Below are 67,686 nucleotides of genomic sequence, written 5' to 3' on the forward strand. Positions count from 1 at the left end.
GAAAATATTGAAGGTGATGATGATGATGAAGAATATCAACCTTTGAGTGAGAAAAGAAAAGCATTGAGGAAGAAGAAGGATGGAATGGAAGAAGAAGGATCTTCTTCAAATGAAAGGAGATATCCTTTGAGAGAAAGAAAACCATGTGGTGAATGGTGGAAGGACCACATCTTTCCTCAAGTAAACGAAGAACATGCCAATATTACACTTCTTGCTGATCCGTTGAGTTAATGTGATGTAATGAAGTCCACAGATGCATTGAAGTAGGAGAATTCTATGGAAGAAGAATACAAATCACTGATGGACAATGGAATATGGGAATTGACTCAACTTCCATCAAATCGATCTTCAATTGGTTGTAAGTGGGTGTTTAGAACCAAAAGGGATGCAATAGACTAAATTTTGAGCTACAAATCTAGATTGGTTTCCAAAGGCTACTCACAAGTTGTTAGTATAGATTTCAATGAGACATTTGCTCCCGTGGCCAAATTCACCACTATTAGAACCATTGTGGCAATTGAGGCAGCAATGGATTTGGAGATGCATCAAATGGATGTGAAGACGGCTTTCTTGAATGGAAGTTTGAAAGAAGACATCTACATGGATCAACCTCAAGGATTTGTTGAAGAAGGCAAACAACACCTTGTTTGTAAGTTGAAGAAATCCTTGTATGGGCTAAAGCAATCACCAAGTGTATGGTATCAATACATTGATACATTCTTTGTGAGTGAAGGATTTGTAAAGAGTGAAGCTGATCATTCCTTATATGTGATGCAATCAAATGAAATCATATTCATTGTCATCCTCTATTTTGATGATTTGATCATCTTAACTAATACAGTAAAGATGATAGATTGGTTGAAGGCAAAGTTAGAAAAGGAGTATGAAATGAGTGATTTGAGAGAGCTTCACTATTGTTTAGGAGTAGAATTTGTAAGAAATCGTGCTAAAAAGACCATTACAATGAGCCAAAGCAAGTACATTGAAGAAGTATTGAAACGATTCAACATAGAGGAGTGTAAGCCTATTGGAACACCATTGGAGGCAAACTTGAAGTTGATGAAGCTTATAGATGAAGAGTATGGTGAAGTTAAAGGTCAAATGTAAGGTGTTCCATACAAGGCAGCAGTGGGCTCACTTATGTATGCAATAGTTGGTACAAGGGTGGATCTTACATATGCGATGAGTGTTGTGAGTCAACACATGTCAAGGGCTAGACAAATCCATTAGACAACCATCGAAAGGATCATGAGGTACTGTCATGGACATTGATAATTCTAGACGTTATGCCATTGGATTGATTTGCTTGTGGATGATAAATGGTCCCAATCTTCGATAGTCCAACTTATCACATGGTCGCTTGGTCTTAATATTCCATCGAAGAAGCCATGCTTTATCTCCAATTTTGAAAGTAGGTGCTTGATTTCAAAATCTATCTGCAGACGCCTTGTAGGATTTTTGAGTGGATTGTAACTGAAGCTTCAACGTATTTTGAAGCTCTGATAGTTGTTTCGCAAATCCTTCAACTGCTGGATTGTTATTTATTGACGGACTCAATAAATCAAGCTTCGGATGATATCCATAGTTGGAAAAGAATGGTGTGTATTGAGTCAACACATGCAGGGTATTGTTATATGTAAACTCGGCTAGCGGCAAATATGCAGTCCAATCGTCTTGCTGATAGTTGATGCTGTATCATAAGTATTATTCGAAGACTTGATTCACTCGTTTCTTTTGGTCGTTAGTTTGAGAATGAAAAGCCGAAGAAAGCTTGATATCCACCTTCAATATCACAAAGAGAGATCTCCAAAACTTTGATACGAACTGGGTTCCTCGATCTGATATGATATCATCTAGTAGTCCATGATATTGATACACATTATCGAGAAAGAGCCTTGTTGTGACTTCATTAGATGATGTCTTTTTGCAAGAGACAAAGTGTGCCATCTTTGTAAGCCGATCTACTATGACAAAGATGTTGTCAAATGAGTTCGATGATGGCAGGTCTGTGATGAATTCTATGGAAACTGAAGACCTTGGTCGACGTGGAATCGGTAATGGCTGTAGGAGTCCATAAGGGCGATGTCGAGGATTCTTAGATCTTAAATAGATGTCGCAGGAGAAGAAAAAATCTTTCACATCCTTCTACATTTGGAGCCACCAAAAATCTAGAGAAATAAGCTCTAAGGTCTTGTTGAATCCAAAATGTCCCGTAGCTAGAAAATCGTGGCAAGATTGAAGAACTCGGAGTCGTGCTGGTCCTATTGGGATATACAATCGCTCTTCAAAGTATAAAAGATCTCCTTCCACCTTAAACTTGTTGTCATTGGGACGCTGCTTAATATCAATGGCTATTGAATCTTCAATGGTCATGGCACATACCTGATTCAAGAAGTCAGGATTAATTGGCACAATAGTAGCACGAAGCCGAAATTGTTCTAGCTTCAAAAACGTCGTACATTGTTGATCAAACGTTGCTTCTCCAGCCTTTGGTACAAGATAAAATCTCCTCGATAAGGCATCAGATAATCCTTACTGCTTTCTAGGTCGATAAGTGATAACAAAATTGAACCTAGATAGCGAAATACTCCATCAAGCTTGACGTCGATTTACAACTTGAGCCGACATGAAATACTCCAAATTCTTGTGATCTATGTATACGGTCACTGGATGTGTAGCTCCTTCACGAAAATGATGCAATTCTTAGAAAGAATCCACTATAGCAAGAAGTTCCTTATCGTGGATCTCATAATTGATTTCAGCAGCAGAGAACTTTCGAGAATAGAATACAACCAGATAGAGCTTCTTGTCTTCTCTCATTTGAAAAAGTACAGCTCCTAAAGCAAAATCCGAAGCATCAATTTCTAAATAAAAGGCCTTTGTAAAGTCTGGATCTACCAAGTTTGGAGCCGTAGTAAATGCGGTCTTTAGGTCTTGAAACGCCTTCTCCGCTAGAGGTCCTCATTCAAGCTTATCTTTACATGTCAATCGAGTGAGAGGAGCAGCAACTTGAGAGTAATTCTTGATGAAGATCCGATAGAAATTTGCAAAACCAAGAAAACATTGTATGTCTCTAATCGTCTTCAGAACCTCTCAAGATATGATTGCTTCCACCTTCTTGGGATCCATCTTCAAGCCTTCTAAAGTCGCAACGAACCCCAAAAATTCCATTTCTATTTGGTGAAATAAATACTTCTCCAACTTGGCATATAGTCCTCGCTCGCGTAGTTTCTCCAAGACCAAACGAACGTGCTTTTCATGCTCTTCCTCATTTTTGGAGAATATCAAAATATCATCCAAATAGATGACAACAAAATCATCAAGGTGCTCTCGAAAAATATCATTCATCATATGTTGAAAGACCACTGGAGCATTGGTAAGACCTAAGGGCATGATATTATACTCAAAATGGCCATACCTTGTATGGAATGTTGTCTTCCTCTCATCTCCTTCCTTGATTCGTATGAAGTTATGAACTCCCCTTAGATTAATTTTTGTAAAGATCCTTGCACGTCCAAGTTGTTCTAAGAGATAAAAAATCAAGGGTAACGGATAACGATTCTTCTTTGTTATCTTGTTGAGGCCTCGATAGTCCACGCATATCTGCAACGAGCCATCTTTCTTCTTTACAAATAAGATGGATGCTCCAATTGACGATTTTGAATGACGGATGAAGTTCTTGGCTAGATTCTCGTCGATGTACTTCTGTAACTCCGCCAACTCCGTCTGCGATAGATTATAGATTAGGCCGAAAGGCGGTTGTGCTCCTTCCTGAAAGTCTATGGCACAATCATATGGTCGGTGTTCCAGTAGCATGTCGGCATTCTTCTTTTGAAACATGTCTTTAAAATCCTTATATTGCTTAGGTATACTTGTTGTCAAGATCTTCTCCCCGATAGTTAGAGCCGCATAAATGACAAACGGTGTGTCTTCCTTGGACGATCTTATAAACGCTCTTGCTTTAATGAATAAGGATTTTTTTATTCGAGGTTTTCTATTAGGCTTGCTCTTGGATAGTTTTGTGAGAAAGGTCATCTTCCGCAACCTCCAATCTATGGATGGGTTATGCTTTTTCAACCAAGAAAGACCAAGAATAATAGGATTTGATAGGGTTCTAATAATATTGAAAATAATATGACTACTATGGCCCTCAAACATCACTTCTATAGATTTTGATTCATAGGTGACACTATCAGACAATAAAGGTCGCCCATCTATAACCTCAACGTGAACAGGTTTGGATTTTTGTACTAAAGGGATCTTATGACGCTTCATAAATTCTCTGTCTAAGAAACAAGCAGATGCTCCTGAATCTAATAATGCTAAGATTCTCAGTTTCTGAGGGCCAATAAGTAAAAGGATTGTAAAGCAAAGGGCAGGTTGAGCGGAAAGAAAGGAACCTGGTTGTTGTTGCAATATTTTACTGTCCAACCGCACGGTTCCTATTGTGGCCGAGCATCTTCGTTTTCTTGAATAAATACGCCCCTAATCCTAACAATACGTCGATTTTGCTTCTTCGGGTAGTTTTCAACTTTGTGGCCTTCTTCATCGCAATACAAGCATAGACCTTCCTCCATACGCCACTTTTTTTCTTTTAGAGTAAGGGATTTGATATGTATCGTATCAATTTATATGTCTTCTACCTCTGAATGTGAATTCACGCTGCTTGTCGACATAGTTGGAACATGGCAAATTGTATGTTATCTTGAACGTTGATCTTGGCGGCATTAGAATAGGCAGTTATTGCACTTCATAGCTTAGCTAATAGCTTCATTGAGCATTTGCAGATCAGGAAGAGTTAATAGCAAATCTTTCACATCATCCCTTAAATCCCAATAGAATTGGCTCATCAACGCTTCTTCATCCCAATTGATGTTACATACTAATTGCCTGAAATTCGATGCATAGACTGATGTAGAGCGCATCCCTTATCGTAGTGACTAGATCTTTGTTGTAGTCCATCGAACCTTGTCGTCTTTACCAAATGCTTCCACAAACGCTTTCAAAAAGTTTTCAAAGTTGTTTAGTATGGACGATCATTTCTCAAACAAAAGAACAAACCATGATAGAGCTTGCCTTGTAAGTAAGGTTACAACAAGCCCAACACTTGACTTCTCCATTGGATAGTGTTCGGGCTGTAAAACTGTTATCAACCTGATTTGGTTGATGAATCCTCGAAACTTGGAATGCGTACCATCGAACTTGTCTGGAAGGCTAACTCGGGGCTCCTTATGTTGTAGAACTAGCGGTGCTTGTCGAACCTGAGGTAAAGTTGCTTCACCAAGTGCAGAAATTTGAGGCTGGTGCAACCTAGATTGTGGCATCCCAGATGCTCCATCATTATAAAGCCTTGCCACGACTCCTTTAATCTGTGCAGTTCTTTGCGATAATGTAGCGAGGGTATTCATGATAGCATCCAAGTTGGACTCCGAACTTTCTGTCATACTAATATCTTGGCCTTCGGCCATTCTAAGAGAAGGACGGAAATGACTCTACAAGAAGACAATATTGATTTAGAGGAGGGTACTCTATAACTTCTAAAATGCCTTAAGAGCTTCAAGAAAAGGGGTAATCAACTCTCTCCAAGAAGAATAAGACTCCAATATTATAACAAAAGAAGTATCAGTTTAGATGAGGGTAATCCACAACGTCTAAAATGCTAGTACACTTCCAAGCAGAGCTGTAATCTACACTCTAATGAAGAAGAAACTAGCTCTGATATCTGAGGTGAGTGAAGTCTCAACAAATTGTCACACACACACAAATACAAACTCGAGATCTAACAAGAAGTTCAAGAAGAACTAGAAAGAACTAGATTAATCAGATGAATACAAGAACAACACCAAAGAGGTGAGCTAGAGATCCAAGAGATGTGTTGTCGAGACTGAAGAACTCTTCAGCCTCGATTCCAATATAAACTCTTATTTAGGAAGCTTCATAAGAAACTTCTACTAACTAGGAAGCTTCTAGAAGGTTCCGAAGACTTGCTTCTAGAATGTTTTAGGAACTTGTCTCTAGAAGGTTCTAAAGACTATATCCCTAACATCTTCTACTAACTAGGAAGCTTTTAGAAGGTTCCAGAGACTTGCATCTTGAAGGTTTCAAAAACTTAACTCTAGAAGGTTCTAAGGACTATTTTCCTAACAGGTACTTAAAAGGTACTTTGAACTTTAAATTATGCCTTAGAGGTTATTACATTAGTTTACATGGTTATTGTGATGCAGATTGGGCTGGAGATGCAAATGATAGATGGTCAATAATGGGCTATGTATTCTTTGCTTGAGTGGGAGCAATTTCATGAAATTACAAGAAACAACCAACAATTATAAAGTCAACTATAGAGGTTGAGCATATGGCACCAAGCCATAGTACAATGGAGGCAATATGGTTAAGACAACTTTTGGAGGACATTGGAGATGTACAAATAGAAGCAACTCCAATGAAGTGTGACAATCAAGGATGTCTTGTATTTGCAAAGAATCCAAAACATCATTCAAGGACCAAGCACATTGACATTCAACATCACTTTATAAAAGAGAAGATTGAAATGAGAGTAATTGATATAAAGTATTGTGCAACGGAGGACATGCTTGCTAATTTGTTGACAAAGGCATTAGTAAACGATAGACACCACATGTTGACAAAGGCATTAGGCTTAAAAGGCATTTGACTAATAATAAAGTAGGAGTGTTAAAATAAAAGTAGAAAATATTACCTTATATAGGATATTATCTTAAGTAAGTTGCTAGTGGTCAAAGGTCTGACTCTTGGTATATGGTAAGGATATCCAATGGATATAGGACGAAGTCATGGAACAAGAGTCAAAGTCAAAAGAATAAAGTATTAATAAGAGAATATCCAAAGACTAAGTATGAGTCATTAGTATGTATCATAAGATACCATCGAAGTTCGTGAGATGCCAAAGGATCCTAAGAGCATGTGTATAAGACGTTGTCGTATTACATGCTTTTCTGCTCGAGAACGCGTCGGGCGTCTCGCTGTAGAAGGTAGTATGGAGATTCTCCAATAGTCAAGCAGTCTATCAGTTTTTGACTGTTGAAATATAAACGACTGCAAGAATATACTGTAAATCTATACAGATGCCCTTCGACTGTTCGTCGAAGTCATTTTTGTCCCAGCCGATAGGTCTCTAGACGTTACAGAGAACCCCGAACAACCCAAACTGCTAAACTTTGATACCACTTTATACTCACGATCTTGTATCCACTGACTGTCTCGTTAGATTAATCCAATAAATTTCATTCACTCCGCATACTCAATCCTATAGACACCCTTTTAATTTTTCATCACAGACGTAACTTGATTTCATAAAACAGTCAAGAGTAATCAAACCCACTTCATTAAAAATCTCGATTCACCATTACAATACTCACTTCAGCAACGATTGCCTCAGTCTTCCCAAAACCCTATGAAGAAAAAAAAAACCTCAATTCTTTGTCTTCTTTCCTCGCCCGAAGCATGAAGCTCGCTCTCCCCCCCTCTCATTTCTTAACCTTAATTCTGAATTTCCTCAATCCTCCATCTTGGATCCGAAATTGGCTCCCACCGTCAGAGCTTGATCCGAAATTAGCTCTCGTTGTCAGAGCTTTCTCCTCCATTTTTACCTTTAAGAGATCCTTTTACCGAAAATAATGTTCCCTGAAACAGCACAGAGAACAGGACAGCCTGAAACAGAATTGAAACCCCATAATCGGGACCACATTAAGTCGCCCGACCAATTCAGGTCTCATATTGGCTAAATGTCCAGTAGTAAGACCCGGATGTTTCCGAAATTGGATCAAATTGATCCTTCGCATCAGATTGGCTGAGGCCCGTAGTAAGACCTGGATTTTCCCATAATTAGACTGCATTGGGTTGCCTAACCAATTCAGGTCTCATATTGCGTAAGAAGATCCGGATTGGATTCTTGAAATTGAATCCAATTGGCTCTTCGAACCAGACTCACCCGTCGTGTGAATTGGTCCTTTTCCTTCCTACTGACTCCCGTTATTGGAATCGATCAAAGTATTTCAGTATGCCCCGGCTGACTGTAACAGGGTGACTGAACCTAGCCACTCAGTATTTGCACTGGAGTTGGTCGTTGCTCTCAATATTCGAGGTAACTGAACATTAATAAAAGTCCCCTTTCTTTATATTTTCACGGTATACTCGTGTTACAACACGACAACGTAAGAGTAATTAATATTGGACATAGGATATTCTTGGGATTCATAAGATGCAAAAAGGATCTTAGAACCATGTGTATAAAAGTCAAAGAGTGGACGTTGTGTTTTAGGGCAGCAACTACCACCTATAAGTAATGGTTTTTGAAAGGGAAAGATATCTTACTCCATACTCTCTTTGTGTGCAACCTTATCAATTGTGGTCAAAGGTTGGACTTTTGATATATGGTAAAGGTATCCAATGGATATCAGACGAAATCATGGATTAAGAGTTAAAGTCAAAAAGATAAAGTATTAACAAGGAAATATCAAAAGACTAAGTATGAGTCATTAGTATATGTCATAGGATATCTTTGAGGCTCGTGAGATGCCAAAAGTATCCTAGGGCCATGTGTGTAAAAGTCAAAGAGTGAAAGTTGTCTTTTAGGGCAGCAACCACTATCTATAAGTAATGGATATTGGAAATGAGAGACATCTTATTCCATATTCTTTTTGTAAGCAACCTTCCTGATGCTACGTATTGTGTCTTCAAAGTGCTTGTTGTTCAATGTTATGCACTTGTTGCCAAATTCACGATGATTAGGACCATTGTAGCAATTGGGGCAGCAATGGATTTGGAAATATACCAAATAGATGTGAAGACGGCCTTTTTGAATGGAGAATTGTAAGAAGACATCTACATGGACCAACCTCAAGGATTTGTAGCACAAGGCAAAGAACATCTTGTGTACAAATTGAAAAAATCCTTGTATGGATTGAAACAATCACTAACGACATGGTACCAACAAATTGACACCTTCTTTGTCAATGAAGGATTTGTGAGAAGTGAAGTTGATCATTCATTGTATGTGATACAATCTAGAGAGTTCTTATTTATTATAATCCTTTATGTTGATGATTTGATCATCTTGGCTAACAATATGAAAAAGATAGATTGAATGAAGGCTAAATCAGAAAAGGAATATGAGATGAGTGATTTGGGAGAGTTGCACTATTGCTTGGGAGTGGAATTTGGAAGAAATCGTGGTAACAAGACCATTACAATGAGCCAAACTAAGTATATTGAAGAAGTATTCAAACGATTCAACATGGAGGAATGTAAGCATATTGGAACATCCTTGGAGGCAAATTTGAAGTTGATGAAGTTCACGGATGAGGAGTTTACAAAAGTTGAAGGTGAGATGTAAAGTGTTCCATAACAAGCAACAATAGGCTCAATCATGTATGCAATGGTAGCTACAAGAGTAGATCTTACAAATGTGGTGAATGTTGTAAGCCAACACGTGTCTAAGGCTGGACCAATGCATTGAAAAATTGTTAAGAAGATATTGAGGTACTTAAAAGGTACAAAAGACTTCAAATTATGCCTTGGTGATAAGAACATTGACTTGGAAGGTTATTGTGATGTGGATTGGATAGGAGATGCAAATGATAGAAGATCCACAATAAGATAAGTATTTTCCATCAGAGTAGGAGCCATTTCATGGAATTGCAAGAGACAACCTATCATTGCAAGATCAATGATGGAGGCAGAGTACATGGCAGCAAGTCATTGTGTAATGGAGGCGTGTTGGATAAGGCAACTCTTAGAAGACATTGATCTAGTATAATTAGAAGCAACTCTCATTATATGTGACAATCAAGGATGTCTTGTATTTGCGAAGAATCCAAAATACCACTCAAGGACCAAGTACATTGATGCTCAACATTATTTCATACGAGAAAAGATTGACGATGGAATAATAGGTATGTAGTATTATGCTACAAATGACATGCTTCCTAATGTACTTACAAAGTCATTAGTGAAAGATAGACATCATGACTTGATTCAGAGATTAGGATTAAAATCCTTTTGAATATTAACAAAGTAGGAGTGTTGAAGATCAGCAAGTACTTGCTTGGTTACAATCACATAGAGATTAAGCATAGTATGTTGGTAATAGTAAAAAGGTAGTAGAGAATTAAAATAAGTTATTATAGTGGCATCAAGGATTTAGTTGGATGACGTAGAAATGGATGTAATATCAAAAAGATGAAAGTTGCCTTGTTGGTGAACAAACCACCACCTATAAGTAAAGAGTGTTGGAAGTAAAAATCATCTTTCTCCACACTTCTCTTAGACTACAATCCTTGCTGATGCTAAATATTTTTAGCTTTTAGACTTCTTTTCTTTAATATATATTATAAATATATGTATACACATGTTTTAGTTTATATTTCTTAATTTTTTTTTTTTTTTTATAAGAAATACTTTCTTCTACTTTCCTAAAAAAATTTAAAAGCATGTATTTCATTTTTATATAAAAACTTGGAGTTTGATACAAAGTAAAGTTATTCTTTGATTACTTGGAGTATTTATAATTCAATATATATATATATATATATATATATATATATATATATATATATATATATATATATATATATATATATCTTTATTCTTAGCAAAGAACACTTTTCATTTCATCTTCAACCTCAACAAATTCCTCATTTGTAAGCTTCTTCAACTTCAAGTTGGCTTCCAAAAGTATTTCAATGGGCTTGCAATCCTCCATATTGATTTGTTTCAACACTTCTTCAATGTATTTACTTTGGCTCATTGTAATGGTCTTCTTACCATGATTTTTTACAAATTCCACTCCTAAAAAATAATGGAGTTCTCTCAAGTCACTCATTTCATACTCTTCTTCTAACTTTGCTTTCAATTAATCCATCTTCTTCATGGTGTTACTTAATATGATCAAATCATCAATATAGAGGATGACAATTAATATGAAATCATTTGATTGCATCGTATACAAAGAATGATCACCCTTACTTCTTACAAATCCTTCATTCAAAAAAGAATATCTCAATACGTTGGTATCATGTGTGTGATTACTCGTTTTACTTATTCCGAAAGAAACCTCTCAGAATAAACTTGTTTTAAGAGATTCGAACATGAGGAATGACTAGTTACTTAAGCGTTCACGTTAGGGTCACACAATCAATTACCTCTTGAATGTATCGTCTCTATTTTCAATATCTGAACATACAAGGAAACTATAATCTCCTCCTTCACTTTATCGGTTTCTTTCTTACAGCAATTCAGTCATACCAATAACTGCTATTTCCACCAATATATTCACCCTCATAATCTCCAACTAAAATACTGTGCCCTCACAGCTTTCAGCACACAGTTACCCTTATTCCAATCTCTAGAATTCTTCACACAGAACTGCCATTCACATTACAGTATTTCACACAAACACAGACTCATTCTCTCTACTAAACTACAATCAGATTTCAGCATTCAATCTTTGTTCTTCTCAAATAATACCAATCACATTTCTATAATTCACTTCATAATATTCAAAAACTTTCAATCCTCTTATTCAAAAAAAATAACAAACAAAAGAAAAGAAGTAGCACCAAGCTTACCCCGGCTCACAACTCTCATAGTTTGGCCCTCGACTTACGACTCTCACAGTCTGGTATTTTCTTCCCCTCTCCCATCTTCTTTATACTACCCGGAGATACCAACTCCTATACTACAGATGATAACTATTTTTCCTGACTATTCATCCATTCTACCTGTTGAACTATATTTTCAACAATTATCTATCCCTGTTTACACTATACACTAGGTATCTATATTCTGAAAATAACTACTTATTCTACATAGCCCTACTCCTTACTATCCAATGTCCTCGTAAATACTCAATTGATACCTATCTAAAAATTATCTAACAAAACTCTACAAAAATTGCGATCCTTCTGATCTATCTAATTAATCAATTGTCATAGTATTTATTATTGGTTCCACTGATTCTGATTCCAACTGCAAATCTTCATCCTCCTCCAATCCTTCCATCGATTCCTACCTCAACTGAGTTGAAAGGTCTTCATTGTACTCACCTAGTTCACGGACTTGAGCTTCCAATTTCAGAATCTGGGCATCTCTCAATTCCAACTGGCGCTGAAAGTGATTCCTCTCTTCTAGAACTTCAGAAATTGACAATGTCGATTCTTGCACTTGACCAATATTGACTAAATCTTCTGCCAATCTTGTCACCTTGGCATTCAAGGCCTCAATTTCTGCCCTTAACTGCTCCGTTTCACATTTGTATTGGTCACTCAATACCAATTTCTCTTGTGCCAATAACTCGATCTTTTCTCGTTCCATTACCAACTGACCCTTTATTTTTTTCAGTTCCAAAATTGAATGACTGCGAGCCCAGAATAGTTCTTTCCTATGGATCTCCACCATGTGCTCTCTTTCTTTATCCCAAGCTTCAAGTTGTTCTCCAATTTGTCGCTCCAATAGCAGCTTGGATTCCGCATTCGCCTGAATAATCCGTTCTTGCTCTTCAATTCTTCGTGTCTGCTCCAATATCACCTTTTTGCTTGCCTCTAATTCCAGTTTACCACTGCCTTCTACATCTAATGCTCGTACTATACAATGTATTTATAAAATACACTTCAATAAAGAATTTTTAAGATGTACGCCTTCCGGCAGTCGGCCCTGTGGAGACGCTAACTGATTGATATCTAACAACATCGATACTTCATTCTCCTCGTCTACTTCTGAACGAATCGGATCCGTTTCTGCTGCCACTAGACAACTGGATTCTCCAATTTCATGTATTATCTTCGTTGTATTAACATTCTGTGCCAATGATTTCCGTTCTTGCTGCGGAGGCACTGGCACTGGTTCAGAACTTCCCTCTATTGGCGATATTTGCCGCAATGTATACGCGATCACACCAAACACATAATTGGAACATAGCAACGCTGTAAACTTTCCTATTTTGCGCTTGGCTCCTATTTTCGCATGAATATAGGTTGCTACATAAGCTGCCCAATTGAACACCATCCCTTTAAACATTCCTACCGCTGCAAACATTAACCGTTTTGATATATATGTATTGTGTCGATACAACCCTAGACGCCTCAGCACGAAGCGCAACCAATCCATGACCTCTGGTGTAATTGCCTCAGCCGTCCACCAACCTTGGTTCTTCTCAAACGATGACATGCCACTTTTGAAATAACTTCCCGGTCACTGGACTCCTCACTACCCACCGCAATCTCTCCAACTGGAAGAAACTATACTTTTTTGACGATCTTCTCATCAATACCGATAATGCACCCTTGTACTATGCTCGATCCATCTAGTGGGTCATAGTTCGCGATGTATTCTTCCACTAATGCCACATTAAATGAAGGCAAACTATCTGACTTTCGTAAAAACTAAAACATTTGCACATTTTAAAAATCTCGTATTCTCCTTGGCATCCAGCAAATCTCCAGCTTCATAGGCTCCATATTGGTAACGATTACTACGGATGGTGGTCCTAAATTATGTTTAGCTTTCACATTTCGGCCACTTTCTTCTCTGTCCATAGCTCTCTTTGCACTCTCTATCGCCATGACGCACACTCTTTCAAGTTCTAATCGTCAATACTACGTTCCAGTACTCCGAAACACCCAAAATTATAACATCAAAAAGAAACAATAACAGAATGCGACACCTGAGAATGACCATAATTGGGTGCCCCACTCCTATTCTTTTACCTAGTGGTGATAACGACAACATGTTACCTCTACTGTCCGTTTCTCACCCCCGTCCCATCTGATATATTAGTAATAACTAACTATCCTTTCAACCGCATCTACACCCTAACAAACTTAATTAGGTGTATACTATGTACATTCGACGTGACCTCCTCCAAAAATTGAAAATCTGTCCCGCGTTTTACATATGATATAACCGTAATCGATTCCCGTTAATGTGGGTACTAAATCATTGATCCATGAAATCCTCCAATTGAACAGACTCATTGGAAAACCCTTCAATCACACGATATGGCCCATACCAGCGAACTTGAAATTTTCCTGGAAAATGATTAAACCTGCTATCAAATAACAATATCAAATCATTGGGCATAAAACTTTTTAAACGCAGTTTACTATCATAGTAACTCTTCTGCAGTTTTTGAATTGCTTCCATGTTGAAGAGAGCAGTAGCCCATATTTCATCTAATTTGTCTAACTCTGCCAACCGATATTGAAGTGATTCCTTATCTCCAAGACATTCATCCAACGCAATGCGCAAACTCTGAACTTCCAATTCAATGGATAATATTGCTTCTTGCCCATACACCAATTGAAATGGTGTGGAATTGGTAGTCACTTTATATGCAGTACAATACGCCCACAATGCCGTAAATAATTTAGTATCCCAATCCGTTCTCGCACCCAAAATTGTTTTGGTTAAAATCTTACATAGAATACCATTGGTCTTTTTTGTTTGCCCATTGGCTCGAGGATGATATGGTATTATTTTCCTATGCTTGATTTCGTATGTATTCGTCAAGGCTGCTATAGTAGCATTTATGAAATGGGTGCCGCGATCGCTAACCAATTCCTTCGGACACCCAAATTGAGTAATAATATTCTCGTATAGAAATGTGGCCACCATTGTCGTATTACGTACTTTTCTGCTCGAGAACGTGCCAGGCGTCTGGCTATAGAAGGTAGTATGGAGATTCGCTAATATTCAAGTAATCTATCGATTTTTGACTGTTGGAATACAAACGATTGCAAGAATATATCGTAAATCTATACGGATGTCCTTCAACTACTCGCCGAAATCCTTTTTGTCCCAGCCGATAGGTCTCTAGATGTTACAAAGAACCCCAAACAACCCGATCTGCTAATCTCTGATACCGCTTTATATTCACGACCTTGTATCCACTGACTGTCTTCTTAGATTAACCCAATAAATTTCATTCACTCTGCATACTCAATCCTATAGACACCCTTTTAATTCTTCCATCACAGACATAACTTCGATTTCACAAAACAGTCAAGAGTAATCACACCCACTTCATTAAAATCTCGATTCACTAGTACAGCACTGACTTCAGCAACGATTGCCTCAGTCTTTCTAAAACCCTATGAAAAAAAACACCAATTCTCTATCTTTTTTCTCCGCCCGAAGCATGAAGCTAGCTCTCCGACCCCTTAAAACCCTTATTCTCTCCCCTTCATTTCTTAACCTATCCTCCCCTTTAATCCTATTTCTCCCTTCTTTCAAACCCTAGCTTCTAAATTTCTTCAATCTTCCATCTTGGATTTGGAATTGGCTCCGCTGTCAGAGCTTTTTCCTCCATTTTTACCTTTAAGAGATCTTTTTACTAAAAGGATGTTCCCGGAATGACACAAAGGACGGAACAGCCTGAAACGGAATTAGAGCCCCGTAATCGAGACCACATTGAGTCGCCCGACCAATTCAGGTCTCATATTGGCTAAGAGGCCTGTAGTAAGACTTGGATATTCCCGTAATTGGGTCAAATTGGTCCTTTGCATCAGATTGGCTAAGAGGCCCGTAGTAAAACCTGGATGTTCCCGTAATTGGCTCAAATTGGTCCTTCACGTCAAGCTCACTCAGTCATCGATTTAGTCCTTTCAATTCTATTGACTCCCACTATTAGACTCGAACGAAGCATTTTGTTACTGGTAAGTATACCCTGACCGACAGTGACGGGGTGTTTGAATTGGCCCCTAAATATTGGCATTGGAATCGATCGTTGCTCCCAATATTCGAGGTAACTAAACATTAATAAAAGTCTCCTTTCTTTATATTTTCACGGTATACTAGTGTTACAATACCACACTGTACTGGCATAATCATTGCGGGTAGGAATAGCCTCCGCCCATTTTGTTACATAGTCCGTGGCGACTAAAATATACTGCTTTTGTCCATGTCTCGATGCTGGTGCAATGGGTCCAACAAAATCAATTCCCCATTTCTCAAATGGTGCCTCTGCCAAGATTGGTACTAACGGCATCGCTGAAGTACCCGTGGATCGATCAATTCGTTGACAGGGATCACAACAATGAATAAATTGATGCGCATCAGAAAACATTGTAGGCCACCAATATCCGGCCATTAAAGCCTTGCGAGCAGTATTGTCTCCCGTAAAATGTCCACCACAACTATTCAAATGACATCCTTTCAAAATTGTACGAACTTCACTTTAAAAGATGCAACGGCGTAAAATTCCATCCCGTCCTTATTTGTACAAGGCATCTCCAATCATGATATACGACGTACTTTTTAAAATTAGACGCTTCTTTAGTTTTTCATTATAAGAAATGGAAAAAGTCTGAAACGTTAGATATTGGATAAATTCACCATATTCGGGTGTAATGACATCCACAGTAAATAATTGTGCATCCAAAAGAGCATCGTTTATCGGCTCATTACCTAGTATATTAAATAAATGGAATAAGTGATCCGCATTGGCATGTTTCTTGTCAGGTCGAACATTAATTATAAAGTTGAATTCCTATAGAAGTAACACCCATCAAGCAATTCATCTACTCAATTGAGGTTTATTTATCATGTATTTGAAGGCATCATGATCTACATAAAAGACAAAGAGATACCCAAGCAAATAGTGTCGAAATTTCTAAACCAAGTATATCATATCCAATGCTTCTCGTTTAGTAGTAGTATAATTACGTTCGTCAGCTACCAATTATTGACTACCATAATAGATAGGATGATCCTGACCCTGGTCATCCTTCTGACTTAGCATCAATCCAATAGCCACATTGGATGCATCAACATACACATGAAAGCTCTCGGTCTAATGAGGGGCCACCAATATTGGTGCAGAGACCAATTTTGACTTCAATGCTTCAAAGGCCACGGTACCCTTCATGGCCCAGATGAGACTAGTCCCATGTAACGGAGGTTTCTTCACTAAGTTCGTTAAAGATTGACAAATAACTACAAACGACCGAATAAATCGTCATTAATAACGAACATGGCTGACGAACCTTCGAACACCGGAGACCGTCTCTGGTCTAGGCAAGTTCATTATATGTGTCACTTTGTCTGGATCCGTAGCGATACCACGGCTAGGGATGATATGTCCCAATAATTTTTCTACCTAAACACCGAATTGACACTTATCCGAGTTCAACGATATCCCAAACTTAGCGTACTGAGCCAAGCATTTGCCGAGACAATTAAGATGATCTTGTTTTGTACTGAATATACAGAAGTCATCTAAAAAGATCTCCATAAACAGCTGGAGATAGTCTTGGAAGGCTTGAGTCATCACTCTCTGAAACGTGGCTTGGACATTACATAACCCAAAAGGCATCACGCGATAAGCGAATGTGTCCCAATCTGTAGTAAAGGTCGTCTTGAGCTGGTCTTCCGTTGCAATTTGAACCTGATTATACCTAAAAAATCCATCTAGGAACGAATAGCATTCATGACCTATTACAGTGTCCAATATACTATCCGTGAAGGGCAATGGGAAGTAATCTTTCTTGGTGGCCACATTAAATTTCTAGAAATCTTGACAAATTCGAATTTTCTCATTCTTTTTTGGTACCATTACGATTGGAGAAACCCACTCACTATTTGGTATCGGATAAATAAAACCAACCACAAGAAGCTTATCCAATTCCTCCTTCACCATGAAGAAATATTTAGGATTAAGGCGATGTTGCCTCTATCGTATCGGTTTAGCGTTCTCTTCTAAAATGATACAATACTCACAGACTTCAACGGAGATACCTTTTAAATCATCACAAGTCCAAGCAAAAGCGGATTTATGATGCAAGAAAAATTCAGTCCAACAGATCAACTCTTGTTCCTTAATACCTTCGTAGACCTTAATTGTTCGAGGTTCTGCTGTGGTCGCCAAGTTGATAGTTTGACATAAAAGTGCAACGACGATGTTCTATTTCAACTCTCGCACTGGTTTAAAGTCAGTCATTAAGTTTGACATGTATGAAGTACTGAATCCTGTATCCAAGGCACTAACATGGTGCACATCATACTTGGTCATCAATTGAGTACTAATATAATCCGAGTTTTCTGAGTTCGTCGGATATATCAAGTACTCTCCCGGACCTCCACATTGGTACACCACTCTAGGGTGTAGTGCTGCCTCCACGGGTGCCTCCATAATTGGTGCTACTACTTCCTCATCGGAGCTAAGCTCATCATCCGACGTTAATTCAGATGCTGATAATTGAGACTCCCCGTGATAGTGTACTGGGTACATTTGTAACACCATTTTGTCTCTGCCCTTGCCAATTATCAAAGTATCCCGACCCCAATCGTTCTTAGCTTTTATTTCATAAAGCCAGGGTCATCCTAATAAAATCGGATACGATAAAGTCGAACGTTGTAATCGAAAGATGATATAGTCGATTTCATATGCAATACCGGCAATCATAGTTTGAACACTCCGTAAGATACTCATTGGTTTAACCCAAGTATGATCTGCCATTCGTAATACCAATGTCGTAGGTAGCAATTGCTTTAGATCCAAGTCCTCCATTATATCTGCGTTCATTAAATTCACACTGGAGCCACCATCAACTTGTACCCCTGGAATTAAAATGCCATCGATTGATACATTGATTGTTGGTACTCCCGGATCTGGGTTTAAGCTAATTTCATGAATTTCTTTAGTGCGGGATCTTCGTCATATTAACGGTGAATTCAATGTAGATCGACATTCCGATGCTATAGCCAAAAGTTGCTTCATTGTAATTGAAGACTGAATAACATCCAAATCCCTCAGAATGTCGTAGGGTTCCATATTGAGAGTAATTTCCAATGCTCTTTTACGTTTCATTGGTTTTGATTTTAGTCCATTCGACAGCAATTCCTTCTTGGCGATTAGGATTATCGTTGGTAACTTTGCCAACTTATCTACTACTAAAGGTTCTTTTAATCCGTAAAATCTTTTATTGGGCTGTACAGGTATTGGTACTTGGTCAGTTGGGATCGATCTTGATGGTCCCATCAAATTGACACGTGGGACTAAATTGGGTTCCTTAGTCTGTTGAGGTCTCAATATTGGGATACGTTCTAATACTGATATTGGTTTGTTTAGCCCCTTGGACAGCGCTACTTGTTCTCCTACAATTGATTCATCCATGTCATGAATTAGATTCTTGTCTTTTTGTTGGCCTCTGGTAAGCACTGTGTTCACCACCTCAACACAATGTACTGGTGAGTCTTGTTGAACAGGGCCTTTGTCCTCCGTCGGTTGGCTTGTTTGCATTTGCTGGTCCTAGTTATTATAATTAAAGGACGCATTGCACTGCTGATAAGTGTAACCAAACTGGTTATTATTTCCACATATTAGAGCATAGTCATCACTGGCCCTTAGATTAGGACATTCATTGGCATAATGACCAATTCGTCTGCAACGATAGCAACGAAGTGGTCTCTTGCTACTTCCTTCAGGGATAATGGGTGTCTCTACTGGTATATAACGGCTAAGTCTGTTCCATGTCGGAAGAGTAAAGGATCCTAGCTGACTCATTGTTACTGTAGAGTCTGGCATTGGCTTCGTCATGGGTGGATATTGATGGTATCCTGGTTGGTTCATCGCCAATCCGTGAGTATTGGATATACCTTCTTGGAGAAATTCAGAGTTGAGAAAATTAGAATAATTCATGTTTTGCTTATTCGCTTGATTTCCATTCCAGCCAAACCTATTATTCGTCTGTACTTGATTAACATCCCACGAAGTTGGTTGAGTCATTATCTGATTACTGAGTTGTTGTTGCTTTCGTAAATTCCAACAGTTAGTGATAATATGCTTGCCCCCGCAAAAGGTACATTGTACAGTCATTTGGGGTGGTGAAGGACATTCTGTTACTAAATGACCTTGCCCCTTACAATTGTTGCACCAGATATTTGGACGCATATTGGTTGGTTTATGCATTTTTTCTTTATCCTTGGCCAGATTCACAGCCAATTCATCCATTTTTTTCGTCAATGTTAACAACAATGACTCATTAGGATCCCTTGATACCAATGCATTTGGAAATTTCTTTGTAGATATTGGTTTCTCATACGCGGAATAAGGTGCATATGGGTGTGATGATGATGGTGGTATAGCTTGCAATAGAACGGCATCCACTATTCCTTGTGGAATTGTACCATAATCATTCCTTCCCAGATAACTTCCCGATGCGTCATTCCAATTTGTCATTTGATAACCTCCTTGAGATGGAATCATCGTGGATCCAATTGTTAAGTTTTGATCATAGTGACATTCCTCTCATACTTTTTCTCGCTCAAGAGATGATGCAATGGTGGCTGATTGGGCCTCCTTTACAAACATTTTCAATTTTGGTGGGTGTAGTCGATTAACCAATATAGACAACACAAATGATTTTGGCATTTGATTATTTGGCCATTTTCAAAGTATATCCGCTATATGACCATAATATGACTGTACCGCTTCTCTTGGTACCATTCTGCTGTTCATTAGTTTTTCTCTAAGATGTTTTTCAAAACCAATTAGTCAAAAATGGGCTAAAAATGTATTTTTCAATGCCTCCCAATTGATAAATTATCCCACAGGTTGGCGATTATACCACTCAAATGCTATGTCATTCAATGTCGCTGATAGCCATCTCAGCCAAATGTCTTCTATTTTTCCATTATTGGCTACACACGCCATCAAGAATTGAGACAAATGTTGATCTGGATCCGCACCTGGCAAACCCCAAAAAGTAAGTAATGGTGCGATACTAGTCGTTCGATCGCCCACTGCATCTATTTGAACTGCAATCAAAACTGCTGGTGCTTCGAACGTCATTAAAGATGCCGATGTTTCACTCAATTTCTTATTAAAATAAAAACTGTCTCCCACAAAAGTCTTTTTCGGACTTCCAAGTCTTCTCAATTGACTATTATTATCCCCAAATAATTTTACTGGTTGAATATGAGGTGAAAATGACAAGTTTTGATATACTCTGAATTGGTCTTTATTGGCAAGTGATTTATGTCGATCTTCAGAACCAGTCTTGTTAGGATCGGATGTATTTCCAATTGAGAAGATACCCAGTGGGGTACCTAATTCTTCTATGCCTTCCTCGTTTTCCGTTAACGACTTCGAGAGGTTTGCTGGCCTATTAGCAATGCTCCCCGTGAGTGCTCTTGGCAATTTCTTTAACGGTATGTACTTCTGAAATATTAGAGGTCGATCGTCTTCTGGGTACGATCGAATATGTTGACAAGCATGCAACCACGACTTAATCCAACTTTGTCGATGCTTCTTTTTTAATTTATGATCTCGCTCATTATGCAACAAATTTCTTACTTACGATCGCTCTGTTCTTTCCTTTGATTGCTTTATTCTCTTTGCTGTTAAATTCTCATTCTTAATAACCATACTCTTTCTTCAAACACTACTGAAATCGTCTTCCATTGCCAATTTTTTCACACGTTTGGTAATTAATTCCTAACACTCAAAGCTATTATCACTCCCCGGCAGCAACACCAAAATGTGATTGCTCGTTTTACTTATTCCGAAAGAAACTTCCTAAAATAAACCCGTATAGTGAGATTCAAATACAGGAAATGACTAGTTGCTTAAGCGTTCACATTAGGGTCACATAATCAATTATCTCCTGAATGTATCGTCTCTATTTCCAATATCTGAACACACATGGAAACTATAATCTCCTCCTTCACTTTATTGGTCTCTTCCTTACAGCAATTCAGTCATACCAATAACTGCTATTTCCACCAATATATTCACCCTCATAATCTCCAACTGTAATACTGCACCTTCACAGCTTTTAGCACACAATTACCCTCGTTCCAATCTCTGGAATTCTTCACATAGAACTGCCATTCACATAACAGTGTTTCACACAAACACAGACTCATTCTCTCTACTAAACTACAATCAGATTTCAGCATTCAATCTTTCTTCTTCTCAAATAATACCAATCACATTTCCATAATTCACTTCACAATATTCAGAAACTTTCAATCCTCTTATTCAAAGAAAATAACAAACAAAAGAAAAGAGGTAGCACCAAGCTTACCCCGGCTCACAACTCTTACAATCTGGCCCTCGGCTTATGACTCTCACAGTCTGGTATTTTCTTCCCCTCTCCCATCCTCCTTATATTACTCCGAGATACCAACTCCTATACTACAGATGATAACTATTTTTCCTGACTATTCATCCATTCTACCTGTTGAATCACCTTTTCAGCAATTATCTAGCCCTATTTACACTATACATTAGGTATTTATATTCTGAAAATAACTACTTATTCTACAATACCCATGGTGATTGTTTTAATCTATACAAGGATTTCTTCAACTTACAAACAAGGTCTTGTTTGCCATCTTCAACAAATCCTTGAGGTTGATCCATGTAGATGTCTTCTTTTAACTTTCCATTCAAGAAAGCCGTCTTCACATCCATTTGATGCATCTCCAAGTCCATTGTTGCCCCAATTGTTATAATGATTCTAATGGTGGTGAATTTGGCCACAGGAGCAAATGTCTCATTAAAATCAACACCAACAACTTGGGAATAGCCTTTAGCAACTTATCTTACCTTATATCTGACAACATTATCCATTGCATCCCTTTTCATTCTAAACACCCACTTACAATCAATCAAAGATTGATTTGGAAAAAGTTGAGTCAATTCCCATATTCAATTATCTATGAGTGATTTGTATTCATCTTTCATGGCCTTCTCCCACTTTATTGCATCTATGGACTTCACTGTTGAGATAAAAGTTAAAGATGTTGAAATAAATAGGTATTAGTAAAAGTAGAATAAGTTATCTTGTAGAAAAAAAATTTCTTAGGTAAGTTTCTAATGGTCAAAGGCAACTAAGGACTAAGTGGCGGCTAGGGTCTCGACACGCGGCTAGGTTTAATGTCTCCACACACTGCTAGGTTTAGAGTCTCGAGAGGCGGTTAAGTTAAGGGTCTCGAGTGGCGGCTAGTTATAGATGAATGTGGATGAAGTCTATACATATTGAATGTGAACTCTGATTATAAGTAACGGGTGTTGGAAGTAAGAGTTATTTCATTCCACACTTCTCTTATGTGCAACCTTGCTGATTTCTACTTACTTGTGTTATGCTTATAGTATTTCTTCAATAGGTTATGGGCCCACTCACTCTCTGTTGTACTATTCAAGTAAGTTGAAGTCATTTTCTCTTTGTTGCTTTTGTGTGGATTAGATCTTATGGTATTTGTTGATGTTAGGATTGTTGGTATAAGGAGGCTGTTGGTATTAAACTTATACATCTCTAACATTGCTTTGTGGATTCTTATCTCCTTGCTTTGTGAGGTTAAGACTTTGTAGAAAGACCTTGATAGTGTCTTTTGAGTTGATGAAGTTTTTTCATTATCCTTGAGTGTTTTGATGAGAAAGTGATTAAGACGAGTGATTGTGAATTCCATGAGGGTGCAATTACTTGTAGAAAGCTTCACAAGTTGAGTTGAAAGTGTTTTCAGTGAGATACCACTCTTTTGTTCATAAAAGGGCATTCTAAGATTCTCCTAGTACAAACTTCGTTTGGTAACTTTAAGCTTTTAGAGACTCCTTCTCTCAATATTTTTTGATACACTCCTCCTTAGACATGGCTTCTAGTGAGGGTGAAGGTTTGAGAGTGATTGAGAAGTTTAGAGGCAACAATTTCTACCATTGGAAGGTCAAAATGGAACTTTTGTTGGCGTCTTTGGACCTTTGGGACATTGTAGATGAGAGTGAAGACCCTCCAAGCATAGATGCAAGCCCTAAGGACCACAAGGACTTCAAAAGACGTGAAAAGAAGGCTTTTGGCATGATTGCCACCAATTTGGATGAAGCCAACTTTTGTCACATTATCCATTGCAAAGGACCAGCGGAAGCATGGAAGATACTTTGCAACATATATGAGAGCAAGAACTTGTCCAACATCCTCTCCACAAGAAGGAAATTCTTCACTTGTAAGATGGAAGAAGGTGAAGACCTCATGGCACATGTTAATAAGGTAAAGGCTCTTACAAATCAACTCGCAATTGTTGACAAGCTTTTAGTGGATTGTGATATTGTCATGACTCTCCTCATGAATCTTCCCGAGTCCTACAACTACCTCATTGTGGCATTGGAGTCTTTGAGGTTGAAAGAGCTTACAATGGACTATGTGACATCAAGACTTTCACATGAAGTAACTAAAAGGAAAGAGAAGGAGCATCAAAGTGAAGATTCAGCTCTCTTCTCAAGACAAGGCAAAGGTACCTATTCCAACCAACGTGACAATGTGAGAAGCAATACAAGAACTTGCTTCATTTGTGGAAAACCGGGTCATTTTGTGCGAAATTGCTACAAGGCCAAGAAAGAAAATAGAGAAAATGCTAGCAATGCATGTGATGAAGTTGGTGGAGATGATTATGCATTCATGGCAAATGAAGGCACGTCTATGGTTGCCATGTCCAAATGAATCATTGATTCCAGTGCTACCAAGCACATGACTCCATATAAGTGTTCATTTGACACTTATGAGACTATTCCAACAACAAAAGTATGGTTAGGAGATAATGGCATAGTGCAAGCCATTGGAATTGGCTCCATTGTGGTGGAGATTGTTGTGAAGAATCAAATGAAGAAGATCAGATTGAAGGAAGTGTTACATGTGCCAAAGATGAAGAAAAACCTTCTTTCGGTGAATAAACTTGTTTCTCATGGTTGTAAGATGCAATTTGATATGAATGGATGCTTTGTGAAGACAATGGATGGAGATGATCTTTTGAAAGGCTTTAGAGATGGCAATCTTTACTTCATCAATTGTAAGAAGGTGAATGGAGTTGAAGTGGCGGCATTTGCTGAATTTCCACAAGATCAAGACAAGTTTGGCATTTGGCATCGACGCCTTAGATATTTGAATGCCAAAAGTATGAAGGAGCTCCAATCCATGGTTAGTGGCTTAGATCTTGGTCAATCATGCACAAATCTTACCTTGTATTCAAGCAAACAACAAAGAGCTTCATTTCCAAGTGGAGTTGCAACACGTGCAACCAAATTGTTGGAGATTGTGCATTCTAATATTTGTGGACCTATGAAGACACCATCAATGGCAAGATCAAGATACTTTGTTACATTTATTGATGACTTTTCAAGGAAGGTGTGGATTTTCATCCTTAAATCCAAGAGTGAATGCTTTTCAAAGTTTAAGGAATTTAAGGCACTTGTGGAGAAGCAATGTGAGAGCAAAATCAAGGTGTTGCGTATAGACAATGGAGGTACCAAGGCATATAAGCTAATGTGTTTGGATACCAAGAAGATTATCAAAAGTCGTGATGTTGAATTTATGGAGCATAAAAGTGCTTGTGAGCACTTAGAGATGTGTCCAAGTGAGAGTAATGGTGTGTTTGTAGACACATCTTCAATTTCAGCAACGAAAGAAGAAGAAGATGAAGACAATGAAGATAGTGGAGATTTGAATCAACATGAAGAACCAAAGAAGATGAAGAAGAAGAAGAAGAAAGTGTATACAATTGGTATGACAAACAATGAAGAAGTTGAAGATGATGATGATGATGAGAAATACCAAGCTTTAAGTGAGAAGAGACAAGGTTCAAAAGAAAAGAAGGTTGAAGAGCATCAAGGTGAATCTTCTTCAAATGATAGAAGATATCCTACAAGAGAAAGAAAACAACGTGGTGAATGGTGAAAGGACCACATCTTTCCTCAAGTAAGTGAAGAACATGCAAATGTTGCACTCCTTGCTGATCCATTGAATATATGTGATGCTATGAAGTCTACGAATGCGTTGAAGTGGGAAGAGGCTATGGAAGAAGAGTACAAATCTCTCATGAGCAATGGAACATGGGAATTGACTCAACTTCCACCAAATCAATCTTCAATTGGTTGTAAGTGGGTGTTTAGAACCAAAAGGGATGCAATGGGTGATATTATGAGATATAAGGCAAGGCTAGTTGCCAAAAGATACTCACAAGTTGCTAGTGTTGATTTCAATGAGACATTTGCTCCCGTGGCTAGATTCACTACCATTAGAACCATTGTGGCAATTGGGGCAGCAATGGACTTGGAGATGCATCAAATGGATGTGAAGACGGCTTTCTTGAATGAAGAGTTGGAAGAAGACATCTACATGGATCACTCTCAAGGATTTGTAGAAGAAGGCAAGTAATATCTTGTTTGTAAGTTGAAGAAATCCTTGTATGGACTCAAGCAATCTCCATGGGCATGGTATTAAAGAATTGATACATTCTTTGTTAATGAGGGATTCCAAAGAAGTGAGGCTGACCATTCTATGTATGTGATACAATCAAAAGAGTTCTTGATGATTTTTATTCTTTATGTAGATGATTTAATCATCTTAATCAATACTCTAAAGATGATGGATTGATTGAAGGCAAAGTTAAAAAAAGAATATGAGATAAGTGATTTGGGAGAGCTTTGCTATTGCTAAGGGGTAGAATTTACAGGAGCTCGTTCTAACAAGACCATCACAATGAGCCAAAAGAAGTACATTGAAGGAGTGTTGAAACAATTCAACATGGAAGATTGCAAGCCTATTGGAACACCTTTGGAGTCCAATTTGAAGTTGATGAAGCTCACGGATGAAGAGTTTGCACAAGTTGAAAGCCAAATGCAAGGTGTTCCATACAAGACAGCAGTTGGGTCACTCATGTATGCAATGGTTGACACAAGGATGGATCTTGCTTATGCGGTGAGTGTCGTAAGTCAATACATGTCAAAAGCAGGACCATTGGGCAACCATCAAGAGGATCATGAGGTACTTGAAAGGCACTTTGGACTTCAAATTGTGCCTTGGAGGTTAAAGTATTGCTTTGCATGGTTATTGTGATGCGGATTGGGCTGGAAATACAAATGATAGGTGGTCAACAACGGGCTATGTATTCTTTGTTGGAGTGGGAGGAATTTCATGGAATTGCAAGAGGCAACCCACAATTGCAAGGTCCACAATGGAGGCGGAGTACATGGCAGCAAGCCATGGTGCAATGGAAGCAACATGGTTAAGGCAATTTTTGGAAGACATTGGACTTGTGCAATTGGAAGCAACTCTATTGAATTGTGACAATCAAGGATGCCTTGCTTTTGTAAAGAATCCAAAGCATCATTCAAGAACGAAGCACATTGACATTCAACACCACTTTATAAGAGAGAAGATTGAAATGGGAGTGATTGACTTGAAGTATTGTGCAACAGAAGATATGCTTGCTGATTTGTTATTAAAGGCATTGGTCAAAGATAGACATCATATGTTGACAAAGGCATTAGGTTTGAAGGGCTTTGACAATTAGCAAAGTGGGAGTGTTGAGGTAAAAGATAAAGATGAATAGATAATAGTTAAAGTAGAATAAGTTACCTCGTAAAGGATATTATCTTAGGTAAGTTGCTAATGGTCAAAGGCAACTAAGGACTAAGTGGCGGCTAGGGTCTCGACACGTGGCTAGGTTTAATGTCTCCACACACGGCTAGATTTAGAGTCTCGAGAGGCGGTTAAGTTTAGGGCCTCGAGTGGCGGCTAGTTATAGATGAATATGGATGAAGTCTATACAAATTGAATGTGAACTCTGATTATAAGTAACAGGTGTTGGAAGTAAGAGTCATCTCATTCCACACTTCTCTTATGTGCAACCTTGCTGATTTCTACTTACTTGTGTTATGCTTATAGTATTTCTTCAATATTCATTGCATCACACAAATTCAATAGATTAGTAAGAAGTCCAATATTGGCATGTTCTTTACTTACTTGAGGAAAGATGTGGTTCTTCCACCATTTACCATTGATTGATTTCAAGCGTAGTCAGTTTCAGTTTTTTGGCCTTATGTTATCATATGAGTAATGGAATTCGTCATTTATTGTGGGATCTAGGTTTTTTTCTAGATTTATCTAAAATATATACTTCCGAAATTATTATGTTATTCTGTGCCAAGTTATTTTCTATCTCTCAAAGGATATCTCCTTTCATTTGAAGAAGATTCATCTTGTTGTACTCCATGCTTGCTTCCAAGCTTCTTCTTTCATAAACCTTATCTTTTCAACATCTCTTCAACATCTTTATTGTTTGTCCTAAGAATTGTAGAGGCTTCTTTCTTCATCTCTTTATCTTCATTTACACCATCTTCATTGTCATCATCATCTTCTTCTTTCTTAGCTAAAATTAAAGATGTATCCACAAACATACTATTACTCCCAGTTAGACACATCTCCAAGTACTCACAAGCTCTCTTATATTCCAAAAATTCTACATCACGACTTTTGATGATCTTGGTATTCAAAACCATAGCCTATATGCCTTGGTACCTTCACAATATCCAACAAATACACATTTTATATCTTTTGTATCAAATTTGGACCTCATATAATCTAGTACCTTTGCATATACAATACGTTTATAAGTCTTCATGTGAGAAACATAAGGTTTCCTCCCACTCCAAGCTTTTTCGGGAGTTTTTGATATAAGTGTACTTGTAGGGCACCTATTCCTTGTATACATTGCTGTTACTATGACTTTCGCCTAATATCCAAATCCAAGATTTTAAGCATGTAGCATAATCCTTTCCATCTCCACAATAGTACGATTTGCTCTTTCAGCAATTCTATTTTATTGTGGAGTGTATAGAGTAGAGGTTTATCTTGCAATGCCTTGAGTCTTTGAAAATTCATCAAAATACTTTGACATTTACTCACCTCTATTGTTTGTGTGCAATACTTTGATCATATAATCATATTACTTTTTCACAAGTGACTTAAACTCTTTGAATCTAGAAAAGTATTCACTTTTACATTTGATGATATAAATTTACATCTTCTTTGAAAAATCATCAATGAATGTGACAAAATACTATGCTCCTCCTATTCATGGTGTCTTTATAGATCCACAAACATCCAAATGTATAATCTCCAATAATTTGCTAGCACGTGTTGTAGCTCCACTTGGAAATGTGGCCCTTTGTTGTTTGCCTTGAATACAACCTTTACAAGCAAGTGTATTGGCATTATCGCTAAATTGACCAAGATCCATGCTTCTTACCATGGATTGGAGTTTTTTCAAGTTCTTAGCATTTAAATGACCAAGGCATCAATGCCAAATGCCAAACTTATCTTGATCAAATTGAAACTGAAGAAATATGGCCACTTCAATTCCATTCACCATCTTGTACTTGATGAAATAAATGTTGCCATCTCTAAAGCTCTTGGCAATATCATCTCCATCCAATGTCTTTATAAAGCATCCATTCTTATCAAATTATACCTTACAACCATGTGAAACTAATTTACCTATCGAAAGGAGGTTTTTCTTGATCTTGGGTATATGAAAGACATCTTTCAATCTGATCCTTCTCGTTTGTCCTCTCACAAAAATCTCCACTGCAATAGAGCCTATTCCAATAGCTTGTACTATGCCATTGTCTTCCATAAAGATATTTGTTGTTGAAATTTATTCATAAGTATCAAATGAACTCTTATATGGTATCATGTATTCAGTGGCACCTGAGCCAACAATCTACTTGGATATAGCAGCCATGGAAGTATCTTCATTTACCATGAATGCAAAATAATCTCTTTCAAATTACTCATGTATATTTTTGGCACTTTTTCTATCTTCTTTTTTGGCCTCACAGCAATTTTGTATAAATTGACCTTGTTTTCTACAAATGAAGCAAGTTTTGACAATATCTCCTTGATATGAAAGGTTGCCCTTGCTTAGATGTGAGTCGAGTGCTGAATCTTCACTTTGAGGCTCTTTTTCTTTCCGCTTGGTTACTTCATGGGCAAGTCTTGTCGTCACATAGTCTATTGTAAGTTCCATCAACATAATGGACTCTAATGCTACAATGAGGTAGTTATAGGACTCGAAAAGACTCATTAGCAAGATCATGAAAATATCTCCCTCTTCTAAAAGCTTGTTAATAATTATTAATTGATTTATAAGAGCCTTTATTTTATTGACATGAGCCATGAGATCTTCACCTTCTTCTATCTTATAAGTGAAGAACTTCCTTCTTGTAAAGATGATGTTGGATAAGTTTTTGCTCTCATTTATGTTGCAAAGTGTCTTCCATGTTTTGGCTCGTCCTTTGCAAGAGATGATGTGAGAAAAATTGGCTTCATCCAAATTAGTGGCAATCATGCAAAAAACCTTCTTTTTACGTCTTTCGAAGTCCTTACTCTCTTTAGCATCTACATATGAGCTTGGAGCCTCTTCACTTTCATCTACAATATCCCAAAGATTCAAAGATATCAATAAAAGTTCCATTTTAACCTTCTAATGGTAGAAATTCTCTCCTCTAAACTTTTCAATCACTCTCAAACCTTCATCTTCATTAGAAGCCATGTCTAAGAAGGGCTCTATCAAAAAATATCAAGAAAAGGAGTCACTATAAGCTTGAAATCACCAAAAAATAATTTAACACTAACAGAATCTCAAAATGCCTTCTTATGATTAAATAAGTGCTTTTTCACTCAAAACACTCTCAACTCAAGCTCTGAAGCTTCTAACAAGTATGTGTACTCCAATAAACCTCACTATCATGAACTTTCACTCTTTGGAATCAATTATTTTACTATACACACAAGGTAAGTGAAATAACATTAGCAAAACAAAAGACACTATCAAGGTCTTTCTATAACATTTTAAAACTCTCAATATTAAAAGAGATAAGAATCCACAAAGCAATGTTAAAGAACTATAAGATCAAAGTCAGTACTTCTTCATGCCTAAAACATAAGTTTCAATCTTAGAAACTCTAACATCAGTAAACACCATAAGATCTATTCTATACAAGTACAACTACAAGAGAATGACACTAACTTACTTGAATGGCATAACAAAGTGTGAGTGGGCTCATAACCTATTGAAGAAATACAACAAGCAAGACACAAGTAAATAGAAATCACCAAGATTGCACACAAGAGAAGTATGGAATGGGATATCTCTCACTTCCAACATCCTTTATTTATAGATAGTAGTAGTTGTTAACCAATGAGGCAACTTCCATCCTTTTGATGTTACATTCATTTCTACTTCATTCAATTAAATCTTAGATTTTTTTTTTACCTAGCAGCCACCTTAATTACTTCCCTTCATCTTTTTATTGCGCTTTGACCATTAGCAACTTATCTTAAATAATAATTATTTACTTTAACAATCTTCATATATGTAATGATATAAGACACTGAAATATATACAAAAAATCACCAATAACTTTACAATATATATGAACCAACAATCAAGACATATATTTATAAACTTGATTAAAATATAAACTTACAAGATTATGTAGTAGTACACTTTAATTCATCAAGTAACATATTGAGATTTATTTGAGTGTAAATTTATAATTGCTTTGAATTATTTATCCAAAAAAGATAATCCATAAGTAAAATATAAGCAAATTCATATATAAGTCCTTGTTATTGCTCATATTCTATTCAATGAGTCCCTGTTACTAATCTTGCGTGGTTCTATAGTTTTAGATGATGCTCTTCACACTACATTGTGAACCAATAAACACTAGACTTTCATTAGTTGCAGCATTAAGTTAAGATCTTCATTCGTACCAAGCCTATCGCTCGATTTAAGGCTCCAAAAGTCACAATCACGAAGGGAGTTTGATTCAGATATTTGTCATATTACTGCAAAATAGTCACAAGTGTTTTGAAATAAATTTGCATTTTGTGTGGTGTCATGATGATGTTACCTGAAGTTCAGGTGTATCGACAATTTGAAGGATTTCAATTGTTGTAAGCTCACGATGCTAAGGTCATCAACATCTGAAAACTTCGAATCCCTTTTACATACAAATTCCTTCCAGGATCCGTTTGTAGATTGTTAAAATAAAATGAGAATGATGTGACAACCTCACTTCAAAAAAAAATTCTAAAATGGCAAGACATGGAGTGTTCAGAACCTGAGCTAGAGGGGTTAAGACAACGGATTGTGACAAGTTCTCATGCGAATAATCTTAAATACTTACCCCAGCATACTGGTCCCAACTGCGTCACAGCTGCATATGGCAATAATTTAAGTTTCCAATTTCCATATCGTGTCCAGGATATTATTAAATTGTGAATCGAGCAACATACAGGTGCAGCCTCTACAAATAACCCGTTTCTGTCACATTGATTCTTGGGAACGCCTTACTATCCGGCTCACCTTTCGCTTGAACTCTTCTTTGGTCTCTCGCCACTCTTTCTGATATGCGCATAAAGTGTAATTATTGCCCCGATAAAAAATAAAAAATAAAAAAATCTGAACCTAATGAATAATCAGACCTAAAATTAGGAATCTGCTTTGCAAAGGAGTTTCAGCGAGAAAGAAGGTTTTGGCAAGGGATGACAGAGTTGTTTGCAACAAGTTTACCCATCTCCGCCAGTTAGATTAAGTGTCTGCCTTAGCACAAAGTCTAGAATATTATGTTAGCAACAAGAAAACGAGAGAATTAATTGAACATGATTTTGAAGAAAACTTCCACCTTACCGCAGCATCTATATTAGCAGGTGATTCATCATTAGGACTGGAGAGCATAGATATGATGCTTAAAAGAATTGTCTCCACCTGCACTTTCACAAACAACTATCAGTCGGACACTAACAATTAGAATTAGATACCAAGTTTGCATCTACAGTGGGCATGAAACACACATGAATTGCATAGCAACACCTTTACTCGATAAATAAAACACTTTGATAACTCACAGTATGCACGGGAGACCAACGCTCACTCGCCAATTCATAACCATTTGGATCATCACCAGGAGCATGTAGAATTGAAATGCAAACCCGTCCATCAGGATAAACTGCACATGAAAAGTCAAGGATTGGTATGGAAATAAGCAGAACATCGTAAAGAAAAATTAAGTCACATGAGTGCATTCAGAGTCAAACCAGAGTTCTTTCTGGGACAAGAATTAAACCTATTTAGTCTGATTAAGCTCAATTACACGCTAATTTTGTGATCAACAATAGCAAGACAAAAAGAGCAGTGTTCACTTCCCCACTGAAATGCAGGTTTCTGCAATCATAGAACGTATCTAATACATGTTAACTACGACCTAGCTGACTATACATCAAAATAAAAATAATAATAATAATTATTATTATTATTATTATTATTATTATTTAAAAAATAAAGGAAATGAAAACAACTTAAAACCGAAACAATTGTTTGACAAATACTTCATGCAATCGTCTCTACGTTAATTACTCCCATCACTATAGACGAGAGAGCTACAGATTCGATGTGAAATGCGTTCTTCCATCCTCGTCACTCTGGATTTAAAGGTGAGTTTGGAGAAAAATTAGAGCTACCCCTAATTACCAAATATTGACAGAAGCATTAATTAGGGGTGTCCAGCGAGAAATTCACAAGGGTGAACTTACCCGGTGAAGTGCTTGCCTGGAAAACCTGGTTGATACAGCACCGTAACAGGCATGCTTTTGACAACAAAAAAATTACTAAATTGAAAGACAACTTACAATCAGCAGGGCCAAAGAATATAACGATTTCACTGACCATTAGGATGCCACATGTCGGATGTGAATCTAACCGATGGGGGGCTATTAGGATAGTTTGGTGGAAAGCTCATGATAGCAGTAAAATAGCCTCCTTCACTGTACTCAGACAGTCATCCCCCCCATAAGTACAAACTTCATAACGTGTACAATGTGTTTTATAATTTTCAAAGAAGTTGAACAATATTACACATGGACTGTATCAACAAGGTTTTCTCACCAACAACAGGCACATTTTCTGCACGTGAGTTCCTTACAAAACTGGAAGATTAATCAGATTTACGCCGAAGAAGTTTGATCGTTGAGCTGATTAACAGAGCCAAATACGAAAAATAAAGTAATCAGAGGCAAACCCTAAACCAATCAGCTAACACGACCACATGCATCCACAAGCATCACCCCATTTGTACAAACAGAATACTACTTACTAGAGAGTATCTGGAGGCCCAATAATCGTCACATTCCATTCGAACAAGTTGGAGTCGTCTACAAGTCCTGCTGAGAATCCATCGACAGGATTCCTAGACAAATCTTCAAAAAAATAAAGATGAAAAAACTGTTAAAACAAGGCAATTATTGTGTTTAGAGCTCTGATTCTTCGGCAAACCGTGATTTAATCATATATTAGCTTGAATCTTCAAGAACGTGAGTACCCGGTACAGAAAATTATTCTTCAAAAAAATCACTGTAGATTCTGACAAGGACTGCAGCTGCAAAAGTGCAAAGCTCGCTGATACACCCCAGCAATGAATCATGGCTCCTATTTAATCTCGGTCTAAATCCACAGAATGCTTATCTCTGACAGATGTTGAAGTGAACGGAGCTCGACCGCGTTACAGAAAGAAGCCTTCTAGCGATATCAATTTCAGTTTTTTGATGGGACACAGTCAACCATTGAGTCACCCCAACCCGCCAGACTACACAAAAACGTGATTCGTAATTGTGTTACCGTTATCAGCTGTATAAAATATTTGTGAAGCATGTTCCACAGTTACCTTCACAAGTCTTCCATCTGGACAATAGAGGCCATTATCAATGGGACCAAACTAAAAAAATATTTCCATAAAGTTACATGACAACAGACGCAGAGGAGATTACCCACCTTTAAGCTGCTTCCGCAGCAGAAGGCTCGCCTGGTTTTCAGCCATTGTGATGATACCCAGCTGTAGCAAATTGACGGGGGGCGAGAGTGCGTGAGACCAGTAACCCTAAAAGAGGAATGGGAGAGAGAGAGAATGAGTGTGAGTGAGTGAGTAAGTGAGTTGGTGCAATTCATGTGGCCGTGCAGTGAAGGCAGTTTGGAGGGCTTTGTATTTTAAAGCCCCATCGTAATGCCCAAGTTATATTCTACATTCAGGTTTTATATTAACTTGGATACACAGGATTAAGGTCTCATCATTGGTCAAAGGCTCTTTTATATATATATATATATATATATATATAACTGTATATATGTATTTATAACTCTGTCATCTCTTGGAGTTTGATTTGCTTTGTGCTGTCTATTGCTTTTCGTATCTAACTTGTAAAAAGAGTCTTTAATTTCAATTCACATTAGATCATCTGTTTGTTTTGTGATTTGGTTGCTAAGGTAGCAAGATAGGAGGTTGACTAATTTGCAACTTAAACTTATATTAGACTTCACTTGTATTCATGAAGTCCAGCCACAAATCCTCCATTTGTATTGACAAACAATTATTTGTATCATTGTCATTTTTCAAGTCAACCTTAACTTCATGAATCACCTTGTGATTTGCATTTAACTTACACATAAGATGCCTTGTGATTTGCAATGTACTTGGAATTGAGGTACGTTTGGAAGGCAAAGTTGCCTTCTAAAGGTGAAACAACTTTATTTGTTTATTTATTTTCATTCAACTTCTTTTAATTTTAATTTTAATTTTTTTTCAATTATATTCCACATTATAATTCCTTGAATTGTTGATACTTTTTCTTATTTAGATCTTATCCTTTATAAATATATTTTTATTTAATGATTGTGAATGCAAGAAGCTTCATACACTACAAATTCTTATTATAGGTGAAGGATGGAGTAAAAAATTAAAAAAGATGCAGATTGTTTGAGGGGTATTCTCACTATTATAAAAAAAATAGTACTTTTCTTGCATTGGTTGAAGAAAACAGTTATTTGTACAAATTTTGGATATAATTTTTTATTTTCTGTTTCTATAATACCTTAAATGCAGTCACCTCTTGTTTGAAAGTTTTACATCATGAAAATAATATTTGTTATGTTTATGGCGTGAAAACCCTAAAATTAGCTATGTATTTTTTTCCCAAATTTGCTATTGCATGTACTCATTTGATTTTTTTTTATGTGGTTCTCCAATCTACAGTCAATTGATTGCAAACAATTTGTTAAAATTCTTCCTTTTAAATACATCCCAATAAAAATCTTACATATCATGAAGTATTCAATGCCAATATAAAGTAATGAATGTAATTTGTTGAAATTGATTAAAATTTCATATTTTTCTTAATATCTATAATTAGTAAAGAGAATTATGAAAACATCTCAATATCTTTACAGATAACGAAGAGATTTCACTTCAATGTAATTTCAAAAATATTCACTTCTACATTGTTGCATGTGTCTAAAAATATAATTTAAAAATTAAACACTTGTGTACAAAAAGTAATAATAAAACATAAATATAATGATAGTACACTTATATATTTTTTTTTAAGTATAATTTTTTTTAAAAATCAAGTACTAAAATTATAAAAATATATAAAAAGGCATAAATATTTTAAATTAGAAAAGTTTAATTTTTGTAAATACTCTTATATAGTAATTTAAATGTAATAGATTATAGTATGAAGACATGTTATTTGACTTCTTTTTTATACATAATTTGTAGATTAATTTAAAAAACCACGTGTTTATTTATAAGAATATAATGAATAGTATTTGTAAAATAAAACTTTATTATATATAGCATCTTAAAAATAATTATGGAAATTTGTTTTATAAAATTTAATAACAAAAGAAAAGTATCTTAAATTATTATAAGATTTAAATATTTGAAAAAAATAAAATAGTAATTTTTTTATATAATCTTTTGGTTTTGAGAATTTTGAATTCATATCCAATTTTGTTTTTAATTTACTCTTAGTCTTTTACATTGTTTTACAACTCTCACAATCACATGTGAGATATATTTTGTAAATGTGGCTATAGATATAGGAGAATATTAAATAGACCCATACCTTTACTAAATAGATACTCTTGATGAAGAATATGTTAATTACAATGAATTTGGCTGGTTTTTATTGCTTGCAGATCCAAAAGTGGAAAAATGAATCTAGAAATCATTATATTTTTTCATGATGGTTAAGATAGTTGGGTAGATTTTATTTTCCAGAAAGATCTGTATGTTCTCAAGACATCAAGAAAGATCTTTCTTTTTTCAAACAGGGAGAAGAACTGAACCCCCCGAAATGTAGAAAACACAAGAACGTGATTGTTGCATTAGAAAGGAATCCAGCGTGAGTGAGAGAGGTGTTCAGAGGTGAAACTTCGGTGTGGAAGAGGGAAATCTGCTGCGCAACATGCGAGCCACAGGGCCTTCAACCACCACCTGCATCATCACCATCAGCATCCTCTTCAGCACGAGTACCGTCACCGCAATGCCATGAGCCAAGTCTGTGTCTGTGTCTGGGTCATCCCTCACGTCGCAGAATCTATGCACAACGTACAGTTGAATTACAGGCGATGGCAGGAAATAAAGTCATCACCTTCTGCCACAAACATACGGCAACAGAGTTGGAGACGTTGAGAATCCACAGATCTCGGCGAAAGGAAGGGGGCATGGCCGCACTGGGAGCTCCCCCGTCTTGCTGATATGCTGCCAACACAGGGGAAGTGGCGTTGGGCCCGTTGAACTCCTCCCTGTCCACTTGCCAGAGATGCGTGAAGGATAAATGCGGAAGCAACAGTACCAGTGACATTGTCACGTAGATGCACAACCATGAAACCTGTCCACACCACGTTACGACCCATTCATTGATTATAAAACGAATCCATACTCATGTCTGATATGCGTCATATCACACCCCGACGGAAGCTCATCTTTCTCACGTTGCAGTCCAGTTCCACACTCACAAGGAGCACCTACCATGAGAAGATAGTTTCGGAAAACTGGCTGACGGAATGTCGATCCAAAAGTGAAAACAACCGATGAAGTGATGAATTGGAAATAGATTGTAAAGAAAGTAACAGTCGTTTCCCAATTATCTCCTAGCTCCCACCACGCATTCCGTTTAGATAATCTGCACGCTCAATCGATGTAAGCCAAAGTAAGGCACAGGATGTTATACAGTGGATACATTCCGTGGTGCGTTAAGCATTAATAAATTTGAGTAGTAGTTAACAAGGCTGGTGCTCACCGGGCAGGCCACTTCACGTAGTCACTTTGGACAGACATGAAGGGGAGGGCACCCAGGACGAACAACAAGTTGATGATCCACAGGCCTAGTACAGATGCCACATTTTGCGCCACCAGTAGGCTAGAGGTCGGCCGATCCTGCAATCCTCACCCAGGGATTTATCAACATAGCTTCACAAGATTAACTGCTCATTGACTAATTCCAAGCGGTGGAAAGAGATCATTTTCGGAAAACAGATATTGAATTTCAACGTTTTCTCCTTAACAGGGATGAGGTTCAATAATCAGCTCTAGCGTACCCATCAACACGGAATTTAAAAGGTCCAAATCTTACACCTTCGATAAGCACGTCCTAGGGTTGCTGAGGTTCATAGTGTAACCCAAGGCCAGCACTGCCACACCGTCAATGAAGATGTAGTCCATTGTGCATGCGATAATCCCATTCCTGTATGACTTCTGAATATTAATGTATAGGCTGCATTTTAAATGCAATAGTGCAGTGTTATAAGCTTCAGAATACTCCCATCTCAGCTTCCAAGTCTAAGGTTAGGGATATGAAAGTACCAGTTGAAGGACAGCTTGAGGATGGAGAAACTCAAGCCGTAAATAATGAGGAACTTATAACACGCGAATGAAGTATGCAAATCTGCTCGACCTTCGCGCACCAGTTCAACCGCAGAAGTAATCTACAAAAAATTAAGTACGCATTGTTGTGGTTGTTTAGTTTTGAATCAACACATTAGTATCAAGTGATGTCCATTTACACTCAGATCAACCGCACACGAGCGGGAACCCTGACGTGGACTCACTTACAGTCTTGGCTTTGGAGGTGAAGGGAGACACCACTGACGCCTCCGCTTCACTAAGGGCAAGTCCAGCATGAGCACAACGCAGAGCACCACAATCGTTTCCACCATCTCCGCACATGCTCACTACTTTCACCTGCTCAGTCTCATCAGGTCCCAGTTAGTTGCAACACTGAAGATGGACACATTGAATTCTAAAAAACCCCATTCCCTCTATGAAAGTGATTGTACCTTATCCGCAGGAGTGAATCGAGAAAAGATCCGGGTATACAAAAGCAGCTCTTGCATTCTCCCCAACCTGCATAGATCATTGAATGCCTTCCCTGTTACAGCCAACTCTGTCAGTCCGGCCTCCAGGCCTTTCTGATGCACTCTAACCATGTCTGTCGTGGATAGAGCCTGGCTACTTCTGGAAGAAATTGTCGCCATAGGTTGCCATTGCAGACTGCATCAAAACGAGTTGAGTGATGAACTTGAAACCAAAACCAAAGTCAATCCAACTTTGAGAACTGTTCTTCATTTGGGGCTGCTAGTTTCCTTTTCCTCCTCACCTTTAGGTTGGTGAACAAGACCATACCTGCCTTCGTCGTTGACCTCAGCTCACAAGACTTGAACATTTTCCGCAACCATTGCACACTCCTTCGCGATGTAGAGTCCACATTGTGCATTGTCACCAGTGACCATCACTGGTCGAACCTTCGAAACAGACATCACCAGGTACTATGGTCACTCGCAGGCAAACTGTGAGGTGATAAATAATGGTGATAAATAAGTAGTTTTTTAACAGTTGGTACAAATCAATCAGGTAGCAATGTTATTTGCACACCTTACCATCACGCAGATCCAAAATTGCAGTATGACTGTCTGATTTAAGCTCATTTCGAAAGAGAAGAAGGGCGATGAAATTAAGGTCGGCCTCCAGATCATCACGAGTGAGAGCGTTCACCGAATCCACGGTAAAATCCTTGCCTAAGCTCCTTGAACACATGAATCGATCGACTGATTTATCCAGCTAGAAAGTGCTCACTACGGATCATGATCTGCCCGACTAAGCACGACATAATGCACAACCAAAAATCTCTAAAAGTATGTCTTCACAAAAGGATACAAGTGCCACAGCTCCTCCATGTATTAGTGACTGCACGGAGAGGCTACATACAGGCAAGGGCATTTCATGAAATTCATCAAAAAACTACACCGATTTCTCAATTTGTCATTCAAATTGCGGACAGCACATACTTGTGACTGAGACCTAACACATAGCAGCCATTGAGAGCATGATTCTTGGCAGTCTGAATGTAGTCCACTGGTAAACTCGCAACACTACTCACTTCCTGAATTTTTTCGAAAGACCCCTGCAGAAAGGGTCATGTACACTAGTTATCGTGAATTAAATGGACACATCAATATGTGAGAGAGTCCTCCCTCAAGAAATAAATGAAGTAATGGATAATCGTCTCCTTCAATTGAGAAACTTTTGCCAAATATTCAGGATTACCTTGCAGTACACATGAAGCTCACCAGTGTTGTCTCGAATTACTACACTCATGGTTGCACGAGGATGCTGAAACTCATTCCGCCTCAAAATAGTGATTGCATCCCCAGTGCACCGGTTGAAAACAGTGGGATATGGCTGCGCAGTAGTAACCCCCTCAGCAAGGTCCCAACCTACGGACGAAAACATTTTTACCTGCATTACGATTCCTCATGAAATAAGCAGCTTTTCGAAGTATCCTTGATATGGGAGAGTCCACGCAAACTCTTCGTGAGCATCTTTGCAGTGACATTACCTCGACTTCATTACCCACAAACTGAGCGCCAAATTTAGTGACGGCGTGGCAAGTGGCAAGACCTTGCAATAGGATATTGGGGATGAGATCGTGTTTCAAAGGGGATTGGGTGGGGCAGAACTGCGAATTCTCGACCCCTCGAAGACCAATAAAATCCAACCCGCCGTTGGTGAGTGTCCCTGTTTTATCAAAACAGAATACCCGTATCTTTCCAGCAGTTGCAATTCTTTTCGCATTGAGGCAGAATATGCCAAGGTTCTACGCAATCATCCACGCACATCAGAGTAAGTTATTTCGACAAGAACCCGTATAAATTCCAACCAAACCAAAATTTGGCAAGGCACCACCATCAGATTTCACATCAACGTTTGAAGTGCAGGGTATAACAATGGTATAAACTGAATGCATGCTGCACACTTACCTTGAGGCGCTCAGATGCATAGATTTGTCCAATCTCAAGGGAAACAGGAAGCAACGGTGACATAATCTGACTGATAATGGCGATGCAGTAACTCCATTTGGTAATCCAGGTGCTTTGTTGTCCGTTCCGGTACTGCAAAGGGTAATTTACGAGTTGGTCTGCCAGCTAAATGTTGCATCGCATTTACAGAAAAAAAAGCATAGGTAAAAATTCTATATCGAATAGTACAGACCTGGAAGATGAGAGACATGGCAAAGCAAACAGCTGCATAACACAAGAGTAGTCCCACTACTATCGGTAGCTCTTCGTCATACTTGAACACCATTTGCTCAGGAAAGAGGATCATGCTTAGCAATCTTCCTTTGGATGTGCTCATTCCTGAAAATACCACTTACATCGTTTCAAAAACAGATAAAATAATTTCATCTCGTGGAAGTGACAATAAATATCACAGCAACAACTAAACATGAAGCTTCCCCTGCCGAGGTTTAGTAACGTGCCTGTCGCTGTAACAATACCCAGTGCTTCCGTGGATCCGTCTCCTGCTCCTGCCTGCAGCACCTGCGTGCCCGAAAACAAGGTGTGGTGCGCTCCCCCAGGACTGTCCGCCTCATAAACGGAGTCATTCTCCGGAGAACTGTACTTGTGCACCGGTATTGCCTCTCCCGTTAGGTTGCTCTCATTGCACACACACACTCCTGCGCATAAACCACCATCATTGCTTCTCCTTTTCAATCGAGAAATAAAGGCACACTTGGGCGAAAGCAAGTTTTGTTTCCGCTTACCAGAACACCTTCTGCTGTGAATGCTCACAGAAATAAGTTTGTAAGATGGTAGTCCATCCTCAATTCAGATTGGGTCAAAAAAGAGTACCTTTTATTATTAGAAGATCACAAGGTAGGGACCAATTGCTGTACACTTTGACAACGTCACCTGGGATTAGGTTGAGAAAATCAATATTCGTCCAATTTCCATCTCTCTTGACTTCCACATTGCTTTCATATTCTGTGAGCTGCGTTCACCAAGAAACTATTTTAAAGTAGAACCGGCAGACTTGATAATTATATGTTAAACCAGAAGTAGAGCCCTCGGCTAAGTCAGGACTTTGATACAAGTAGTGGCTGACTGAATCGAAAGTGCTAGAAAATCAAAACTCCATGCACTCGGAACTGGCACGGACTTGGGCACGAGAAGCTGGGAGGAAACTAACTGTGGTGCTCCTTAATACCCACCTTCCATTGTGGTGCTCAGATTTTAAAAGAATTCTAAAAACAATTTGTGGCATGAGAAGCGTTACTGGACCACACACCTTGGCAATAGCAAATTGGGCTCGCCGACGATTAGCAGTGGTGATGAGTGCAGCAACCAGCACAATAGATAAGAGAAGGGCCCCAACAAAAAGGTAGGAGAGCCAAAGCCAGATGGAATAGATGAGAAACTGGTACACCTTAAACAATGTGAACATCTCCTCCGCAATGGACACCCATATTGCCTCTGGCCTGTATGGCATTTCGTTGGGTCCGATTTTGTCATACCTCGCACGCGCTTCCTGTCTGGACAATCCCTCCGCCACCTGAACCAATGTCAAGTCAAAATGGCTCCTCTAGCATTCCCAAGAATTACTCTAGCTTAATGTGTTCCCAACCTAATTTGATGTTTGAATTGTAGAGCTGAAAGACGAAATTACTGACTTTGTGAAAATCTCGAAACGTATGACCTCCATCAAAGTGCGCCAAGTGAAGAGTGCCGTCCTCAGAAATCAGATGCCTCTGCCCTTTGGAAAGGAAGTGGAGCGTGCCCATCTCTGTCCTCGTCACAGCAACCGTCTCTGTGTGATCCAGCCGTTCATGTCTAGACAACGTATCCTGCAGGCATTGACAATTTAGTGCCACCTTATTAGAAAGAGGAGTTCATCAAATAATAATTAGCGAGGTCGGTCCACATTGAAGAAGCGGACTAATTGTACATGTGATGATTAATGTTAGGTTAGATTGTAACCACTAACCTTCACTTTGCGCACAATATGGACAAGGCTGAGGACTTTGACGGATAGGATCTGCTGTTGACCCTTGGCCCAGACCTGTACTACATGTGCACTAGCTAGAGCACACGGCAATCTGAACCAGTTATGCATCTCTCGTTTGTACACAACCAACACCGTAAACCATATCGCTGACAAGCACCAAAGAGTGAAAAATACCTGATCAGAAACGAATACGTTAGACATGAATGAAAGAGGGCATAAAACATTAAGTTCATGCAAGACAAACCATATCTCACCGAGCCGTTGCGGTCGTACGACCCAAAGATGAAGTAGGTTCCATAAAAGCAGAGATTGTTAATGCCGGTCAGTTGACATGAGTAGTACGCATCCAGCAGCACGACGATGTAAAGACAAATCCACTGCAAGGGTCCCAGAATCAACAAGCACCAGCATATTTCCCCTCCTATCACTTTTCGGTAGCCATCGAATTGCACATTTGAACCTCCCTCACTTTCTTCCACTTCAATCACGGATTCAGCTGCTGCTGATTCCGCCACGCCATTTCCACCACTGCAATCTTGATACGTGTTCTGACTCCTTGCCGATTTGCTGGAGCTAGTCTCCGACAGAGTGACAGGGCTGCATGGATGCTTTCTTACGTGCCATGCCCTGTAAATATGGAAAATTGCCACAGCAACCACCACCAGAAACCAGAAACTAAACACTGCCAAAGGCCTCTCTGTGACATTGATGTAATCAAGACCTTGCACGTTGGGTCTTCGGAGCTCCCACATGTAGGAGGTCCAGTCGGGTATGTCGTCATCTCGAAACAATCTCCTTCACGTCTCTCTGAGAGACATGGGTTTCAAGACCTAGGAATAAAAATATATCGCTAAGATGAATAGGAACATAAATTTCAGCAACAGTTACTGTCTCTGACGATATGATTAGCAATCAACATCAATCTTGTGTCCAAACCTGTCCACACAACGCAATGGATGACCATGAGCATTTGGGATATGAGTTAACTGCAAGAAACGAATTCCATTTGACCAATTCTGTGAACGCCCTTAATCAGATACTTTCATGATCCACAATCCGTCTCCTCAACAAGTCATATTCAATGTAGTCAAATTTAGGTGACAGCAAGAAGCATCAACGATCGGACCAATTGAGGTGAGTTTTCAAAGACGTCAGAGGAATTTTATAGGTTCAAGGAGGAAAATAGTTCAATGAGAAAGTATATGCTCACCACTGCCAGTTTTGATGTCTAAAAGCCATGATCTCCTTACTATCTATGTTGTGCGGAGCACGATCGTAACAGCTTGTTGAACTACTTTCAGACTGCAATTTCATCCAGGACATCGTTTTACTTGAGGAGGCATAGCCAGAGAACGCTCGCAGATTCTACATGTGAATGACTAGAGTTTCCGAATGAAATATTGCACGAGAAAACCATAAGAAATATTTCAGCCTATTCATATTTTACGTCTATGTGCCCGAATTTGGAAGCAAATCAACAGATTCATTTTACAATCCGAGAGTACCCAATGGTAATGAAAGTACAGAGGTCATTGACAACTCCTGTGAAGAGAGGACACCAAGCAATAGTTCCAGCAATGTAAAAAAGTAACTTAGGATGTCACCTTTGCTGAACCGAGCTCAAGTAACAGTTCCCACTTAAGTAAAAGTCATGTCTCATCACTTATCAAACAAAATTAGAGCAGTCATTAATTTTAGACGAAAATGATATTCTAAACTGGGAGCAAAGTCTACCTACTATTGAGTGACTGTTCCGTCTACTCAGACTCGAAAGGACATAGACAGACAAATATCTAGCAAGAACGAACTTTGGATGATGAGAATAGGCCGCCACAACAACACTTACGAGGTGCAGGTGATGGCGCTGCTGCGAACGATTCTGCTTCTTCTCCACCTCTTCCTCTTCCTCCTCCTCCTGCTCCTCCTACTCCAAGCTACTACGTGGAATGGAGTGTCCAAGTGAGGGGTAATACTCGAAGGGGTCGGCAATGAGCAGGGCCTGCTCTGGGCCAGTTGCCACCCTCACCCTTCAACCGCAGTCAACTGAACACACGATGGAAGGGGAAGGTGATTGATTGATAGAGATATTAATGGCCACCCACCCTTCCGTAGCAGTCTTTTGGTGGAATCCCACTTTATGGGTACATCGCATTTTACGTCACGACACGAAGTCATCTCCTCCTCCTCCAAGCACCTGCCGTCTCATATATGAAGAATAAAAAGGAAAATTTTCTAATGAGAATTGAAAAAGTCACAAAGCAGTGTGACTGATTTTGAGACTTCATTTATAATAATACTTGCATTAACATAAATAAGTGGAATAATCAGACATACGTAAAAATCAACAGTAAGTGATATTAAAAAAAACTTTCTTTGACTTACGGTTACAATATCATATGTGAAAAGTCATAAAGTTGTTGTAGGTAATAATTAGTGGAATTACAACTTTATCAAAAATGATTGATTGTAGATATCAAAACAACATATTCCAAAACTTTAGGTGTTAGAAAAGTTTTGTGTCTTGTTCTTGTGCAACTAGCCAGCTATGTTGAAAAGTAAGAGTTTCTTAATGCTAGTCACTAAAGTTGAGGGTTTATTGGATGCTAATTAAATTTATACAACATATGTGTACAATAAATGATTTGTGACAATTACTAGATTTTATTTTTATTTATGTTTAAATATTACAATACTTGGTGAAATCAAATAAATAAAAATACAATAGTAACAATAGCACTTCAATCACTAGAAGATGCATTCCGAAACCACATTGCGTGAACCGAAAATGTAGATTGAAATAACCAAGATCTGCATACAATTTTATACATATTCCTCAAGCTACTCTTTAGGACCGCTAGTCTTGGAGGGGCCAGCGCGCTCCACCATCACATCATATAGCTGGTTTCCATTCTGCACGGTGCAAAAAACCAACATATGCAAATCATAAAGTGGAATGTGCTAATAGTTGGTGCAAAGTTAACGAGAGTGTGTGCATTTGAGTGATGTGCAAGATTTGGAATTTTTATGGTGTACTAAAACTTCCAAGAATTGAATAGGCAAATTATCGAGAACATTAGTTATTTCATAAATTTCCTTACTGCGGAATATTACGCCAGCAAAGATCAAACAAAATTTCCACGGAATTACTTACGAAGATAACTGGGAAGAAGTGAATCTGGCCTTCTGGTTTTGTCTGAGTCTCCTTGAAGTAAACAAGTACGGGGAAGATTGGCCACCACAGCTCCCAGTTCACAAAGGATGAATAGCTGACAGAATGATTTTCAACAACATTTAATGAACATAACAAAATAAAGTACTATACGCACTCTAGAAGTTTCAAGGAGTGTCCAGCAATTCTTAAATAACCCGAGTTCAAATTCCATTGAAAAAAATTGGAGTCCTAGGCATATGCACAATATCACAAGGCAGACATGAACTCACCTCCACCTATTCTTGCCTCCAACGAAGACATTCTCACCCGATTCATCCAGTTCCTTTCCAACCTTCACTTCCTGCACATGATCGAAAAAGTTCCCCATGAGAGCTCTTAGAGGTACAAATCCTGATGCGTGCATTATGAGCTAGAATGCGAGTGGGAGGGAGAAGAATAAGAAGTGCTTTGCCTCAAACAGAATCCGCTCTTTCGAAAGTGGTGCTCCAAGTTAAAAACTTCCGACCTTCTCAACCGATTTTCGTTTCCTTTTACCCTAAAAGTCTATTGATTTTAAGTTCATGATGTCTATGCGTGAATTTTAATGAGCAGTCTGTCTTTGAGTGAGCACTCATTGGTGCGTTTTCGTATGTACATATACATGTTGACAATAGCAATAAGTACTTTTCACAAGTTTGATATAATGTGTTCCAATACTTAACGTCGCTATACCAGTTCTAACTATGTTGAGTGAAGATAATACTTTATGGACTTTCAGATTTCAAAAAAATGAGTTGCTGGTTGTGAACTCAACAAAGGTCCACTACAACGAGGGAAGCGAGAAAGAAAGAAACCCCAACTGCGCCAAAAAATAGGTATTTATGAGTATGAAGCACTTACCAAACCTTCATCGTCAAAGACGAACCTCACTCTGGTAGTCTGTCAAGATCATGAAACTCGAGAATGCATTATATTAGTGAAGTGACTTTTATGACACAGCCAATGCCAAGCTAGGTAAAAGAATAATCTCATCCAGTTTAGTTTCAAGTGATTTTGACGTGGTAAGAACCAACACCTGGACTAAGAGGAGCAAGCCCAGAAGGCCAATTGGAGCTGCAGGAAGCAAATTGTCTTGGTAGAGCAGTGCTCCAGCCGTTCCTACGCAATTCAGCATAAGAATGTGTATATTCGCAGTCAGCTATTAGATCTAGAGGAAAAGGGCCAGAATATTTTTTTTGAGAAAAGTCGTGTTGGAAGATCAAAGGAGAATATGCTCGGACAGAGTGGGATAATAATTTAGGCCTTTGTACCCTCGAACAGCGCGTAGAAAAATGATGTCCTCAACGACATGCTTCATAGCAGCTTCACTACCAGATACTTAACTCAAATAGGTGGACATTGGTGTCGAGAAAAGATGAAGAAATACGTGGAAAACATGCATACCCAGAAGAATTATAGGGATCCGGTAGTCAGGGTCGGGGATTACGGTGGCCCGAGTAGTTTTGGGCGTTGCTTTGCTTTTTCCAAACTGTAAGAAGCATAATTCAAGCTGTGGTCACAACCGCACCTCCAAAGGGGTGACACGGAAGGCAAAAGAAAAAAGAAGGAAGCAATTAAGATGATGGTAGGAAGACGTACAAGGGCAGTGGTGGTGACATTGCACTTCCGGTGGTGATGCAGCGGTGGCAATGCAAGGGCGGGGAGGAGGGTATGATAGCGAGGCAGGGGAGAAACTGCATCAAAGGAAAGGAAAGGAATGGATGAGGTAAAGGAGAATTCGATGGATTGCATTGGAGGATGAGGAACAGAGGAGGAGGAGAGGAGGGGATACTTACAGAATGTCGACGAAGGTGAACGGTTGCAAGCGGGAGGCAGAGCGGCTGCTCGAGAGCCGCAGGAGCGCAACGAGGATGAGCCTGCCAGTGGCAATGCCAGTGCCATTGCCATGGCAATCAAGACGCAACGCAACGCACAGCACAAGCAGAGAGAGAGAGAGAGAGAGAGAGAGAGAGAGAGGAGCGGAGCGGAGGGAGGAAGCGAAGGGCGATTGAAGACGTGGATAAGCGAGTACCAGTGCGGCAGTGAAGCAGATGTGCAGAAAGGGACAGAATAGTGTAGAATGAAAAAGATGAGTAAGGCGGTGATGAGGCAACGTAGCGGCTCTGCACTCTTGGTGTCCAGCCTCCTCGAAGAACTGTGTCCAGTCTGGTAAACCTCCCAAGTCAATCGACTGGCTCCGCCATTGTGGGCCGTCTGTGTAGCTACCGCTCAGATCCAATGTCAATCGCTGATCGGATTTTTGGGAACGCCTGAGAACGGAGGGAGGGAGCGCAGGAGAACCAACTGGGCCAGCAGGTGGGAGGGCGACATCACCTAATTAGCATGTATTCCTTGAGTACAGTACCTAGTCCTCACTGCAAGTCCAAAGAAGCACACTATACGAATCAGGCAATTAATTGGTTCCAAGACAAACCATAGTTTGAAATGAAACATGGATGGTATTATAGATCAAGCAGAACATTGCATTGTACAACAAAGCTGAGGTTCACAAACTCTTTACGTGATAGCAACCAATTGAACTTGGGTTGCACACTTGAAACAATACAATTGGAAGATGTAGGATGGGGTTGATTTAAAGGAACAGTGCATTGTATAGCAAAGCTGAGGTTCACAAACACTGTACATGATAGCAACCAATTGACCTTGGGTTGCACACTTGGATCAATACAAATAGAAGATGTAGGATGGGGTTGATTTAATGGTGGCTTCAACCCCTTCCCATAAATGTGGTAAGTCAAACATTAAAAAAATCTACACCTTTTTATATTAAAGACCATTCAAATGGAAAGTTGTCTTTTTCAAAATGATATTTACCATTACACCAAATACATGAATAGTAAAATTTAAAAAAATACTTTATTTATTTGAAATTAAATAGTATTCATCAATGACTTTATTTTTGTACATGATATACTACGTGTAGTTGAGTTGTTATATATTATTGGAAAATAAATAATATTTTATTAAACACAAATATATTTTAGTTTGGTATTAAATGAATTAGGATAGCAAACAAAGTAGCTTGTACTTTGATACTTGATTGTATTATTATTACTTAACTTTAGAATATCAAAAACTAAATTTAAATAACTCTATGTAATTTGTATGAATAATGTTACAAAACCTTTCTCATAATATAACAACATAGAAGATGAAAAACTTATCAAGCTTATTCTTGTGAGATTTCTTTTTTTAGTAATATCCATAATTAATTGGAGAAACAAACAAGTGTGATTACTAATAATTTTTTGAAATTAGGATCTAGTAGCATATTAATGTCAATCCAATTTGCTACAAAGATGCATTTGAATGAAACTCTATAATTACTGAGGACATCATCCAAGTTCCTATGACAAGCAACAAGAGCAATATTAGCACATCTTGTCTCCATCTTCCATGAATGGGTCAAAGAGCAAGATATTCAAAATGATCTTTTGAACTTGCTACTACCTTTTGAGATTTTTTAACTACACCATTAACAGACAAAACAAGCAATCAAAGACAACTCAACTCAAACTCTCCTAAAAGCTACACCAATATTGAGCATTGATGTTCTAAGCAATCCAAAACCATGTAAGTGAATAATCTGATATTCCCTCCATATCCGAATTCAAATATATTTTTTTTTTTATATATTATCTCAAAACATATAGGACTTAAATGAATTAGCCAAAATAGATGTAATAAGGAATTATCATAAAACATATATCTCCAAACTAGATATCTTATATTTTTAGGAACATAAGCTACAAAGAATAAATTTGTTAGCAATTCAAAATAAAGTATGGATAAATAGAAGGATTTTTTTAGATAAGAGGTAATGATAGCTTATAATAACTGTTAAAAAGATAATAGTATTAATAATAGAGGACTATGTATATAGATAGCTCTTAGAATCAACCACCTAGTATTATAAGCAGATTACGTCTAATCTGATAGATCATAATTAGTGAAAATGTAAAACCTTCCAAGCAGTGATTTGGCATTGCAGAATATTTATGCCCCATAGTTAGGGCCAAAATGATATGAACTATAGATAGAATTTCTAGAAATATTATCAAAAGATTACAAATAAGTATTAGCTAGCGATTGAAATTTAATTGAACATAACTCAAATAAATCAAATAATCGAGGTTTTATCATATTGAAACATGAATACAATTTTTTTTTTCTTATTCACAATGACCTTACAAGTTGCTGATCCATTCCTTGAATCCAATACAATTTGCTATAATTGAGAAAGCCAACAATAAGTAGGAAAGAAGTTAATAAAAAGATTAGATTGGATCTATATATTTTCTTTTATTAGATTAGTTATTATAGAATAGAATATAAAATCTAAGGTGATACCACCTATTTAGATCATTATCTAATATAGAGATAAATAATATTAAAACAAAAAAGAAAACAACAATCCACATACATGATAAATGCCTATTATTAATAAGATCAAAAAGTATAGGAATGTATTCAATATATCTAAGTCGTTCATTATTAGCTACTATTTTTTGATAAGTTGAGGAGATATGTTAAATTTCATAAGAATATTAGCATTTATAAATCCAATCAACGTAGGATAGAGAAAAAAAAAATCTAAATAAAAACTTACAATAATAGTTATGGCTTTTTATATAGACTTGAATAATACAAACAACCAAGGTGAACTTATATGATAAATAAACAAACTACAAGATATTTAGAAGCATAAATGCAAGGGCCAATATTTCTAAAGAAAATTGAAATGGAAATAATAGAGAAATGAAGGCTAAAAGGATTTTTTTAGAATCTACAAAGAACACTCCAGTATAACAAACATCTTGATACTTATAAATTCTTATGAGTAAATTTATTATAGTTAAAGAATACTATCATTCATCAATACCAAATTTTATGGAAAGCTTTATAAAAGTAGATAGTCATCATTAGCAATGGATAGTATTAGTGAATACAAATCCTAATTAATTAACAAAGCAATTTGAATTCTAACGAAAAAGGGTTTAAAGCCAATGCAAAAATATTCTTCTTAATTACTTCAAGTGAATACAAATCCTAATTATTTTCTTATTTTTTTTTTTATAACTTCTATTTTTTTTTCTAAACCCTAATTCTAGGCAATAATTGCTATGCTTGAATCCAATACAATTTATTTAATTGTAATTTTTGATCTAACCATGTAATTGATGAATTTTTTTGTAAAATATTAAAAATTTAAATTTTACTAATATGTAATTATAATACATTTTTTATATGCTAAATTTTTTTTAATCCAATCCAACTTATAAATTATAAGAAAAATACAAAAGAATCATACTGGTGTTCTTTAGCCGCTAACTTAAAAGTTAATGATGAAGTTTGAGCAATAATTTTTCTATCTCCAATTGTTAATTTCATCTCCAAATTAGTATATAGCTTGATGTGTTAGTTTATTAAAATCATGCTAGATTTTTATTTGTTGCAATAAGTAGAACTTTAGATATCACCAAAATCCTACTTGATTCTAAATTTCCAACTTCTAATACCTCCTTGTGCTAATCATTGAATATCTTCCAATTACACTATTAAAATAATACAAAAGTTTAGATGCAATTAGCACATCTATTGAACTACGCATTGAAAAAATTTAAACTATAGATGTTATACACATCTTATAAATCAATTGAAAGTGCTAGCTCTAATTTTATTGTCTAAATCCAAAATTATCAATACAAATCCTAATTTTGTACAATGATTGAAAAATCATTTCAAAATCTATAAAAATAAGCTTTAAAACTTTAAAATAAGCTTTAAGCCAATTTTTTGATTCAAATCTTCAATCTCCAAAATTTCCCCTACTTTATCCTAAGTAATCATTTTAGTGGCTAGAGGTCTGATTTTGAACTCAATCCACAAATGATTGTCCCTTGGATATCAATCCAATCTTTCTTAGGAATATTTTAGTACAATCTTATCCTTAACTTCATCTTAGAATTGACTATAAAAAAATATTTATCTAATCTACTTCATTTTTATTAATTTATGGCCTTTCTAAGGTACTAGAAGAGTTTTTTATAATCTAGAAGGTAAATTTTTTAACCAACCTTTAACTTGTTAGCTATTAAAATAAAAAAATAAACTAAGAGGCTTTTATAAAAACCTTGTTTAAATATCTAGAACTATAATTGAATCAAGATAATAGAATATAAATCATAATATTATTTTTGTTTATATTTTTACCATATAGTCATGTTACAACATGACATTACAATGCACAAAGACAAGTCTCTTAGACCAAGTGGAATAGTCTTAGAATTTTATCTTCACTTTTGAAACTTATTAAGGCATAAATATTTCAATATGTTAAAAAAAAAATTATATAGACACTTTTTTCTACTTGACCAAATTCATGAGGCATTTATTTAAGAAAAAAACATTAAATACTAGCAATAATAGAAAAAAATGAGCTAAAATCCTATCAAGTTTGTACAAGGTCAAATGAAAGAATATTTTAAATGATTAAAGAAAATATAAATAATTCAATCTTATCTAGTTGATATGGCATAAATCTATTGAAATAAATACATAGAAGAGTTAGATTAGTGATAATGTGGATTAAAATTATCTTGTTTATCTTGAAACAAAAATAAAATAAAATAAATAAAAATAAAAATTACCTTGCATTGCTATAAGAAATGCAATTTGGTAACTTGAGTGTGTCTTTCAATAAAATATCAATCTGCAAGTCTAAATTGGTTAAAACTATTTCTAAGTATACAAATTTAATAGAAACAAATGAAAATATAATGGCCTTATAAAGTAGGATATTGAATACAAAAAGTAGTGATCATGAAGCAAATCTTGTAAATCATCCCGTAACTCACTAAAAAGAATAATGAAATGTCACCCATGCCTTCAATATTATATAAAAATATAATATATTTTCTATAGAATCTCTCAAAAATTTAAGAAAATTACTCAATTATGGCTTTTATTGTGGTGAATTATTAAATGGCATCTATATATCAAATACAATAATATATTATTTGATGTAAGGCATTGATCAAAAGATAAAAATTACAATATGATGTGGCTTCAATGTGATATAAGATGAAAGATTGATATAGACGGCAACATAAGATAAGTTTTAGAAATATTGTCATAGACATATAATTAAAGAAGATTCGAGAAGATTTTAATAGATCTTAAAAAGATTCTAGAAGGTTCTAGTAGATTCTAAGAAACTTTTAGATGATCATAAGAAATCTTGGAAGATTCTAAGAGGCTTTAGATAAATTAGGAAGTTCTTAAAGAAAGATCTTAGGCTTACTTTGTTTTCAAGCTTCATGAAAAATTTTCAAGAAGCTTCCTAGGACCTAATACATATAGGAGTCAAGACTAAGAAGATCCTCAATCTTGATAACTCTCTTCTTGTGGTCTACTGAGGACTTTCTTGCCTTGTATTCAGTTATTATTTTAATGTCAAACTAACTCTATTTCTTGATCTTAAATCCTTCTCTCACATACGATCCGTAATAGTTTGTCAAGACTACCATAAAATAATATTAGAAGCTTGGTCTTTTTTTACAAAGCATGGATTATCCTTCTTTTTGGAAGTACCATAGTATTTTAGAAGTTGCAAATTACCCTCCCTTAGATTAATATTGTTCTTTTCTTAATATTCTTTATTTTTCATAATTTTTTTTTATACATAATGGTCAAGGAGTTAAAGTGCCTCAACCACCACATCAAATGGTAATAGAGGTTTCAAATTCTCAAATGACTATATTTGCTTCAACAAATATAGGAAGTGAATGCATTCAAGGTAATGATCTAACAACAATAATAGCAAAAGAACCAAACATCAGCCTTTCAGAAAAATTTGATGGTACCTGCTATCATATTATAATACAATTATATAGTAAAATTATAATTAAAATTGGATTTTTAATTAATATCTAATTATCTTGGTTCAATAATAATTCAAGGTATCTAAATATGGCTTTTATAAAAGCCTCTTAGTTTATTTTTTTATCTTAATAGTTAATAGGTTGAAGGTTGATTATTACTTTTACCTTCTAAGCTATAGATATTCTTTTATTACCTTAGAAAGACCATAAATTAATAAAATATGGTTGGAAGAGATAAATAATTAATATGATTGATACTAAGATTAAGTTGAAAGAAGAGTTGGGCTAAAAAATCCTTAAGATAGATTAGATGGATATTCAAGAGTCAACCGTTTGTGAAATAGGATCAAAATTAGACCTCTAGCCACTAAAATGACTACATAGGGCAAAGTAGGATTTGATTTAAAGATCAAAGATTGGAATTTCAGAGCTAGATTGGAACTTCTTTCAAAGACACAAAGTTGGCTTATATAGGATGTTTTTGGAATTTGCAATTTTTATTTAAAGTTAAGAATTGTATTAGCAACTTGGGATTTATGCAATGCAATTAGGGCTAGCACTATTGGTTAGTTTGTAAAATTGGTGTTACATCTATAGTTCAAATTTTGATAATACTTGGATAATTAGATTTGCTAAGTGTATGTAAAATGTTATAATAATCCAATGGTGCAACTTAGAGATATTTAGGTTTTGGTACAAGAACATATTATAAGTTGGCAATTTGGAGTTAAGTAGGATTTCTATAATATTTGAAGATCTACTAGTTAGATCAAGGTGAAATTTAGCATAGTATTGGAAGACTTGAAGATCAAGCTACACATCAATTTTGAATTGAAGTTAATAGTTGAAGAACGAGAAATCATTACTGGAACATTTGCATCAACTTTCAAGTTGCCAGCCAAGTAACATCAGTGTGATTTTTGGGCATTTTCTCACAATATATAAATTGGATTGGAATGAATTCTTATCAAGCACATAGAAGACTTATATTCGAATTTGTGTGTAAAATTTTGCTCTAAGTGAACGGTTAGATCACAAGCAATAGTTTGCTAAAATTTATTGATTAGGATAAAGGTTTGTAAAGAAAGTTAAAAATTGCCTAATTATTGAAGTAATAAGGCAATTGGAATTTATGTATGGTTGAAATTACTAAGAAGAGTGTTTTTGAGCACTTTGTATTGGATTTAATCACTTTTGAATTAAAGTTTAAATTACATTCTTCTTTTCATAATGAAGCATATTAGGATTTTTTTTGGATATTTTTTAAAAATAATTTCACCTTCTACAGCCAAATGCGTGGTGCATTACTAAATAGGACAACACGTAATATGATACCACTCAAAATTTTGTGGATTTGTAAACCAAGTACAACTAATAATCTTACTTCAACCTCAACAATATTCTACTGAAGCATCTCGTGTTGGTTTAGTTGGAACCTTGCTCTCAAGTCAAGCTTTATCTTGGTTTGCTCCATTATTTGAAAAGAATTCTCCTATATTGCACAATTTTGAAGCATTTTTGGTAGTATTTGTAGAAGCATTTGGTAAACATGATAAGATTTGTTCTTCAACAACTAAAACTTAAAGCCTTCCACAAAGAATACATTCTGCATCAATATATGCCTTAGATTTTTGATAATTAATATGTGATATAAATTGGAGAGAAGGTGCGTTGATAAGCGAATTTCATTGGAGATTAAGAGAAAATATCAAAGACTTATTGTTGTCTATACCAGATGTGAGTGGTTTTTTTCTCCCCTCACTTAGGTCCAATTTAATTAAATTGTAACTTAGGTTAGAGTCCAATATTAACTAATGTAGAGATATAAATCATAGATAAGAAAAATAAAAATAAAAATAAAATGATATAACTATCATAGTTTATCCAAAATAATACATCTAATTTAATTACATATTTTTATGATTTATTTTTTAGCACTTGCAATTTATTTAGTTAAATGCCTCCCAAGACTTACTTGATTAAGCTTAAACCCTGAAATTTTTAAGTTAGTAAAAAAATAATAATAATGATTGGTACCACACTAGAGTGCTAGTCTAGGGCTTTCCGAATTATTATCAATCATACCAATTAGAGTTATATCCAAGAAGTTATCCATGGATGAAGTTTTGATGGCAAAACTTCATTCAGAGTTGGAAATTCTTTAATAATTAGCTTCAAATATTAAAATTCAGTATTAATATGCAGTAAGTTTTTCTAAGATAAAAGAAAAAAAATTAAAAGATAAAAATAAAATAATAATCAAAATTAAAATTTAGAGATAAAAAATAAAAGTTTTAAATTAAGGTTAAAAGTTGAATAAAAATGAAATAACCTAAAGGTTAAAAATTGAAGAAAAAAATTAAAATCAAAGTTAAAAATTAAGTAAAAATAAAATAACATAAAAGTCAAAATTTGAAGATAAAAAGGTAAATTTAAAGTTGAAAGTTGAGTAAAGATTGAAATAATATAAGATTAAAAATTGAAGGTGAGAAGATATTTGGAAGTTAAAATTAACAAATAATTACCAAGACAAGGTAAAAGATTTAATTAAGTAGTATTAATTAGAGGTAATAAGATGAATGAAGATTTAGTCTAACAATATATGCACTAAAATGTGTGATTAAGAGGTGAACAGGGCAGAAAAACTTACCTTGAGTATGTCGAGTGAGTCGAGTTGATGACAGCAAATCCTTGTTGTTCAAAAAGTTGCCAAAAATTCTCCACAAGTCTTATGGATTTGAATTTTTTTGTGGTTGGATTTGACTTAAGCATGCTCTTATTGCCTAAAGCTCGTAGTGATCCAAGGTTTGACGTTGAAGTTATGAATTTTTAAAATAAGATGACTTGAACTACCAAGGTAGCAGACACCTATCTACTTAAAGATCCACAAAAATTGGCTAATGATTCAAAGTTAAGAAATCTAATTGTTCCTAAAACTAAACTTAGCAAAGCTTCTTTTTCAAAAAAAATCAATAGGAAAACATTAGTAAACACTAAGATATATTTTTTCCAAGTTAGTTGTTCTAAAATTTTCAGGCAATAAATCCCTTTTACCTAGAAATTCATCAAAAAAAATTATTGCTCAAAAATTGGTAAATTGATTTTTTTAAAAGAGTGCATTCATTCCAATAAACCACATTGAGGTTTATCAATGATACAAACCACATTGAAGTTTACTCGTGGCTTGTATCATTAGAAAGCTGGTGACTAGAAAAAGATGTATATAGAATAATTTTCAAAAGAATAAAAAATTGAGTGATTGAGAAGAAAAATATCGAGGCAGTGATAAGGTGGGAGAAAATTCCTTCAATTAAAAGCTTAGAAATAATTTGACAGGGCTTTGCCTTACAAAAGGGAGAAAGAGAGAGGGAGCTCCGCCATCCAAACCCTCTTAACCAAGTAGAAAGAGGCCCAAAAGTGGCGGACACATCTCCAAAATCCAAATCAAAAATTCCTAACTAAGATCAAGGGTCGACAATGATCCTAAGCCTAAATCCGATTTCAAGGCTGAAAATGCCTACATCTCAAAAACTAATGCCTTTTTGGCAAAATTAACACCATTATTGTATCCAAAATATATTTTTACCTTGAAATCGACTATTCACAAGCTCAAATCTAAGTTCTAAATCATTAAAACTTATTAATTTGTTAATTGAGTTGTAAATTTTAACTAGAATTCTAATTCTAATTATCTTAATTAAGAGATCAGCAAGGATTCTTGCCATAAATGCCTTCATGATCACCATTCTTCAATTTGAACTCCCTTAAGCACAAACTCTTAGTAAATCACAATCCCTAATTTCAATTTGGCCTTGAATTAATACACTTTTGATTTTTAATTTATTTATTTATTTATTTATCCATTCTTCGATTCCAAATAGTGATAAAAAATTACTATGAAAGGAAACTCTACCATAAAAAATATTTCGACTCTATCTTTCAAAGATCATCATTTAATTTAACTATTAGATTTTATAAATGTTAATCCATTTAAATTACAAAATGGAATTTAAGCTTCAAAATCTTGAAATTAATTAAGAAGATAGAACAATTAGATTTGAGGAGTTTTCTAACCATAGTCAAATTAGAGATTATCCTTGGAGTTGAAAATTAAGATTGTGGATTAATTCAAGATATAATTTCTAAGAATTAGAAGAGAAATTCTTCTAAAACTTTAGTTTTGGTACTAAAAGAGAATTTAAACCAAATCAAGAAAGAAGTCATAGATCTTTTTAATTTATTTTTCTTAGAATTTTAATAATCAATAAATTTAATAATTAAAATTATTTATCTATTTAATAATCTAAAAATATGATAAAATTCATAATTAACTAAAAAACTAATTTAAATCTATTAATTAATTATCTTAGATTTAAAATTAATAAAAATATGTTAAAAATTAAAAAATTAATTATAACTACCATTGGATCTTTTAATTGTACTCACACACGGTGACTACCTGGGATGACTCAAAAAAGTAAAAAACTCAGAATTCACTGTTATTAGAAGTACTAGTTGCTTTATCTATTAGGCCACATGGTCTTAAGAAGTTAATTTATAGTTGACTAAGAAGAAAATTTGACTTAGACTTATCTACCTAAATTAGATTTAGCTTGGATCTATAGAAAAAATATAGAAAAAAATCTATTCTCCTTGGCTATAACCAATTTGAATCTCGAGCCAAAAAACATTACAAATCCACCTTTCACCTTCATCGGAGTGAATTCAGACTAAAGAACAATAGAATTTTTAGAAGAATTAAAATTTGATGAATTAGATTATTAATGTGAGCTTGTGTTAGTATAAATCTAAATAAAGGATTCTAAAAGCTTATATAATTTGATCTAAATATACTTACTTAGAAGGATTTTACTATATCCATTCTATAGATTTTTTTTTATTTTTTATTTTTTATTTTTTTTTGCATTCTCATTAGCTCACAACAAGACAATACCAATCTGTAAAGTCACAAGATTTGGATTCAATCTAAGTCTCAACTACCTTCTTATATCTATAAGTTGACATTGTTGGAGACTATTCTAAATTATTTAATAATAGTAGGTTATTGGCCAACTTTAAATGTTAAAACTTCTAAGTCTCTTATAGTCATGGTGAATGTCCACATAGAAAAATTCCAACATTTGAGTTTAGCAAATGATTGATAGATGCAAGGTGGTGGTAACAATCTAATCTTTAAGCTTTATATTCCATGTATCTATTCCTAGAAGTGCAAGTTGAAAAGTTTTCTTTATTTAAGGTTTGTAGTTAAATAGAATTATTAAAAAAGACTTCCTTCACCAAAAAGGGACCTAACCAAACTGCATCAAACTTATCTGAAAAGTCAAGCTTCTTAGCATCATGAAGTAGAACCAACATGCTATGTTGAAGAATCCAATTTTTATGTCTTTTATTAAAGGCAATTTTGTGCCTCCTTTGAATAGCCTCTATATGTTGGATACTCATCCTATGTATTTCATTTAAGTGCTCTAATTTTTTTAACAAATCCTTCAAGGATTTATTGTAGGAGAGTCTCTCATTGATAGTAATCCAGAGAGATGGAAATTTCAACTCAATTGGTAGAATGGCTTCTAACCTGTAGACCAATGATAAAGATGTAGCTTAAGTAGTAATCTTGAAGGTGGTTCTATAAGCCCACAAAGCAGCAGGGAGTTTGATATCTCAATCTTGTTTTGAATCCACCATGGTTGTTTATAAGATATTCACAAAAGTTTCATTTATTTTTTCCATGTGGCCATTGGTTTGGAGGTGACAAGATATTATCTTATGATGGTTAATTGTGAACCACTTTGTAACCCCCTCTATTACTTCATTCAAGAAGTGTTGACCTCTATCACTAATCAATATCTTAGGGCAATCAAATTAAGTAATGATCTATTCAAATAGGACGTTGGTTGTAATCTTAGCATCATTTGTTATTACTGCCTTGGTTTCAATCCATTTGATTAGATATTTGGTGGCCATAATAATATGCTTTTTATTATTAAAAGAACTATGATAATTTTTTTTTGAATATAATCAATTTTTTATTTTTCAAAGAGGATTAATGGTAATGATGTTTTTAAAGGTGGATTCATATGAAGGTTAATTCTTACATATTTTTGACATGTATCACATCATTTTGCATAGTCATGAGCATCTCTAAATATGTTAGGCCAATAGTAACCAGTTCGAAGTGTCTTATAGTCTATTAACATGCAAAAAAAGTGACCCCTACATACACTATTATGGCACGCAATTAAAATGGTTGGTATTTCCTCAACAGTTACACAAAATCAAAGAATGCCATCTATTCCTCTCTGGTATAATTTGTTTTTTATCACCACAGATTATCTACTATTTATTAAAATCTTTCATCGTTCATTCTTAGATGGATTCTTCGGTAATTCTTAAGTTGTCGAAAATTGGATGATATGGAAGTATTACACCGGAGTAGATGAGATAGTAAAGAGGTGTTCAACTACAAGGCTATCATCCAAAGGGATAAGATTAAGATTCTCTAACAATCGTGACAGATGGTCTACTCAATTATGCATTCTACTAAGCTTGTATTCTATGGTATAGTCAAATTCTTCCAATAGCAAAATCCATTGAGCTATCCTTGTACTTAAATCCACTTTGTTGGCTAAGTATTTAATGGCCATATGGTCTACAAAAAAAACTACCGGATTTAATAGAAAGTAATGATGAAATTTTTTCACCAAGAAAACCATGGTCAAACATTCTTTCTCAGTTGTATTGTAGTTTCTTTCTGCTGCATTGAATTGTCTACTTGGATAAGCAATAGGATAGTCTCTTCTTTTTTCACTTGATGATTGTCATAAAGTACTATCTACCACAACTAATGAGGCATCACAATACACATGAAATAATTGATCTTGATTTAGTGGTTTTAATACCTGATAAGAATTTAGATCCCTTTTTAATTGATCAAATGCATGTTGGCATTCATGATCTCATTCAAACTTGACTGCTTTCTATTGAAGTTTAGCAATAGGAGCGACTTTGGTGGCAAAATCATGAATAACCTTCCAATACCAACCCACATGACCTAAAGTCCTTGTGAGCCTAAAATCTATCACTCTATGGAATTAGTACTACACAATGAATTCAAGAGGTAGAATGGAAGAACTTCCAATTGTAAAATTATTAAGTTAATTTAAATGCGGGTGTTTGTAGTTCATTGCTTGGAAGGAATTAATTTTATACAAAAATGATAAAAATAATTAATTAAGTTATTACCATTAACTATTAATAAGAATAAAAACTTAAATTTAAGTTAAAATTAAAAGTTAAAAGTTAAAATTAAAAATTAAAGTTAAATTTAAAAGTCGAAGTTAAAAATTAAATTCAAAAGTTCGAGTTAAAAGTTAAATTTAAAATTAAAAGTTAAATCTAAAAGTTAAAATTAAAAAAAAGATTTAAAAGATTAAATTAAAAATTAAAGTTAAAAGTTAAAAATTAAAAGTTAAAATAAAAATATTATAGGTTAAAAGTTAAAACTTAAAATTTATTAGTCAAAAGCCGAAATGTGGAGATTCCAAGTCTCTGTGAAGATAAAAGTAACAATAAAATAAGAGAATTAAAAAGAAGGTACCTTAACAACATCCAAGGATTGAAGGCAATAACCCCCTTCCATTCCAAAATTTGCCAAAAATTGTAACTAACTCTAAATTCAATGGTTATTAATTTTTTTTGCAAGGTTAACTTAAAGACACTCTTATTCTAATAAATTTCGTTCCAATCTAATGACCAAGTCATGAAAATTGCTCCTTTAAAGTTGAGTGATCCAAACTATCTTGGTGACCAACTTCCTTTTATTTAGAAATTTTCTTAAAATCTAAATTATCTTCAAATCTAGAAAAACTTGTATCTTTCAAAGCTTAACTTATGAAGCTCAATGATCCCAAAATTTCAATTGAATCCAATTATAAGAGATTAAGAAATGCCTTCCCAAACTCGATTAATCCAAACTGCAAAGTCAACTCCTTCATACTCAAAATTTCACCAAAAATTCAATTCAACTCCAAATTGAGTGAGCCTTATCTTGTCAAAAAGCTAATAATAAAAGATACAATTACATGGAATTTTACATTGAAATTAAAAAAACTAAATGATTGATTGAGGGAAATTTGAGGCTCTTAAAACCCTTAGAGTACTTAGGAGGCTAAGAGAGCTATCTACCATAATGAAGCATGTTTTAAAATCCAATGACTGTCATTTACAACTTAAAATCCATACTCATCTACTTACAAAGTTCACAATGAAATTTAAAAATCTAAATAAAATTAAGATTAGGATTTTTGGCCAAATTTTGGTATGACTTTGTTGTTTATCAAAAGAGGAGAGAGAGAGGGCTTGGAAAACCAAGCCTCTCTTATACAATTGAGTAGAGGCTCGTGGAAGGGTGGTTGCATCTCCACCTTTGATTTCTAAGAGTCCTAAATTAGATCTATGGCCTTCATTCATCCAAAAGCTAATTTCGTTATCAAGGCTAATAGCTATTATAAGTGGTCAAAAAAATAATTTTTGATAAATATAACTTCACCATTGTGTTCAAAACACCTTTTTATGCTAAGATTGATTACTCACATGCCTCCATTTATATTTATTTGTAATTTTTATGAAACTTTTTATCTCTAGAGATATTAGTAATTATTGTAAAATCCTTCAAAAATGAAAATTTCAGTGCTCCACTTATATGTTGGAGGAGAAGGTGCTGATCTTGTTTTCTTTATTCCATGGAGTAAATCCAATGCCACTATTGCATTTGAAAGCCACTATTAGTTGAAAAAAAAAAAAAAAAAACTACTTTGTTGCTTGGATTTGTGGAAGTTGAAGAAAAAGCTTCAAAGCCATCATTGCTAAACTTCACTAAATCTTTTAGAATTTTTTAATTCTAATTCACTCTAAATCACATGAAATGATTGAAGGTGAATTCACAGGCTCACAATCAATCTTTATAGCAATAATTAACAACTTCTAAATTATTAAAATTAACCAAATTACTATCTTAATTTTCTAATCTTTATTATTTTTATCTTAATTAACCTAACTTAAGGAATTAGACTAGGATTTATACCATCAAAAGTTAAAATCCTAAAAATTTAATAAAATCAGATTTTACTTATAGAAATCCTAATCTACGTGCTCAATTATCATAAAATAAGAAAAAATTAAAAAATAAAATTTTGGAGCATAAATGAGAGCTTACATAATCATTTTAACATACATCAAGACTTATGAGCATAAAATATGTTTTAACTAATTTTTTCATATTATAAGCATTTATAGTATGACAATGAATCAACCAAATTCTTGAGCAATATTAGAGGTGTACCATCAACTATCAATATTATGATTGGACTTCTTACTTGTCATCAACGAAATTTGTATATAAAAACATAATCCATGCATCTACGCAATAAATACCATTCTATTCAAACTATGGCCATCATCCAAAGTTGGACATGATAGAGCCTTCAAAGGTTGACAAATCTAGCAAGAAAGGAGTTTGCTACAAAGATGGTTGAACTTCAAGCAACCATAAAGACTCACCTAGAAAAGGCTCAACAATGTTATAAGCTAGTGGCTAAATCACTATGAAGATTCTTAGTTCTTAGATTTATAAAGAAGGGGAGGAAGCAGCCTCTAAAGAGGTAATTTTTTTAGATATTTAGAATAATATAAGTCAGTAGTTCAAGTTCATGAATGTAGCATGTTTATATTCTTTTGATCTTGTCTACTTTATGTGATATGGATAGTCAAGAGATAGACACTTTATCAATTATACCATCTCAAATAGCTTGTGGAGACAACCTTGAGATAAAGAACTGCCTAAACCATGAAGATGTCAAAGGATACCTAGTAATAGGTTGCTGGTTATTGTGTTTGAGGTAGAATATGCCTAAGAAGAATGTCCAAAAGAAATGTTTGTAGGAAAATTCTATAACAAAGATATCAAAGTTCATGCTTGATCACAAGTACAACACTTGGAACACTATTGATGGCTATGGGGGCCTATGAACCATTTATTGTGCAAAAAATAATTGGAATAAATTATAAACACTATGCGATAGGTCTTTAAGTTCTTACACATATATTGACTTGCAGCAACATTGCTTCTTGGAGACTTCAAAGCTAGAAGAGAAAGTGATGTTACGGACATAAAACTGAAGAAGATTTGAAATGGTTTGAGTAGATTTTAAGAAGGGTCCAGAAGGTTTCAATACATTCTAAGAAAGTTCTAAAAGATCATACGAGACCTTTGAAGGTTCTACAAGGCTTTAGATGAATTAGGAAGTTTTCAAAAAATAATCTTAGGTTACTTTATTCTCAAGCCTTATGGAAACTTTTTAAGAAGCTTCCTACAACCTAGTATATATAAGAGTCGAGGCTGAGGGGATCCTTAGTTTTGACAATTCACTTCTAATGGTCTAGCAAAGACTTTCTTGCCTTGTATCCAATTATTATTTTAATCTTGAGCTAATTCTATTTTTTAGTCTTGAGTCCTTGTCTTGTATACGATCCTTAATAAATACCTAAACAAAGTAGCAATGATTAAAAAAGAATTACATCTTACAAATTATATTATTTGAAACTTTAAAATAATATAATAATATGAAAAAATGATATATATATATATGTATATATATATATATATATATATATATATATATATAATTTTATTAAAAATAAAATATTTATTAAAATAAAATTTTATTAAAAATTTACTTATTTAATATTGATTAAAATTATAATTATATAGAAATAAAAAGCATAAAATAGAAAGTATAAAATATAATTATTTTATTTTTTATTTATTAAATTTTAATATAATTTATATTCTTCTATAGGATCTAAATAAAAAAATTATAATGATTATATATATATATATATATATATATATATATACATATTTGTATAAAATATATATTAGATTGATCCAAGCATTTATTAAATTGACCTATTGTCATAGACATGTATATTTATCTAGATAAGAGGTATTAGATAAAAGATAAATATAGATAGATTTGATATTATCTTAAGGCATAGCTTTTTAGAAGCTTCATAAACATGCATTTGATTTTATGCATGTTTATAGTTGATTAGTAGATTAGAAATTTGGCCAACAAGCTACCTATGTATTGTATGTGTTAGTAGCTTGTGATAGAAGCTAATAATATGGTGTATTATAAAAAAGGCAAGCTTCTTTATGAAAACATACAGTCCTTGATTGCAAGTGGATTGCAAGAAGGTACAATATTTTCTCAAATAAATTTAAACATAAAAGAGCAATCCAAAGGCTGAATATAGTTATTATATTAATTCTTTTCTTGTGACAAAATGCATTCAATTTCTAACTCTAATCTCAAATCCAAACCTCTTTATATTAAAATATCTATAATTTACTTATTACTAATCCAATCTAAATAAAGTTTATCTTTATGAATTTAACTCAAGCTATAAACTTCAAAATGTCAAATTTAATAAATAAAATTTGAAGAAAATGATATCCAAATTATAAAAAAAGTTGGTTACTTACTATAGCCATAGCTCTCAAAACCTCATTTATAAATTAGCTCGGATCTCCTTTATTACAGCTTTTTTTCTTGTGTACTAAGGCTTGTTGAAAAAGAAAACAATAAGTCCTAGCTTTCTTCAAAATTTCAACACAAAAGACAAAAATGTAGTAGATGGCATGAAAGAATTGGAACTAGACTTGAATCTTGTTGCTCCAAATTTTAGCAACCTCTTTCTTAAAAATTTATATAAATCTTCTGTATCAAAATTCTTTTTCTTGCATGCTAAGGTTTGTTGGAAAATTAACAATTAGACCTACTGTAACTTCCTTTAATATCATAAAAAAAAGAAAAATATATATATAATAAATAGCATAAAAAATTCTAAACTAGTCTTGCATCTCATTGCTCAAAATTTTAGCAACTTTCTTTCTTTTTTCTCATTGCACTAGCCTTCAAAAAAAAAGTCTACTTGATGCCAATAATCCTATCTTAACCTTCTCCCAATACCCATCTTAAATTTCTATAGAGTTGGATATATACCTTAAAAGACAATACCTTCAAAGCTGGAATAATCTATCCTAGATAATAATCTCTTATTCTAAATCCTATTCAAATTTTAAAATATATTATCATTATATTCTTTCTTCTTTACAAGTAAAACTAATTGCCTTCAAAATAACTTTAATGTACTTAAATTTAATGCATTACAATAGTATATATAGAAAATTTGCCTTGTAAGTTAAGTCATATGTTTTGCAAAGTCAATAAGTATTGGAGGTCCTATAGAACATTGCCATGTAGCTTCTAGTTAGATAGTATATATAGAAGCAATACTGAAGTCTACTTCAATTTTTTGAATGTTTTTTTATTCCTTAGTCTTTTATCACGAATATACATATTTACTTTGGTAATTACCTATATGATTATGTAGAAATAAGTGAAAGTAGATTAATTTTATAATATCTTTTAGAAAAGCTTTTTAGATGCTTCAAATGTACAACTTTATATATATAAATATATATATCACGGATATAAATATATATATATATATATTTATAGGTTATAATCTTAGTCAATAAATTAGCCACATGTCATATGTATTGATAACTTATAAAAAAACTAACTATATATAGTATATATGAAAATCTTATTTTATAAGTTAAAACATATATCTTACTGTTTAAACACATGTCAAAGGTCCTATAGAACATTTCCTTATGGCTTTTAATTAGATAGTATATATATAAGCAAAAATGAAGCTATTTTCATTCTTATTAAAGATTTTTTTTAATTTTTAGTCTAATTTCAAGACTCTATATTATTTTTATTTTTGGCAATAGACATTCTAATCTTAATATTATATTATTTTTAAAATAAATATTTATTCTTTTTGAATAACATAAGAATATTTTAAGATTCTTCTTATTTTGATTCATATCTTTGGCAATTTGATAAGAGTGCTAATTCATTGTTCTTATCTTGTTTTAGAAGTGAATAGATTATTTCACATCTAATATTGTATTTTGAAGGATGTGATGTTGTACAATAATATAGTCATTAGGAAAAAGAAAAGAAAAAAAATATTATAAGAAAGCTTAATTAATAAGATATAATAAAAAAATTTAAATAAAAGATAGGCAGGTAGTAAAATCTTATAGTGATTAAATTATCTTTCATAAAAATAGATTCTATTTACTTTGTACAGCCATAAATAAAGCAAAATAAGGTAGATGAGAAAAATAAACAATATAAGCATATATAAGAAAAAGTTGAGAAATGGTTTTAATAAAATGTACCTCAAGAAAGTACAAATCGATACTTAGAGAGGATTAGTTGTCAATCAAGACCAATATTAGACCTTGAGACACAAAATCAAGCACTTATATTATTTTTGATATTCTTTTTTAAAACAAATAATGGATTTTGAGAAAAAATTAGAAAAAAAAATTAAGAATTTATTTCATATTATTTAGATTAAAATTAATTTTTTGAAAGATTTTCAAAGTTAATGATGTATACAATAGGTTTAGATTTTGAGAAATAAAAATAAATTTATAAAAT

General features: G+C 35.2%; 3 protein-coding genes across 21 annotated transcripts; all 3 read right to left on the minus strand.

Moving 5' to 3' along the window:
- Positions 1-32,045: 32,045 nt before the first annotated feature.
- On the minus strand, positions 32,046-34,885 carry LOC112284345 (ubiquitin-conjugating enzyme E2 13). 8 transcript variants are annotated; one of them, XM_024524068.3, is made up of 7 exons: positions 34,639-34,832; positions 34,486-34,548; positions 33,965-34,067; positions 33,538-33,635; positions 32,721-32,821; positions 32,503-32,580; positions 32,046-32,217 (listed from the first exon to the last, which is right to left on the minus strand). In XM_024524068.3, the coding sequence occupies exons 1-7, from the start codon at positions 34,682-34,684 to the stop codon at positions 32,140-32,142; spliced, it is 567 nt and encodes a 188-aa protein (XP_024379836.1). In that variant the 5' UTR covers positions 34,685-34,832; the 3' UTR covers positions 32,046-32,139. The 8 variants fall into 8 exon arrangements, 7 of the variants coding, with proteins under 7 accessions (XP_024379836.1, XP_024379835.1, XP_024379834.1 ...); XR_016504165.1 differs by lacking the exon at positions 34,486-34,548 and having other exon boundaries at positions 32,503-32,585; positions 33,965-34,092; positions 34,639-34,884; XM_024524067.3 differs by lacking the exon at positions 34,486-34,548 and having other exon boundaries at positions 32,498-32,580; positions 33,965-34,092; positions 34,639-34,882.
- Positions 34,886-37,605: 2,720 nt separating this feature from the next.
- Positions 37,606-44,976, minus strand: LOC112284796 (uncharacterized). 12 transcript variants are annotated; one of them, XM_090251881.1, is made up of 21 exons: positions 44,835-44,976; positions 44,199-44,290; positions 43,243-43,818; positions 42,968-43,162; positions 42,654-42,827; positions 42,272-42,535; positions 41,836-41,974; positions 41,463-41,660; positions 41,195-41,340; positions 40,963-41,094; positions 40,542-40,799; positions 40,250-40,441; positions 39,991-40,106; positions 39,578-39,728; positions 39,329-39,447; positions 38,983-39,196; positions 38,759-38,887; positions 38,510-38,631; positions 38,282-38,390; positions 37,947-38,083; positions 37,606-37,829 (listed from the first exon to the last, which is right to left on the minus strand). In XM_090251881.1, exons 3-15 carry the CDS (start codon positions 43,738-43,740, stop codon positions 39,352-39,354), a joined length of 2,559 nt encoding a protein of 852 aa, XP_090108007.1. In that variant the 5' UTR covers positions 43,741-43,818; positions 44,199-44,290; positions 44,835-44,976; the 3' UTR covers positions 37,606-37,829; positions 37,947-38,083; positions 38,282-38,390; positions 38,510-38,631; positions 38,759-38,887; positions 38,983-39,196; positions 39,329-39,351. The 12 variants fall into 12 exon arrangements, with proteins under 12 accessions (XP_090108007.1, XP_024380806.1, XP_024380805.1 ...); XM_024525038.3 differs by having other exon boundaries at positions 41,896-41,974; positions 43,243-43,924; XM_024525037.3 differs by having other exon boundaries at positions 38,983-39,074; positions 43,243-43,924.
- A 782-nt stretch (positions 44,977-45,758) lies between these two features.
- Positions 45,759-48,188, minus strand: LOC112284797 (uncharacterized). The gene is made up of 8 exons (XM_024525045.3): positions 47,975-48,188; positions 47,778-47,872; positions 47,583-47,667; positions 47,215-47,297; positions 47,040-47,078; positions 46,430-46,500; positions 46,140-46,254; positions 45,759-45,898 (listed from the first exon to the last, which is right to left on the minus strand). Exons 1-8 carry the CDS (start codon positions 48,084-48,086, stop codon positions 45,827-45,829), a joined length of 672 nt encoding a protein of 223 aa, XP_024380813.1. The 5' UTR covers positions 48,087-48,188; the 3' UTR covers positions 45,759-45,826.
- Positions 48,189-67,686: the final 19,498 nt, after the last annotated feature.

This window comes from Physcomitrium patens, chromosome 7, assembly GCF_059467195.1.
Source record: "Physcomitrium patens ecotype Gransden chromosome 7, ASM5946719v1, whole genome shotgun sequence".
NCBI lineage: Eukaryota > Viridiplantae > Streptophyta > Bryopsida > Funariales > Funariaceae > Physcomitrium > Physcomitrium patens.

What these genes read in the sequence shown, in the direction of transcription:
- LOC112284797 (XM_024525045.3), bottom strand. Translation starts at nt 48,086, where the DNA reads ATGGCAATGGCACTGGCATTGCCACTGGCAGGCTCATCCTCGTTGCGC. An exon ending in TTCACCTTCGTCGACATTCT is followed by an intron (nt 47,873 to 47,974) that starts GTAAGTATCCCC and finishes CCTTTGATGCAG; the next exon opens with TTTCTCCCCTGCCTCGCTAT. An exon ending in ACTTCTTCCCAGTTATCTTC is followed by an intron (nt 45,899 to 46,139) that starts GTAAGTAATTCC and finishes TGCACCGTGCAG; the next exon opens with AATGGAAACCAGCTATATGA.
- LOC112284345 (XM_024524066.3), bottom strand. Translation starts at nt 34,812, where the DNA reads ATGAATTGCACCAACTCACTTACTCACTCACTCACACTCATTCTCTCT. An exon ending in GCTGCGGAAGCAGCTTAAAG is followed by an intron (nt 34,093 to 34,638) that starts GTGGGTAATCTC and finishes TTGTTTTAACAG; the next exon opens with TTTTTTCATCTTTATTTTTT. An exon ending in CTGCTAATATAGATGCTGCG is followed by an intron (nt 32,218 to 32,502) that starts GTAAGGTGGAAG and finishes TGCGCATATCAG; the next exon opens with AAAGAGTGGCGAGAGACCAA.
- LOC112284796 (XM_090251881.1), bottom strand. Translation starts at nt 43,740, where the DNA reads ATGTGGGAGCTCCGAAGACCCAACGTGCAAGGTCTTGATTACATCAAT. An exon ending in CCCAATTTGCTATTGCCAAG is followed by an intron (nt 41,975 to 42,271) that starts GTGTGTGGTCCA and finishes TGGTGAACGCAG; the next exon opens with CTCACAGAATATGAAAGCAA. An exon ending in AGCTTCATGTGTACTGCAAG is followed by an intron (nt 40,107 to 40,249) that starts GTAATCCTGAAT and finishes CCCTTTCTGCAG; the next exon opens with GGGTCTTTCGAAAAAATTCA.